A 72,089-nucleotide genomic window follows, 5' to 3' on the forward strand; every position below is an offset into this window, starting at 1 on the left:
TAGCCATGCTTGTAGACCTTCTTGCCCTTCTCAACCAGCTCATCATCGTTGTAGCTATCATCTGAAAAGGTGTCCTCGCTACCATCCTCCGGGCCACTAGCCAGCAGAGTATCGTGGGAAGAAGACCCCGTGACTGGAGTCTTCTGGGACGAAGACTCTGGGACCGGACTCACGTGGGGCGAAGGATCGGCGACCCGAGTCTGGTGGGGCGAAGGATCAGCGAACGCAGGCTCATGGACCGGAGTCTGAGACGGGTTCACGTCGGACGGAGCAGTCTTGTGGTCGGGTGAATCAGCTGAGGGTGGCGGCAAGGAAGGCGTAGCAGCCTTCCTACCTCTCCCACTGCCACGTCCACCTCTACCAGCCTTCTTTGTCCTCCCTCGACCTCTCCCAGCCGAACAAAAAGCGCCCGCCGCAGTTGTCTGCATACTGTCTAGTAGCGCTCTCCGGAGGGGCTGGGGTGGAATAATGGAAGCACCCCTCCCAATAGCGCTCACAGGAGGCTCGGGGCGCTCTGGACCCTTGCCCACCATCCTGTCAACACCTGCAATGACAAAAAGTAAACGAAATTAGTACAACATAAAAAAATTGGATACCTGACATGAACATAATAATATGTATATAATTTAAGTGTATCATCATCATGAACATAATAAAAATACACCCGATCAACACAAATATATATGATGTTTTGTATCATCATCATGTCTGGGGTCGATTGGGGTGTTAGGGTGTCGGGGTCGGGGTCGGGGTGTGCTGTTAGGGTGTCGGGGTGTGGTGTCAGGGTGTCGGGGTCGGGGTCGGGGTGGGGGGGTCGGGGTGCCGATTGTCGGGGTCTCAGGGTGTCGGGGTGTCGGGGCCGGGGTCGGGGTGTCCGTGGTCGGGGTCGGGGTGTCGGTGTTCGGGGTGTCAGGTGTCGGGGTGTCGATGGTCGGGGTCGGGGTCGGGGTGTGGTGTCCGGGTGTCGGGGTTGGGGTGTCGTGCCAGGGTGTCGTGTCGAGGTCGGGGTGTCAGGGTGTCGGGGTCGGGGTGTGGGTCGGGGTGTGGTGCCAGGGTGTCAGGGGTCGGAGGTAAGGGTGGGTGTGGTGTCAGGGTGTTGGTCGTCGGGGTGTCAGGTGTCGGTGGTCGGGGTCGGGGTCGGGGTGTGGTGTCAGGGTGTCGGGGTGTCGTGTCAGGGTCGTGGTGTGGTGTCAGGGTGTCGGGGTGTCGTGTCAGGGTCGGGGTGTCAGCGTGTCGGGGTCGGGGTCGGGGGTGTGGTGTCAGGGTGTCGGGGTGTCGGGGTCGGGGTGTCGTGCCGGGGTGTCGTGTCGGGGTCGGGGTGTCGTGCCGGGGTGTCGTGTCAGGGTCGGGTGTCTGGGTGTCGGGGTCGGGGTCGGGTGTGGGTCAGGGTGTGGTATCAGGGTGTCGGGTGTCGACTGTCGGGGTAGGGGGGCCCGGGTGTCGACTGTCGGGGTCTCAGGGTGTCGGGGTGTCGGGGTCGGGGTCGGGGTGTCGGTGGTCGGGGTCGGGTCGGGGTGTCGGTGGTCGGGGTGTCAGGTGTCGGGGTGTCGGTGGTCGGGGTCGGGGTCGGGGTGTCGGTGGTCTTCTTCTCCTCCTCTCCTCTAGCTTTCTTCTTCTCCTCCTCTCCTCTAGCTTTCTTCTCCTCCTCCTCCTCCTCCTCTCCTCTTTCTTCTTCTTCTTCTTCTTCTTCTTCTCCTCCTCCTCCTCCTCCTCCTCCTCCTCCTCATCCTCCTCCTCCTCCTCCTCTTCTTCTTCTTCTTCTTCTTCTTCTTCTTCTTCTTTTCTTCTTTCTTCTTCTCCCTCCTTTTCCTTCTACTCTTCTTCTTCTTCTAAACTAAAACTAAAACTAATCTAAAATAAACTAAACTAAAATAAACTAAAACTAAAACTAATCTAAAATAAACTGAACTAAAATAAAGTAAAACTAAAACTAATCTAAAATAAACTAAACTAAAATAAAATAAACTAAAACTAAAACTTAAACTAAACTAAAACTATAACTAAAACAGAAACTAAACTAAAAGAAACAAAAATAAATTAACTAATTAAACAAAAAAAAGGGGGAGGAGCTCACCTGCAGGAGGAGGCGGTGACCCGGTGGAGGGGGAGGCCGGACGGCCGCGGCAGGACGGGGCGGGGACGACCGCGGCGGGACGGGGCGGGGATGGCCACGGTGCGGCTGGCCAACGTGGAAGGGGCGGCGAGGCCGCGGTGGAGGTCGGGGCGCCGCAGGGGATGGGTGCAGGGCGGGTGGCTACGGCGGACGGGGTCGGCAGCGGCGGCGCGGCTATGGGTGGGGGATGGCGACGGAGGGGAGGGGCGGGAGGGAGGCGACTTGGAAGGGGCGGCGGGGGCGCGGTGGAGGTCGGGGCGCCGCAGGGGAGGGGTACGGTGCGGCCAGCTACAGCGGATGGGGTCGGCGGCGACGTGGGTGTGAGTGGGGATGGGGAATGAGAGACAGTGAGAGAAGAGAGAGAGGACGGGGGCGGGACGGCCGGTAACGTACCCACCTCTTTGCCGTCCGCTGGCGGACGGCAAAGAGGTGGGGCCGGTGGGTCATAGTGGGTTAGACAATAACTGGACCCACCCACCTTTTTGTCGTCTGCTGGCTGATGGCAAAGATTATTTGTCGTCAGCCAGCAGACTACAAAGAATTGGCTGATGGCAAATACCTTGTATGCCATCAGGCACTGCTTGCCATCCGTTTTATTGTGGCTGACGGCAAAGACCTTCTTTGTCGTCAGCCAGCAGACGGCAAAGAAGTGGCAGACGACAAATAAGCTAATTCCAGTATTGGAAGTTTCCTTCCTCCAGTCATAACGGTGCACACGACTACCTTTGTTGTCCCTACTCGGTCCACTCACATACTTGTTAGTTGTAAGCCAACGTTGTCGTCGACCCTTGCAATCCAGATCGTCGGAGGAGCCATCAAATGAAGAATTCATTTTTTCAACACCTTCACTACACTCTGAGCCATGTTGCATCTCACCTCTTCTCAATTCATCTCCTTAACATGAGAATTATTATCCAAGGTTTAAATATTATTATAATCTTAAACGGTCTTTTTGTCGACATATGTTTGCATGCAAAGTTGCGGATAATTTCTTTTGACAATATGAAATTCAGAAATTTATGCTTAATGTATTTATTCCTTTCCTTTTAGTTGATTGTGCATGCAAAATAGGAACCAAACTAAATTTTCTGCTGCACTTCCTGCCATTCTGTGCTTGGATAAGGTATGAATTTTTGGTATTCCCACATTTCGTTCCACTTTGCATTAATTTGTATACACAAGGACGATCGAATGGAACTGCATTTTCATTCCAATTGCAGTAGTAGTTTCCATGTAGCTCTTTCATAGTACTATTGACAGACACTGTTAGATATTTCATGCCTTGTTTAGTGTAATGGACTCTGATAATTGGAGATAGGGAACATCTACATGTCAGCCACATTGGGTGACATGCACATGATGCTCACCTATATGGAAAGCCTACTTAAGGTATTATTTTGTTTGGTTACCAGATTCAATCAAATTTGTTGGTTGAACATATGTGGATACGTAATACAATCACATCCACTTATTACCTTGATATATATTTTCTCCCACCGGTAGTGAATGGTTCTTCCTTTTACACAAAGCCAATTGAACTCGAGACTTTACCGTGCTAGCTGAGAATTATTTTGACTAATTCTGTCAACATCCCCTAATGAATTCTTTTTTGCGTGTACAATCTACAATGTCTCTTTATTGACTACAAAACCAATTCATTGAACTAAGCTAGATTTGAGAGGGAAAAATATATGGTGCACCAATTAATATTTGTAGTGATAAAAATTAAATATCAAGTTTATTGACAGACACTGTTAGATATTTCATGCCTTGTTTAGTGTAATGGACTCTGATAATTGGAGATAGGGAACATCTACATGTCAGCCACATTGGGTGACATGCACATGATGCTCACCTATATGGAAAGCCTACTTAAGGTATTATTTTGTTTGGTTACCAGATTCAATCAAATTTGTTGGTTGAACATATGTGGATACGTAATACAATCACATCCACTTATTACCTTGATATATATTTTCTCCCACCGGTAGTGAATGGTTCTTCCTTTTACACAAAGCCAATTGAACTCGAGACTTTACCGTGCTAGCTGAGAATTATTTTGACTAATTCTGTCAACATCCCCTAATGAATTCTTTTTTGCGTGTACAATCTACAATGTCTCTTTATTGACTACAAAACCAATTCATTGAACTAAGCTAGATTTGAGAGGGAAAAATATATGGTGCACCAATTAATATTTGTAGTGATAAAAATTAAATATCAAGCGCTAGAAGGAGGGCTCGAACCTCCGACCTTGTGGTTAACAGCCACACGCTCTAACCAACTGAGCTACTCCAGCTATATGTGTGCATAAATTGGAAACCAAAAATACAACTGCTCGTGTACCAGTTTGGGTCTCAACAGGATATGGTTTGGCACACCTACTAGGCCGTAGGGCACAGGCCCATGAAACCAAATCTTTGTCCGCCGGCCGCCTTGGGCCGTCCTCTCTTCGGCTCGCTGGTTCTTCTGTTCCGCGCCGCGCTCGCGAGACGCACCCCACACCGTGCGCCGGCGTCGCCTCACCAGCTCTCCAGCCGGCCAACCGCCGCACGGAGCTCTCGCGGGACAGGCAGACCACGCTCGGCCGCGATGGCTGCTGCCGCCGCGCCGGCCTCCTCTTCTTCCTCCCCTGGCTGGGACTTCACCTGGTGACCCCCTCTCCCCCTCCTCCTCTCGCTGATGTCTGCTGTTTGTAGTCAGATTTATTTGTCACCGCAGCTTATCCGTCGACGCGGTCTGTTGCTGTGCTTCCTAGATTTCTTGTTCAGCAGCATGTGCACCTTTCTCTCCGCTGAGCGCTGGCTGCTGTGTTATTGCAATCTCGCGGGTGTTTCTTTCCACCTGCCTGCTTCGTGTTCGACGTATTGCCTGGAAGAAGCTAGCGCTAGTTTTAGGCGAAAAGAAAGACATGGCAAACTCACCCTGATCTTGTGTTCCCAGGTGTACTCATCAACCATAGTGCTGTTCTACATAAAACTTATTGCGGTGTGTATGGTTTCTTAGCAAGGCGTGACGGTGTATTGATCGATTCGAGACCTTATTTGCACTGTATTGAGTAGCATATAGATCCAGCAAATAATTTCATTAAATGTTACCCTTCCTGCACTTCATGCCAATGTTTCCTGGAGAAATTCTAGAGTGCACTAACAGCCTTTTTGTTTGGCCACAGCAACTTTGAAGTTGACTATGGATCTGAAGAACACGCTTCCATTGTCTACAAGACATTAGCTGTTGACAAGGAGGTAAAAAAGTTGAATTCTACTCCTTCTGTACACTAATTGAACTACAAAAACGTCTTCTATTAGTGTGCAAAGGTTGTATACTTTTAAAACATGTCTCCTACTTCCATGAACTCATGTTTTCTCTCTGTTCATGGCATGTTTGTCAGAAATTTTATTTGGTGTGTTCTGTGTTGCAGTTGCAGCCAGATAAGGTCCGGAGGGAGATGACTGTTTCTGGTGGCAAGCTCCTCGTGTGAGTAAATCCATACCATCTTTTCGAAGGATCCCCTTTCCGTCACTGCGTGAAGCGTAATGGTTTAATCCGTAATATTTGTGAATTTCAGGCGCTTTGAAGCAGTAGAGGCTCGATTTCTGCGAGCATCATTCAGTGCATTTGTCGATCTTATGGTGCTTATCACGAAGCTTGTTGAAGAATACGGCGTAAGCAAGGATGAGCATTCCTGATAAGCGATATGATCTAGTTAGTCAAACATGTGGTCATTTAGACCACCTGTATTTGCCTGGACTCTTCTCCTGTGAAGGTACCATGTATTGTGAATTCTGAATGAAATATTTATACTCTGTAGTATGGATTACTTCCCATTGAAATTTCATTGTAATGAGAAAGAATCTCCAAAGCCCCGGGGGTGAAAATTCTCATGAAATCGGGAGGAGCAGAGAAACACCAGATATCATAGTTGCGTTAGGAGTTCTATTCGGTGTATTGGCTCTTGTGTTTATTTCTAGAGTGGATTAGCTAGAGAATTAAGTCGATGACATTTAAACGAGAAGCTCCACGTGTCGAGGGAGTGAGCCCGAGCCACATGATTTTAGCTGAAGCTGTGCCAATTTTAGGTTTCTGGGTTTAGTGTCAACTGCTTTCTTTCCTGGCTCTGTTTAGAGGTGGTCTGCCTTTCTTCTAGTCAGGGGAGTGACTGTTAGCCCTGAATTTGATCACCAAGAGCCCAGAACTTGAAAAACATTACCACCAAGAACTGAAAGTCCATTTCTTCAATTGTTGAAAGTAATCCACTAACTGTTCGGTCGGATTGCATGGAGGGAGGCCACTCCAGAGGTTTAGCTGCCGCAGTATATATGAGGATTGGGTACATCAAAGTACAACATTAGCTAGTGCAACATCACAAGCCATTATTGGAGGTTTACAGCAAAGGGTGAGGCTTGCGTGGGAACGCAGATACCATGGCAAAAGAATTGCTGGACAGGAGTTTAATACACCAAACATCACTGAAATATAAGGAAACAGTTGCGCCGCACTCGCACAAATAAGTTGAGGGATGGAATTATATTATTAGTGAGATTTATACAGGTCACACAGGAGAACTACATGAAACCCCGTGGGTCGAACAAATCACATGATATAGCAGGGTGTCAAGGAAGAACTTGACACGTCCAAGTTTTTTTGGGGGGTAATCTACAAAAATCCTATTATTCTACACTTGTCGAGCAGGACAACGCCCAAAAGAATAAGAAGAAACTAAGTGAACAATATAGCACAATTTTACATCCAAGACCACGGCTACGATCCAATCAAGATAGTTCAGTGGGTTACCAGACGTCAGAAAAAACCTTAAGGGGCTGAATCTTCTCTGATACCAGATTTCTTTGGGTGATGCTCCTCTTCTCCTTCTCTGATGTGAGGCATGCTAAAAGACATATCAGCGAACCCCAGTTCACTGCTTCCAAACGACTCGCAATCCACGTTGCGTTTGTAAGCTTCATGGAGCTGCAACACATACTCCAGGTGCCACAAAACCTCACCCATTGATGGCCTGGTTCTCCCATCATCAGCAAGACACTTCTCTGCGATATCACCAAACTTCTTCAAGGATTCTGGCGAGTAGTCACCATCCAGCCGTGGATCCGCTATTGCTTCCAGCGAACGCTGACGCTGCCATCGCATAGCCCATTCTGCCAAGTTGATTTGATCCTTCGGCACTGAAGGGTCTATAACCGGCCTGGCACAAGCAACTTCAAAGAGCACCACACCAAAAGAATACACGTCGGATTTTTGTGTCAATTGCTGCCTCCGGAAGTACTCTGGATCAAGATACCCGAAGCTACCCCTGATTGCTGTACTAACATGGGTCTGGTCCAGTGTTGGTCCAGTTTTCGACAACCCAAAATCTGCTATTTTTGCAACAAAGTTCTTGTCCAACAGGATGTTAGTAGTCTTAACATCCCTATGAATTATACCTCGGTCTGCTCCTGTGTGGAGGTAGTGAAGGCCCCTGGCCGCACCAATGCAGGCATCAATCCGTTGCTTCCATGTCAAAGGTGGTAGGCCACTTCCATAGAGATGGCTTCGCAATGTCCCCTTGGCCATGTATTCATAGACCAGAATCATCTCCTTCTGCTCTTCACAATAGCCAATCATCGCAACAAGGTGCCGGTGCCTAAGCTTGGAGAGCATCTCGATCTCTGTTTCAAATTCTTTCAGGCCCTGGCCACATAATGGATTTGCACGCTTGATTGCAACTGTAATGCCATCATCGACCTCACCCTTGTAAACCTTGCCAAAACCTCCAGAACCAATGACCAATGACTCGTCAAAGTTCTTTGTGGCAGCCCTAATATCTACAATGCTGAATCGTCTGCCCATCCTATGACCAATGGAAGATGAATTGCGTGCCAATGGTGCTTTTTTGGATGCGCGGGCATCTGTAGTGCTTTTCATAGCCTCATGAAGGACCAGAGGGTGCCAACCAGCAGGGACCTCCTCGTCGACAGCTTTCCGTTTCCTCCTTACATAGCACCATGAGAATAGAGCAACACTTGCCAGTGCCACAAAAGCGGCTGAGCCAATACCAACTTCTTCCCATAAACCTAACCTGCTCCGACCCTTGGAACGGCCCCTTTTGTTGCCCATATCAATATGACCAAGCACATAGTCAAGGTTGCCACTCCTGCTGATCTTGAATATCTCCAAACCATTGAGAAGTGCATCCGTGCCTGAAGCACTGGTCATGGAGTCCGGGCCTAGCTGAAGCCAGAGTGAGTCTACCTGTTGCGGCAAGCTGTCAAAGTAGTCCTCATGATATGCCTTGTTAATTCCTCCAGCCTTGTCATACACATCGTAGTTCTCAGCAGCTGTCTTGTTGTTGATGTAGATCTTGAAGATCCTCTGGCTGGGCTTGTCATAGACAAGCTCGCAAAAATGAAGACGGACCATGTAATCGAAATTGGGATGGACAACGAACCGCCATGTCACATTGAACCGTTTGTCCATGACCATGTTGTTGCCCATGATTCTTGCAGTCTCATAGACACCGATGGGAGCAATTGAGGAGTCGCCGCTTGAGACATACTTTATGGCTGACGTATTGGACACGGTCAAAGCAGCATTCGCAGAAAACATGAAGGCTTCATCAGTGTACCATGGTCTATAAAGATACTGATCATGTGAAGATGCAAGTGCAGGCCCTCCAATGTTGAGCCTATACATGGTCTCAATAGCTCGGCCGCTTAATTCAGGAGGAATGTGCACATCCACACCACCAACTTTGTTCACTGTGCTGTTGAAGGAATTATCTGGAGTGAGCATCACCTCGATCGCATTAACAAATGCAAATGAACCGGGCCTTGGATCAAACTCGATCTGCAGGCGAGAACTATTGACTGCAAGAAAGTACTCCTTGACAACCGCAGTGGCGGCTGAATTGCTCACTGAATTTCTCCAAACAATCTCCTCCGAAACGTTAAACTTCGACACCAGCTTGAACTCATTGGCGACGACATCAAACACTGAACCATTTGCACTGAAATTCCCGAATGCGGACGGGAAGAAATGCAGCCTGACACAGTAGTTCCCCGGCAGCACGCTGATGTCATACCAAGATGTCGTGGTAAAGAAGCGCGCCGAGCGGTACACCGGTGCCATGATTTCACTCCCATTGGTGCTCCCGGCCAAGAGAGCAGCAATCCCCGGGCTGCTCAGAGTGAAATTCAGGTCAGGGGCCATGTCGCCGATCCATCTCCGGCCATCGGCATCGGCGGTGGCGTTGGAGCCGCAGCTCAGAAACAGCTCCCTCCCATGAGCCTTCAAGAACTGCAGGTTGGCGAACACGATGCTCACAGAAGCCAGCACGAGTATCCTCATCCGGAGCATCGCTCACAGGTCCGGCAGGGGCGGATCTAGACGGTCCGCCGGCCGGGTGTGCGCCGGCACACCCGAAATCTCGTGGAACTCAGCTGGGCTTAACTGGTCACCGGAAGGCAAGGAGCCCACCAATGGCCAAGACTGCGGGCGGGGCCGAGACGCCGACGAGTGAGGTAGAATGGGAACGGCGATGGCGGCGACGCTCGTGAGGGGCGGAGGAGCTGGGGCCGGCGACGCCGAGCTACGGCAGGGCCGCAGCTACAGGGCACGGTGGATGGAGGTGGTGGGCTGCTAGTGGAGGGATTTCAGGGCCGCATTGGATTGAGGGGAGCTTGAGCTTGCGTGGGTAGGTCGGGAGGACTCGGGAGAGGGAGGGGGAAGGGGAGGGAGGGAGGGGAAGAGGAAGAAGACCGGAAGAGGGAAGAAAGGGACAGTGGACTGTAGAGGGAGGAGGGGTTGGATCTCAGATTCTCCACACTGTAGACTGAGAAAAGAAAAGAAACCATCATTGCAAAGTTTTTTCTCCTTTTAGAGCAATCATTTTTCTACAGGGCATGTATAAATTTGTTTTTTCAAGAAACTTGCACCGTTGCATTTCTGAATATAATGGTTAGACGAAAGTATTATTCCAGCATCTCAGTCAAGTCGGTGCACCCTCCGGTGCTAGGATGACACTGGTGAGAAATAATGGAGATTTTAGTCTTATTTTTGTGGCTCTTTCAGTGGCGACGGTTTCTTTTCTAAGATGTTACGGTTGCCTTGATGACTTTTCGTCTACGATCAACAATGATAGACCGGCTCCGGCGATGGTGCGGCAATGCGACGGCGCCTCACGGGCCCTTTTTGTAGGATATTGACGGTCGACAATAGGGGACTGAAATGTAACTTTTTAATTACTGAGAGGCGCTTGTACTATTGGTTTGATTAATAGATTTGACATTTTCTCTAAATGACAAAAAAGTTTTAGTGAATTTAACAATAGTCCTCTAGAGTAGCTAACTACTAGGTTACTCAATATTCAGCTCGGGAGGCGCTGCGACCGCAAACCGAGCCTCGTAAACAGACAAACAAACTTGTGTCTCAAGTCTTTAGCCAAGCCAATAAGACACCAGAAGTTAACTTGCCGAGCTAGAAATGACTTATCAGAACCTGTTTACACTAGCTACATCCAAAGCAAAGCTACTAGTTTGGTCCTTGGAAGTCAACAATTATCCCCCAAGAAATGCAAAACGCCCCCACAAAAACAAAAGCCGAGCCAAACGGTTGCTTTTCTCCCTGAAAAGTGGGGGCCGGAGTGAGTGGCGAGGAACTGAGAATCCAGTCACATTCCACCCATCGCCATTGGGCGCCTGTGGGTGCCGTGACCGACTGCGAGGGTGGTGATGGTGGTGGGTCACATGATGCATGGAGCAACACATGGCCATGTTCCCAGCCTCCGCGGCCGCTGCTCATCAGATAACACCAATGATAACGCCCTTGCCCTAATTAGGTTTCCATCATCCTTGGCATGATTGCCTGAATGATTCCCCCCCCCCCCCCCTTGTCTCCGTCGTGCGCCTAGCAAAATCAGTACGCAGATGTTTCTTCCGGGCACACACGACACACCATGCGTGTCAGCACCAACCGTTCAGTTAGGGCATGTACAATGCATAGCCTCAAGGTGATGCCTCGCATGCCATGTAGGATCGGATATGACGTAAAGTAGATTCGGATAGGGAAGCGGGTGCTTGAAGAGAAAAAATGTGGTCCGGTGACAAAAGCTGAAAAGGTTGAAGTGAAAAGTAGAGATGCATGTGTACTAGAGTCTTTATTTTCTATTTCCTAATGAGGCCCACTAGTGATAACTTGCATTGGAGAGAAAAAATAAATATAGACGCCTTAAATTACTTTTTGTTATGAGGCATATGTATCCATATGCCACCATTGTACATGCCCTTATGCACCAACATTTATCGGTGCGTTGGACTGTCATCGGCTGATTCCGATGGCTCGAAAAAAGTCGGGCTTCATTTCGGTTTGATTGATGGAAAAGGTAGACAAATATTAGTTGATGTCACAACGAAAAAAAAGTGTTTGCGTGAATGTGGAGACGCCGACGCATAGCGTAGAGATAGTCGCAAGACTTGGCAACCCCTGTATTTATTATAGGAATCGTCAGAGCAAAAAGTCTACACCATTTTCATCTTAAAAATGAAAAGACATAACGACTGGCAAACTCTTCAGATCACATCGAGCAAATGATGCAGCAATACACTGAATACTAAGAGAAGAAAAATAATTTTGGTCAAAGGTAGGAAGGAGGGAGGAAGCTGCCTGCCTGCCTGCCTGGGCAAGAACGAACAAACAATGAAACAAAGCCTTGTCGCAGTTTCTCAGTTCCTGCTGATGATAAGCCTGCGGCATGTGGCTCCTGCATCGCGTGTCAGGGCTACCAATAGTTTAACTAGCCGCATGAATAAACAAGCAGAGCCCAATGTAGGGGCTGCAGAATTTCTTTGGTCCATGTTATGTTCCTGCTGAAACGATTCGATGGCAATCATTCAAACACGGCGTACGTCTGCAGGCGTAGAAAATGTGCAACTTGACGTTGTGTTTGGGACACTGGATGGGTGCCTTTCGCGAGCACTACTAGTCAGTAGTCACTTGCAAGTTGCAGCGACTCGCGCTGCTAACTGCTAAGCAAAACACGCAGTTTTCTCATGAAAAGTAGTACTAGTAGGAGGCAGAAAGCAAAACAAAAGGAGCAATCATTTTGCTCCCATAATACTACTCTGCTCTGATAATTCGATGCCGTCCTAGCTAAAATTGTATTTCCTTCGTTTCAAAATAGATGACTCAACTTTGTACTAACTTGAAGGGAGTAGAAAACAATAAAATTGCTGAAACGGCAAGGGAAACAACATGTTTTGTAGGGTTTCGATCTTTTTGATGGTTTTTTAAAAAAAGGCGTTCATCAACATGAGACCATGAAGCCAAAGGTCAAATTGTGGATCTCCATCAAAATCGGCAAAAGTACTTATGTGCCCAAGTGCCACGATCTAGCCTAGGCAAGGTAGGAGAAGGGGAGGTTGGAGAGGGGACAAGGGGGATTTGGGAGAACACGGATACCCTGAATTGTTGGAAGGGAAATGGTTCAGTTACAAGGCATTCGTCACTCAGTAGTCTCTCGCTGACATATATTGGCCATCATGCTAGGTTTTAGTTACAAGACCCAATGCCTATTTGCAGTCCACACACATTACACAGTGACCAACCATAAGAGGACGGTACCTGACAATCCTCCTCCCTTAGAACATGGCTTGCCCTCAAGCCGGTTTTCACACTTGCCTGAAGACAGGACAATCAGTCTAGAGAATGCCCAGTCTTAGTGCAGTTGCAACACGAATGTGTCGCCTCGAAGTCTTATGCATGAGCTGTTGAGAACTTGGGCTACCAATCGAGCCTTGAGGCATTAGTAGCATGGTAGCATTTTCCTCGACAGCCGGTGACACATGACGTTTGAGCTGAGGTACATGCAACACATGATGAACTTGGCTTGATGGCGGCAAGTCAAGGCAGTAGGAAACCTCCCCCTCACCTTCCCCATTATCTTGTAAGGGTTGGAGAAGAGAAAGGTCAGTTTCTGGTTACTTTGCATTGCCACGCATTGTTGAATGTATGGTTATAGCTTGAGATAGACAAGACCCCCACTACAAATTCACGATCTGTGTGACGTTTGTCAACCTAGACTTCATGTGTTGTTGCGCGCTGAAAAGATGATGACCCATCACTTCAGTAGTGCAAGCTCGCTCTCAGAGCCATGTTTCCCGATCAACTAGGATGCATGTATGATTCCTAGTATTCCTAGATGGCGCAGAGTCTATCCATAAAGTGCCTCAAATGGTGTCGTCCCTAATGACGAGTGATGTGTTGCGTTGCGAGCAAAATCTACTCATGCCATTTCTTTGGATTCACATGGACTGCGCACCTTAAGTAAGTTTCCACACATCGGTTCATATGTTTCGTTTGACTGTTCGTTTTCGGGTGGTAAACCGAGCTCATGTGCAAGGCCATGTCCAAGAGACAGAAGAGTTCACGTCATAGGTTGTTGGTGAAGATGGAGTCTCGGTCTGAGATGAGTACCATGAGTAACCCATGAAGGCGGTATACATGTGTCATGTAGGTTTGAGCAACTTGGAGTGTCGTGAAGGGATGCGCCAAAGGAAAGGAAAGACCATACTTCGTGAACTTGTCAATGACCATGAGAATCACATCGCATCCTTGTGAGTGGGCAATCCTTCAATGAAGTTCGGGCTCACAACTTCCCACAGCCTGTTAGGCATAGGTAATGGCTGCAGTAATCCAAGGGACTTCACATGCTCGGGCTTGCTTGTTGGCACATTGGGAAAGCTTGAACAAGTAAATGCACTACCTCCTTGAGCTTTAGCCATGCAAACAGAGGCTTGATGCGCTGTTAGGTTGTTCTGATTCTGAGTGCCCACCCACTCCTGAAGCGCGAAGAGCAAGTAGAATATGTTGTCGGGCTAAGGTATTGGGGCCTACCCATATGTGACTTATGTAATGTAGGAGACCATCCCGGAGCTCATAGCCTACAACATCATGTTCAGGTAGCACAACAAGTTCTTGCAATAGTCGTTGCGTGAAAGAATCATCCTGATATCCTACTTTCAGATTTTCCATCCAGACTGGAGTAGCACTAGATACGATAAGAATGGAGGCATTAGCTTCAGGTTTCCGGGATAATTCATCCGCAGCTCCATTGGTTTCCCCTTGCTTGTAGTGAATTTTGAACCACGACCCCATTAACTTATCGAAAGCCTGTGTTGGATCCCTATGTAAAGTCGTCGGTCAACCAAGTTGAGCAGGCTTTTATGATCTGTCTGAATAAGGAATTTCTAGTGTTGCAAGTATGCCCTCCATTTTCCAACTACCATGATGATGTCAATACAATCCTTTTCGTATGTGGAGTACCCCAGGCTCCTGAGAAAGGCCATTGGATGGTCTTGCATCAACACAAATCCCACCCCACATTGGTGGAATCTATTTTAAGCTTCCTTTTTCAAAATCAGACATGGAGAGCAATTGGGTCGACACCATGGATGTCTTAAGAACTTCAAAAGCAGTTTGTTGCTTACGGGCCCATGCAAACGGTGCTCTTGTGTGAAGTAATTTGATTAGTGGTTTGGCAATCTCTCCATAGTGGTGAACACTTTTGCGATAGTAACCCGTGAGACCCAAAAATCCCTTGAGGTCATGGAGTGTCTTGGTTTAGGGAAAATCAACGACAACCTACACCTTGGAGGGATCAGAGACTCTGTGCTCCCACTATGTGCCCCAAGTACTCCAAACTTTGCTATTCCAAGGAAGCATTTGTTCATCTTGTTGAGGGGTGATGCCGTTGAAGAATGTTCAACATCGAGCTAATATCCTTGATATGAAGAGTGGGTTGAACACAAGGGTGTCATCCACAAATACTAGCATTGTTTTGCGTAGAAGTGGATAAAAAATCTGGTTCATTGGTCTTTGGAATGTGGCCGGTGTGTTTGTTAAACCGAAGGGCATCACCAGGAATTCAAACAAGCCATGGTGTGTTGGAAATGTCGTATTGTGCTCATGTCTGGGGCAATACGAATTTGATGGTAACATGTCTGCAAGTCCAACTTGGTGAACCATTGAGCTCTTGGTAGCCTGTCAAGCAAGTTGTCAACAACTGGCATTGGATGTTTGTGTTTGAAGATGAGGTTATCGATTTGGAGATAGTCCACACACAACAACATCCTACATCTTTTTTCACGCCAATAGAACTGGTGAAACAAATGGATTACGGCTTCGTTGAATGATGCCACTATCTAGTATTTCAATCACTTGCCTCTCAATTTCTGACTTCTGTTATGATGAGTAGTGGCACGGTCATGCCTTGACAGCGTTGGCTCCTTTAATCAGTGGAATTTGGTGATCAGCAAAGCACCGTGGTGGCAATTTCTTTGGTGTTGCAAAGAGAGATTGATACTCCTCCATCAAAATTGTAATGACTAGCGGCAGTTGAGAAGGACTGTGTTTCTCATCCCGAGGCTACCGCGTCTGAAATACTGGTCCATGAGATGTATGATACATCTCCAACGTATTTATAATTTTTTATTGTTCCATGCTATTATATTATCAATCTTGGATGTTTTATATGCATTTATATGCTATTTTATATGATTTTTGGGACTAACCTATTAACCTAGAGCCCAGTGCCAGTTTCTATTTTTTTCCTTGTTTTTGAGTTTTACAGAAAAGGAATACCAAACGGAGTCCAATTGGCGTGCCAATTTTTGATGATTTTTTATGGATCAAAAGAAGCCCCTGAAATAAAAGAGTTGGGCCGGAAGAGTCCTGAGCCATCCACGAGGGTGGAGGGCGCACCCTACCCCCCTGGGCACCCCCCCTATCTCATGGACGACTCGGAGACCCCCCTGACGTGAGACCGACACCAAAAATTCCTATAAATACAGAAACCTCCAGAAAATAACCTAGATCGGGAGTTCCGCCACCGCAAGCCTCTGTAGCCACCAAAAACCTCTCGGGAGCCCTTCTGGCACCCTATCGGAGGGGGTAATCATCACCGGTGGCCATCTTCATCATCCCGGCGCTCTCCATGACGAGGAGGGAGTAGTTCACCTTCGGGGCTGAGGGTATGCACCAGTAGCTATGTGTTTGATCTCTCTCTCTCTCTCTCTCTCTCTCTCTCTCTCTCTCGTATTCTTGATTTGGCACGATCTTGATGTATCGCGAGCTTTACTATTATAGTTGGATCTTATGATGTTTCTCCCCATCTATTCTCTTGTATATTGGATTGAGTCTTTAAGGATTTGAGAACACTTGATGTATGTCTTGCATGTGCTTATCTGTGGTGACAATGGGATATCACGTGATCTACTAGATGTATGTTTTGGTGATCAACTTGCGGGTTCAGTGACCTTGTGAACTTATGCATAGGGGTTGGCACATGTTTTCGTCTTGACTCTCTGGTAGAAACTTTGGGGCACTCTTTGAAGTTCTTTGTGTTGGTTGAATAGATGAATCTGAGATTGTGTGATGCATATTGTATAATCATATCTGCAGATACTTGAGGTGACATTGGAGTATCTAGGTGCCATTAGGGTTTTGGTTGATTTGTGTCTTAAGGTGTTATTTTAGTACGAACTCTAGGGCTGTTTGTGACACTTATAGGAATAGCCCAATGGATTGATCGGAAAGAATAACTTTAAGGTGGTTTCGTACCCTACAATAATCTCTTCGTTTGTTCTCCGCCATTAGTGACTTTGGAGTGACTCTTTGTTGCATGTTGAGGGATTGTTATATGATCCAATTATGTTATTATTGTTGAGAGAACTTGCACTAGTGAAAGTATGAACCCTAGGCCTTGTTTCCTACCATAGCAATACTGTTTATGCTCACTTTTATCGCTTGCTACCTTGCTATTTTTATATTTTCAGATTACAAAAACATATATCTACCATCCATATTGCACTTGTATCACCATCTCTTTGCCAAACTAGTGCACCTATACAATTTACCATTGTATTGGGTGTGTTGGGGACACAAGAGACTCTTTGTTATTTGGTTGCAGGGTTGTTTGAGAGAGACCATCTTCATCCTACGCCTCCCACGGATTGATAAACATTAGGTCATCCACTTGAGGGAAATTTGCTACTGTCCTACAAACCTCTATACTTGGAGGCCCAACAACGTCTACAAGAAGAAGATTGCGTAGTAGACATCAATGTAGCATGCACTTGCACAATATGAGAAATTTGTGCGGTTTGGCTGTACTCACTTGCCAACAGTTTGTGGCACCATAGCACTGATACGTCTCCAACGTATCTATAATTTTTTATTGTTCCATGCTATTATATTACCTGTTTTGAATGTTTATGGGCTTTACTCTACACTTTTATATCATTTTTGGGACTAACCTACTAACCGGAGGCCCAGCCCGAATTGCTATTTTTTTTGCCTATTTCAGTGTTTCGAAGGAAAGGAATATCAAACGGAGTCCAAATGGAATGAAACCTTCGGGAGCGATTTTTTTGGAACAAACGCAATCCAAGAGACTTGGAGTGGACGTCAAGAAGCGAACAAGGCGGTCACGAGGGTGCCTGGCGCGCCCCCACCCTCGTGGGCCCCTCGAGCGTCCACCGACCTACTTCTTGCTCCTATATATATCCACGGATCCTGAAAACATCTAAGAGCACCACGAAAAACTATTTCCACTGCCGCAACCTTCTGTATCCGCGAGATCCCATCTTGGAGCCTTCGTCGGTGCTCCGCCGGAGGGGGAATCGACCACAAAGGGCCTCTACATCATCTCCAAGGCCTCTCCGATGAGTTGTGAGTAGTTTACCATAGACCTTCGGGTCCATAGTTATTAGCTAGATGGCTTCTTCTCTCTCTTTGATTCTCAATACAAAGTTCTCCTTCCTCTTCTTGGAGATCTATTCGATGTAACTCTTTTTGCGGTGTGTTTGTCAAGATCCGATGTATTGTGGGTTTATGATCAAGTTTATCTATGAGAAATATTTGAATCTCCTCTGAATTCTTTTATGTATGATTGCTTATCTTTGCAAGTCTCTTCGAATTATCAGTTTGGTTTGGCCTACTAGATTGATCTTTCTTGCAATGGGAGAAGTGCTTAGCTTTGGGTTCAATCTTGCGGTGTCCTTTCCCAGTGACATCAGGGGCAACAAGGCACGTATTGTATTGTTGCCATCGAGGATAAAAAGATGGGGTTTATATCATATTGCATGAGTTTATCCCTCTACATCATGTCATCTTGCTTAATGCATTACTCTGTTCTTATGAACTTAATACTCTAGATGCAGGCAGGAGTCGGTCGATGTGTGGAGTAATAGTAGTAGATGCAGAATCGTTTCGGTCTACTTGTTGCGGACATGATGCCTATATACATGATCATGCCTAGATAATCTCATAACTATGCACTTTTCTATCAATTGCTCGACAGTAATTTGTTCACCCACCGTAATAATTATGCTATCTTGAGAGAAGCCACTAGTGAAACCTATGGCCCCCGGGTCTATCTTTTATCATATAGTTTTCCATCTACTTTTATTTGCATCTTTTATTTTCCAATCTATATCATAAAAATACCAAAAATATTTATCTTATCATATTATCTCTATCAGATCTCACTTTCACAAATTACCGTGAAGGGATTGACAACCCCTTTATAGCGTTGGTTGCGAGGTTCTTGTTTGTTTGTGTAGGTGCGTGGACTTTTAAGGAGCCTCCTACTGGATTGATACATTGGTTCTCAAAAAATGAGGGAAATACTTACGCTACTTTGCTGCATCACCCTTTCCTCTTCAAGGGAAAAACTAACGCATGCTCAAGAGGTAGCAAGAAGGATTTCTGGCGCCGTTGCGGGGAGGTCTTCGCTCAAGTCAAGACATACCAAGTACCCATCACAAACTCATCTCCCTCGCATTATATTATTTGCCATTTGCCTCTCGTTTTCCTCTCCCCCACTTCACCTTTGCCGTTTTATTCGCCCTTCTTCTGTTCGTCTTTTTGTTTGCTTTGATGTCTTAGTTGGCTCGTTTGCTCGTTTGGTTGGAATAGTTGTTTATTTATTGCTAAACAGAGAACCTAAGATCTATGGATCCTCATCCGCTTGCTAATCTTTTTAAGGGATTCAATTATGATGAACCAATTGCTAGTGAGTTTTGTGCACTAGATTATCTTTATGAAGCTTTGCTCGAAATTTGTGAATCTGAAAATTATGATGAAGAAATTTATGAAGAGATTCACGATAACTCCTTGAATAAAAAGCATGATTGCAATGATTTTACTATAAATTCTCTTGATGTCAATTGTGCTAATAATATGCAAAATCCTAAGCTTGGGGATGCTAGTTTTGCTATGTCTACTACTTGTTGCAATGATCATGATTGGAGTGATTCTTCTTATGATCTTGAAAATTTATTTAACCCCCATGATGAATATGAGATTTATAATAGTGTTTGCAATATTATTGAAAGTGGGTTTGGAAGAGTGTCATATTTAGATCCCACATATTTGGATTTTGACCAATCTTATGAATTTTTGGATAAAAGTGGGTTTGGAGAGGTCATGACTTTAGTTAATATTAATCCCACTATTTTGGAAGAGTGTCAACTTTGCATGCATGTGGATCATGTTGAAAATATTTTATGTGATAGCTATTTTGTTGAATTTGCTTATGATCCCACATGTAATTATTATGAGAGAGGAAAATATGGTTGTAGAAATTTTTATCCTACTAAATTACCTCTCGTGATGTTGAGATTGCTATCGTCTCTTTATTCTTCCTTGCTTATGCTAGTTTTTGCTTGCCTTGCAATTTTTTTTGCTTATAATATGCCTATGCATAGGGATTATGTTAGACTTAGATGTTTTTGTCACATGTTTTATGATGCTCTCTTTATGCTTCAATTCTTGTTTTTTATTTTTTATGTGAGCATCATTGAAATCTCAATGCCTAGCTAAAAAGGCTTCAAAGAAAAGCGCTTGTTGGGAGACAACCTGATATTTTTCCTTGCTGTTATTCAATAAATATCTCATATAGCCTCTGGTTATATGTGTTTTTATGTTTTAATTAGTGTTTGTGCCAAGTAGAACCTATAGGATAACCTTGGGTGAAAGTTAATTTGATTCTGCTGAAAAATAGAAACTTTGCGCTCATGAGAAAAAAAATCAATAAATCACAGAAACGTGCTTTTGCGTTGATTCTTTTTGAAGTAGATCAATAGACAAATTACCTAGGACTTCCTATTTTGGTAGGATTTTTAAGGTTCCATAAGTATTCGAAAGTTTCAGATTGCTACAGACTGTTCTGTTTTTGACAGATTCTGTTTTTCATGTGTTGTTTGCTTATTTTAATGAATCTATGGCTAGTATCGGGGGGTATGAACCATAGATAAGTTGGAATACAGTAGGTTTAACACCAATGTAAATAAATAATGAGTTCATTACAGTACCTTATGTGGTGGTTTTTCTTTCTTGCACTAACGGAGCTCATGAGATTTCCTGTTGAGTTTTGTGTTGTGAAGTTTTCAAGTTTTGGGTAAAGATTTGATGGACTATGGAATAAGGAGTGGAAAAAGCCTAAGCTTGGGGATTCCCATGGCACCCCAAGATATTCAAGTACAACCAAAAGCCTAAGCTTGGGGATGCCCCGAAAGGCATCCCCTCTTTCGTCCTCATCTATCGGTAACTTTACTTGGAGCTATATTTTTATTTACCACATGATATGTGTTTTGCTTGGAGCATCTTGTATGATATGAGTATTTGATTTTTAGTTTACCACAATCATCCTTGTTGTACACACCTTTTGGGAGAGACCCACATGATTTAGAATTTATTAGAATACTCTATGTGCTTCACTTATATCTTTTGAACTAGATAGTTTTGCTCTATGTGCTTCACTTATATTTTCTAGAGCACGGCGGTGGCTTTATTTTAAAGAAATTGTTGATATCTCATGCTTCACTTATATTATTTTGAGAGTCTTTTAGAACAGCATGGTATTTGCTATGGTTATAAATTTGGTCCTAGAATGATGAGCATCCAAGTTGGGTATAATAAAAGGGCCATTTGCATTTCTGTCCCTAACTCAAACCACCTAATCAGATATACCCCTAATTCGAAAGCCTGCTCAAAAATGCCCCTTCGCCGTTATGTGCACTTATAGAAATGCCCTTCCGCTCTGTTACCGTCCGGTCAAAGGGGTTTGACCATTTTCTAGACGTTAGTTGGACAATTTGCCCCTGAATCCATGTGACACTTACATGCGGGACCCCCTCTAAAAAAATAAAAGGAAAACTAGGCCAACTCAGCCCTCCCGTGGGTCAGCCACTTACCGGTGGGACCTACCTAGGAAAAAAATCTCTCTCATCCATCTCCTCCCGACGGGACCCACTATGAGGGTAAACACCCCCGGTCCACGCGTTCCCGGCCATGAGTGCCTGCGCTTGCCGGTGGCTCGCCGTAGGGGAGGAGGATGACCGTGGGAGGACGGGGCCTACTGCGCGAGGCACGCAAGCTGCGCGAGATGCGCCAAGCTCACTAGGAGCGGCAGGGTGTAGATGGGGGCATGCACGACTGAGCCAACCAAGGTTGGTCATGGCGGCCGGATTCTGTCAGGGTGCTCCGGGCACGGAATCGGGCGGGGGAAGAGCGGAGTAGGGCACCTACTTTCCTTGACGATGGAACATGGGTTGGGTAGGTCAAGAATGGCTTAGAGCGGCCGAATTTAGGACAGGAAGAGCAATGGCCATGGCGGATTTCGACGTCCCGAGCGTCGTCTACGGGCAGCCCCAGGCCAGATCCACTGCGCAGGACGAAGGAGAGGCGCCCGCCAAAGCTCATGGACATGCTTGTGCTGCTCGATTTGGACTCCGACCGCGGTGGCTAGCGACGGCGTCGCCGATAGAAGATCTCATGCGCTCTCAGGATTTAGTTCCGATGATAGCTCCGGCGATAGCTACGGGCGGCGGCTCCACCCCCTCAGCCGTACCACCCCAAGGCTGCCACTGTGGTCCTCAGGCGCAGGCACGCTGGCCCTCGCCGGCGCAGGCCACCGCCCGAGCCGCCAAGAGGGAGAGAGAGATTCCGAGAGAGGGAGAGAGTTTTTTATATTGGTGGGGTCCATGTGTAAGTCAGAGAGGGGATGAGAGAAAGAGAGTTATTTTTCCTGGGGTAGGCCCCACCTGTAAGTGTCATGTGCATTGAGGGGCAAAAATGTCCATTAAACGTCAGGAAAATGGTCAAAGCCCTTTGACCAGACGGAAACGGCACGGAAGGGAATTTCTGTAATGGCACATAACGGCAGAGGGGCAAATTTGAGCATGCTTCGAAACTAGGGGCAAATCCGATTAGTGGGTTCGAGTTAGGGACACAAATGTAAAAGATCCATAATAAAAACTATCATAGAAAGTGCATTAAAAACTATGATCAATTTGATGCTTGATAATTGTTTTGAGATATAAAGGTGGTAATGTTAGAGTCATGCTAGTCGGGTAATTATGAAATTGAGAAATACTTGTGTTGAAGTTGGCAAGTCCCGTAGCATGCACGTATGGTAAAAGTTATGTAACAAATTTGTAGCATGGGGTGCTCTTTGATTGCTTTCCTTATGAGTGGCAGTCGGGGACAAGCGATGGTCTTTTCCTACCAATCTATCCCTCTAGGGGCATGCGTAGTAGTACTTTGCTTTGAGGGCTAATAAATTTTTGCAATAAGTATATAAGTTCTTTGTGACTAATGTGAGTCCATGGATATACGCACACTTACCCTTCCACTTTGCTAGCCTTTATTATACCGTGCAACTTTCACCAGTATCATGAACCCATTATTTACCTTCCTCAAAACAGCCACCATACCTACCTATTATGGCATTCCCATAGCCATTCCGAGATATATTGCCATGCAACTTTCCACCGTTCCGTTTATTATGACACGCTCCATCATTGTCATATTGCTCTTTGCATGATCATGTAGTTGACATCGTATTTGTGGCAAAGCCACCTTCATAATTTTTCATACATGTCACTCTTGATTCATTGCATATCCCGGTATACCGCCGGAGGCATTCACATAGAGTCGTATTTTGTTCTAAGTATTGAGTTGTAAATCAATAAAAGTGTGATGATCTTCATTATTAGAGCATTTTTCCAAGTGAGGAAAGGATGATGAAGACTATGATTCCCCCACAAGTCGGGACGAGACTTCGGACTTTATAAAAAAATAAAAGAGGCCAAAGAAGCCCATACAAAAAAGAGGCCAAAGAAGCCCACCAAAATAAAAAAAATGAGAGAAAAAGAGAGAAGGGACAATGTTACTATCGTTTTACCACACTTGTGCTTCAAAGTAGCACCATGATCTTCATGATAGAGAGTCTCCTATGTTGTCACTTTCATATACTAGTGGGAATTTTTCATTATAGAACTTGGCTTGTATATTTCAATGATGGGCTTCGTCAAAACGCTCTAGGTCTACGTGAGCAAGCAAATTGGATGCACACCCACTTAGTTTCTTTTGTTGAGCTTTCATATATTTATAGCTCTAGTGAATCTTTTGCATGGCAATCCCTACTCACTCACATTGATATCTATTAATGGGAATCTCCATAGCCCGTTGATACGCCTAGTTGATGTGAGACTATCTTCTCCCTCTTTGTCTTCATAACCACCACCATATACCACACATAGTGCTATGTCCATGGCTTGCGCTCATGTATTGCGTAAGAGTTGAAAAGGCTGAAGCGCGTTAAAAAGTATGAACCAATTGCTCGGCTCGTCATCGGGGTTATGCATAAGGGGAGTATTTTGTGTTACGAAAATGAAGCATAGCCTAAATATATGATTTTGTAGGGATAAGCTTTCTTTGGCTATGCTATTTTGATAAGACATGATTATTTGTTAGTGTGCTTCAAGTATTACTATTTTTATGTTTTATAAGTTTTTATCTTGAATCATTTGGATCTGAACAATCATGCCACAATAAAGAGAATTACATTGAGAATTATGCTAGATAGCATTTCACATCAAAAATTCTGTTTTTATCATTTACCTACTCGAGGACGAGCAGAAATTAAGCTTTTTATAATTTTTTATTGTTTCATGCTATTATATTACCTGTTTTGGGACTAACCTACTAACTGGAGGCCCAGCCCGAATTGCTGTTTTTTGCCTATTTCAGTGTTTCAAAGGAAAGGAATATCAAACGGAGTCCAAACGGAATGAAACCTTCGGGAGCGATCTTTTTGGAACAAACGCAATCTAGGAGACTTGGAGTGGACGTCAAGAAGCGAACGAGGCGGTCACGATGGTGCCCGGCGCGCCCTGTAAGGGTGGGCGCGCCCCCCACCCTTGTGGGCCCCTTGAGCGTCCACCGACCTACTTCTTCCTCCTATATATATCCACGGACCCCGAAAACATCCAGGAGCACCACGAAAAACTATTTCCACCACTGCAACCTTCTGTATCCACGAGATCCCATCTTGGAGCCTTCATCGGCGCTCCGCCGGAGGGGGAATCGACCATGGAGGGCCTCTACATCATCTCCAAGGCCTCTCCGATGAGTTGTGAGTAGTTGACCATAGACCTTCGGGTCCATAGTTATTAGTTAGATGGCTTCTTCTCTCTCTTTGATTCTCAATACAAAGTTCTCCTTCCTCTTCTTGGAGATCTATTCGATGTAACTCTTTTTGCGGTGTGTTTATCGAGATCCGATGAATTGTGGGTTTATGATCAAGTTTATCTATGAGAAATATTTGAATCTCCTCTGAATTCTTTTATGTATGATGGGTTATCTTTACAAGTCTCTTCGAATTATCAGTTTGGTTTGGACTACTAGATTGATCTTTCTTGCAATGGGAGAAGTGCTTAGCTTTGGGTTCAATCTTGCGGTGTCCTTTCCCAGTGACAGCAGGGGCAGCAAGGCACGTATTGTATTGTTGCCATCGAGGATAAAAAGATGGGGTTTATACGAAAATCCGTTTCGATGCCCAGGCTCAGATGCACCTGAAATCTATGCCGCCAAGTTTTCTCGAGATGTGTGATGCATGTTGTATTCCTCGCTGTATCTGCTTCGTATCTTTAATTCATGATGAACTCGACCCGCATCATTCAATGAAGCTTGGTGATGTTCGCGTTCTTACGGCCCATCTGAAAGGCCGATGGCCCAACTCACTTTCTGAGCCGTTCTGTGTCTTCATGTGTTCCTCGATCCCAAACAACCAACGTCATCTGCTGCCGATTCTTTTCTAAAAAAAACTACTGTTGATTCTCCCCTAAAAAGTTCTACTGTCGATCCACTTTCTTCTTTGATCTCACTCAACAGTCAACACCACATCTCCGCCACCACGTTCGCGTACTGGACAGAACCATGAGCTACTCCAGTCCACCATCGGCCATTGCATCGGTGATGTTTTCCTCCTCTGTCCCGCTTTCAGTCCGCTCCCATCGCCCGGCGCCTGGCCAACATTCAGCGAAGGGCGACACCCCATTGGATTTGACGGGCACGGTGGAAACTGCCTCCTTCTAGGACACAAGCAGCAGCCCGACCGAATATAGATGCTCCTAGCTATCAGCGAACCATCCGGAACTCCAGTCCACCATCCGCCATTGCAGCTCCGTCAATTTCGCCTGCTGAAGCCACCCAACGATCTACATGAAAACTCACTGAAAGCAACGGCTGCACAGCAATCAACACTCTCAATACACTACCTTCGGATATTGGGAACGTGCCTACCAAACTAATCACAATTTTGGTGCTAGCAACCCAGATTCAAAATAGGTGTCACCGGCTTCAGACTGGGCAATGGCCTAGATGATCCGCACTGATCCTAAGCCGCGGTTCAGAACGCACTACCACACGCCACTATCTGTCCCAGTCACCATATGCACTGTTGCCCTACAGAATGACCCCACCATACGTCCTTGTTCACGTGTGTATTCTCCGGCACCATGCTTTTTTGATGCACCAAACCTGACACCTGCCAGCCAATTACTCGGATCCCCATACATCATTAAAGGGACATGATATCAGGTCCATATGAGACCGGGCACCAAAACGCCCCTCCCGGGGTTTATATCATATTGCATGAGTTTATCCATCTACATCATGTCATCTTCCTTAATGTGTTACTCTGTTCTTATGAACTTAATACTGTAGATGCAGGCAGGAGTCGGTCGATGTATGCAGTAATAGTAGTAGATGCAGAATCGTTTCGGTCTACTTGTTGCGGACGTGATGCCTATATACATGATCATGCCTAGATAATCTCATAACTATGCACTTTTCTATCAATTGCTCGACAGTAATTTGTTCACCCACTGTAATAATTATGCTATCTTGAGAGAAGCCACTAGTGAAACCTATGGCCCACGGGTCTATCTTTTATCATATAAGTTTTCCATCTACTTTTATTTGCATCTTTTATTTTCCAATCTATATCATAAAAATACCAAAAATATTTATCTTATCATATTATCTCTACCAAATCTCACTTTCGCAAGTTACCGTGAAGGGATTGACAACCCCTTTATCGCGTTGGTTGCGAGGTTCTTATTTGTTTGTGTATGTGCGTGGGACTTTTGAGGAGCCTCCTACTGGATTGATACCTTGGTTCTCAAAAACTGAGAGAAATAGTTACGCTACTTTGTTGCATCACCCTTTCCTCTTCAAGGGAAAAACCAACGCACGGTCAACAGGTAGCAAGCACCCCCCCGGAAGTGTGATGTATGTGCCATTGTGAGTGAACCGCATAATCTTGCACCGTCAATCCACCCACTTGGGGCGATATGGCTCCAACCAATCTACGGCCAGAATAATGTCATAACACCCAAAATCTAAGCCGTGCATGTCATCTACGAATTTGTGGCCATGCACAGACCATTCCAGCTGGGGCACATAGGTGTCACAAGAAATTGAGCGCCATTTTCCACTATGAGATCTACAGGAGGGCACAACTGGATCTTGCAGTGGAGCCACATAGCCATATCTGTGCTGATGAATGTGCCCACGTTGTGCAAGTCCATGCGAATCTGAACATGGTGCTTGCCCACGTAAACATGCAATTGGAGTGCATGTTTGCGCTTGGGTGTACTCAAATATGAACCAATTAGCATCACCTCTGAAGCTTGTTCTTCATTGTCGTTGTTCTCATGCTCATTTTCGTCCCTCGGCTAAGAGATAATGAGCACCTCAAGCAACCCTTTGATGATATGAAGTGGGACTTGTCGGTCTTACTCTAGGGTTTGTCGTAGGTGAAACATAGCCCTTTAGAACAATAGAAGGCTTTGTGTGCCTCCACCTTGTCGTCAATATTGGCCAGTTCACTACGTTTGCCTTGATCCACCTTGGAGTGGAACTGTGACTTACCATATCACTAAGTGCCCCCGGCTGGACCAAGCTTGCTGGAAGAACAATGCTTGCCCAATTCCATGTCATCTTCATGCAGCAATGCCAACAAACTCCAGTATCCTGTCTTGAGGTCGATGGAGCCAAATAGCAGATCAAATTTCCTCTTTCAACCCATTTAAGAACTCATCAACGCAAAATGCTTCCTCTAAATTGAATGTGCAATAGCAATTGGTGACGGAGGTGTTCAAATTTGTCGAAATACTCGGTTATTGTACCGGTTTGCCTTAATGCACGAATCTATCTACGACATCTATCATAATTAATTTTACCATGTCCATGTTGCACACGCTCACAGAACTCACTCCAATCAATTCTACCTATTTTGGTCTCCAAATTCTGAAGCCATAATGCAGCAATGTGCTGGAAGTTAAGAGATGCATAGCGCGTACGCAAATCAGGGTGAACATGGTACATCTCAAAATAGGTTTCACGTTGTTGCCATAGTTTGGGGTTTTGACCATCGAATTTAGGGAATCCAGCCTTAGGCGACGGGGTATGCCACTCCCGTGGCCGTTGCTCGTCCAATTCATGCTACTGGTGGAAAGCAGGATGGTGTTGGGGCAAATTTCCCATACCTGTTATCGGGGATGGCTTGTGGACCCCAAGGATCCCAGGTGCGTCTGCTGGGTGCTCGAGGATCAAAGGGGCTATTTGGCCCGAACATGTTGTCGCTCGTCGATGCTTGGAACGACGGGCTGTGGTTCCGGGTTGCTGCTCCATTGGTTAAGGGTGCGCTATATAGGTGAGGCTATCGGCGATTGCAATGGCCTTCACCCCCAAGGTTCAGGTCCCTTGTCCCGAGTCCTGACCTGTGGCACCATCCCGATCTGTAACGTGGGTGGTGGCCTTGTCGCTCTCACCTCCCCCAATGGCTTGGTTAGCTACATTTTGATCCTTCACATTGAACTCTATATACTGTGCGCTTACGCATTTAGAGGTCCCAATGGATAATAACATAGAATTTTGAAAATTGAAGATTCTGCTAAAAGTTAAGATTTTCATGTGGTATCTTCGGAGAGGTGTTGTGCTAAACAAAGACATCTCGCCAGTTGCAATTGGCAAGGAAGCAAGAAGTGTAGTTTTTGTACACACAATGAGACAATTAAACACCTATTTTTCTAGTGTAAGTCTGGACGTTCTACATGATTAGTCATCCAAATAACGTCCAATTTAGATACGCCCACAAATATTGTCAAATTTATTCCTTTGTCCCTGTTTGAATGGAATTCCAAAAGATTTAGATTGCCTAGAAGCGTATGTCTTACTATGGTTGCTTTGGCTATGAAGAAATATTTTGTTTTAAATAGCAAAAACTCTTCTCCGTTGCAATGGTTGCTTTGGCTGTGAAGAAATATTTTGTTTTAAATAGCAAAAACTCTTCTCCGTTGCAGGTTATTTTCCGCGGTACACATTGGTTTCATACATGGTCTATGCTACATTGAACGGAGTACCAACCGTTGTTCAATCTGGCTCAGTGACCAACCAGGAGATACCTCACATGCTGACACCAAGTTATAACTATATACTGGAATCTCTGAGCTTGACATTAAAGGCGTTTCAATCTGCCTTCGCAACAATTTGCACGTACTGAAAATTACAAACCTATACCTGAAAACAAAGTGGTCATCCAGCTAGAGCCTAGGGATCAAACATGTTTGCTGCAACACGGAGATAAATACACAAGTCGATTATTCCTGCATGGTGTGTCATGCAATTTTTCTTTCACCAGAAATGCAAACAGAACGATACAAAAACGAATGCAACCAGAGCTGGAAACAGAAGGACGTATGGAAAACTTTCTTCCATTGGACCCAATGTACACCAGGTCAATAAGAATTGCATACATATTAAATGCGACCACAGTGCACTAGATATAAGTTGAATATATGAAAATGCCAAATGTTGACCTACATGTAGCAAACCAAGCTTATGGGTGGAATCGGAAAAGAAAAATGTTATATTACGAAGGGTACAAATACCCAATCTAAGACTTGACCTTGTCACCGATGGGACGCTTGATTTGCCAGGTGACACTCTTATCACCCTTCAATGGGTTCCTTTTCATGGCTACTGAGCAATGGTCAACCCTTCTACCATTTGCATTCATCTCCACTTGTGCCTTCCTCCGCCTCATGCGGTTCTCCTGCCTCAGACTCCTTAAAGCCTGTGCCTTCTTCTCAATCTCCAGTGCTTCTGAGAAGTTCCAGACCCTGACAGCGCCATCCTCGCCTCCACATATGATTCTATCTGCACCGATGCCGATGGAGAAAAGATAGCATCCAAAGCCATGAAGCATTCGCTGTGGAGGCTCTACGGTGCTTGGATCGAAGGGCTTAACCCTGAATCGGCGCTTTGATGAGTTTAGGGGGGTCAGGATCTTCCTCAAATCAATTAGTGCGATCCTGCCATCACTAGAGGCAGAAACAAGCCATGGGTACTCAAAAGCAAGAGAATGAACAGGGCCAGAATGCGGCAACCAAGTGGCAGCTGGTTTAATATTCTCATTATCAGATATCTCAGAAACATCGAACAAGCGAATTGCCCCATCCTCTCCTCCAGTAAACAGCAAACCTGCCAGGTGTGTTCGAGCTACAGAATATGCATTACCAACATGGGCATTGGAAATTATAGTTGTTAATTCACCACTTCCGATATCCCACACATATGCGTCTCTACCAGCTGTACTGGCAACAGTATTTCCATGAGGAGCCAGGGCCAAAACCCAGTCAGCATGCATGAACTTTTGCACGCACTTCATCTCGGCTCTGTCCCAAACACGAACAGTCATATCCCAAGAACCACTGTAAATCCTTGTTGAATCCAAGGAAAGACAAGTCACAGGCCCTTCATGCCCCCATAGGCGAAATTCAGAATTCTGGTTAGTACCATTCCCAGAAATGTGGAAAAGGTGCGAGGCCCCCTCAATAGCCCTCCAACACTGAATGAAGGCTTTGGATCCTCCAGTTACCAAAAGCCTACTGTCAGCTGCAATTGCCCGGATAGTGCAACCAAATGGGCGGGACTCATCAATCAGTAGACCTTCCTCCATATTCCACATCCGAACCACAGAATCATGGCCACCAGTGAATATCAGATTTGCTGACGCCAGAAGGTACACAGTGCGTACATCCTCATTGTGACCGCGGAGAACATCCACACTAAATCTTCCCAGGAATGATCTACTTTGAAACTCCCGATCCACAAACAATGCTTTCCACGACCTCCCATCTGGGGTTCCACCTGGAACTAGGGGTCCGATGGGAGCATTCGGAAGTCCCCACCTCTCACAGTAGAATTTCTTCCATCCCTGATGATCTGTGGCTAGGGTCTGCAGAACTGTGGAGACACAAGATACAACCCCAAGCCCCTTTGGATCAAGGCGCGCAAGGACTTCACAGACCAATGCAGACGGCAGATCAGTGAAGCACATAGTGCTACACTCTGAGGCAGTTCCATCATTTCCTGTCTCACCATCTTCCTTGGGGTCAGTAACCCTTGGAAGTGATCCATGACTTGACTCCGGGTTGTTCAACTTGTTGAGGCTATTCCACTTTTTAGCCTTTCCACAATGAGTTAAGGTGTTTGCCTGGATGAGTGTGCCCTCGTTGCAAATGCTAAAACAATGCTTGGCTGAAGACTCTCCTGCCTTATTGCAATCAAAGTCCATAAAATTCTGAAATCCTATCTTGTGATGAACTTCCCTAGCCTTCCCCCAAACCCAGGCAAATACAAATACAAATCCCTGCAATGCAATAATCAAACACTTCAGCTCAAAATTCATTAAGAAAAACTGATAAGTTCAGACAAGCATCATCAGGAAAAATAAACCCTTGGTCATCTAGTCACCGAGAGGAATACAAAATCTAGTTGTTCACCGCACCGCGTGCTAAAAGGGAATGTACATAACAACTACTCCCTCCGTAAAGAAATATAAGAGCGTTTAGATCACTAAACGCTACGGAGGGAGTACAATCCACTTATTTATGAATATATTCAAAATCAGGAACCTAAATCTGCGAAGCAAACCGAGTAAACTCAGCTACAAACTTGTAATCAGATTCTCTGTTGAAGGTAAAAACATGGAATAAGATTGAAAGGACTAATCCCAGGGGTGACTAAACTCTAGTTCGAACCAAAATTGAAATCCTCAACCTGCACAAAAAGAGGCGTCTTTTTCCTGTACAAAACATCCGTGATAAAGCTGTGAATTCGCTTCAATTGAAGCAAAGCAACACCCCGCACTACACAGAGCGAGAAGCTCCGATAACCCGCATCTGAGATTGGAGCGACCAGACCCACCAACAATTGCTCCAATTAAGCATACGAAAACGGGAAACCAAGCATCGAATCGAAACATGAGGAACATATCCGACGATTCTAGGCCAATACATCCTAATTCGAAACCCTAATTCGAAACCAAATCCACAGCCGCGCAGAAGAGGGAGGCGTAGACAAATCACAAGTGGTTCCTCTCGAACGGGATGCGTGCGAGAGCACGGAAAATTGATGGTAAAATTAGCTGACGGAATTATAAGAGCGAGAATCACCTCGAGCTGTGCCTCCGATCTCGATTTCTGCAGACTTTCTCCTCTTCTCTCTCTCTTTTTTTCCCCTTTGGGAAGGAAAACTGCGGCCGCAGGGAGCCAAAGAGACGGACGCTTCGTCTGCACCGCCCGTGCTCGAACGGGAACTGACGGTCGGGATCCTGTCCTTGCTCCCGATCCGGACCGTCGGTGCACGAGATGGCAAAAGGGCTCGTGCTGTGGCTTTTCTCTGGGCCAAACTCTTCCGTACCGCCCGAGCAATTCGACCCAGAAACTCTTCCATACAACAAACCAGCCAGCGACATTCGACTGGCCCATTTAGCAGTTGTGAATCTGATTTTAGGAACTTTTGCAGTTTTATTACTACTGTCCGGTTTTTCTGGGTTTGGCAACCTTCTTAGATGGTTTTGGGTTCGGTTTTTGTTTTTTATTCTTTTTTGTATTTTTTTTAAAATGCAGAGAGTTTTTAAATTTTAGTTATAATTTAAAAGGTATTGGAATTAAAAAAAATGGAATTTTCAAAATTTGTTCCTATTTAAAAAAGTTGGGGAATTTCTAAAAATATTCTCAATTTTTTCAAAATAAATACGTTTCCCAAAATATGTTTGAGAATTTTTTTTAAATGTTCATGTTTAAAAAAGTCAGAATTCAAAAGTCCTTTGTGTCCCATCACCAAGTTGCCAGAGAAGAAGTTTTGTTGTAATGCCCCGGTCCACACCACAATCGAGGATCGGGAAAAACACCACACATCGGGCAATTGTTGAGACGCTAGATCTGCCATCACATACAACGTCCAACATGCTAACACACTCGCCGATATCGGGTACACCCCGACCATCACAAGAACACGAGGGATAGTAACTGGAGATGATCAGTTGCAAGGCAGGACGCATGGGGTGCCCCGCCACACAAAGTGAAACAACCAAGTCATGCGTCCCACCACAGAGAAGCCACCACTACCAAGTCCATCGGCCGCTCCACCGCATGTACACAGGAAGGAAATATGCCCTAGAGGCAATAATAAAGTTGTTATTTTATATTTCCTTATTTCATGATAAATGTTTATTATGCATGCTAGAATTGTATTAACCAGAAACTTGATACATGTGTGGATACATAGACAAAAACACTGTTTCCCTACTAAGCCTCTACTAGACTAGCTCGTTAATCAAAGATGGTTAAGTTTCCTAACCATATACATGTGTTGTCATTTGATGAACGGGATCACATCATTAGGAGAATAATGTGATGGACAAGACCTATCCGTTAGCATAGCATATTGATCGTTCAGTTTTATTACTATTGCTTTCTTCATGTCAAATACATATTTCTTCAACTATGAGATTATATAACATCACAACGTAACTGGGTGATTATAAAGATGCTTTACAAGCATCTCCAAAGGTGTTTGTGGGGTTGGTATAGATCGAGATTAGGATTTGTCACTCTGAGTATCGGATAGGTATCTCTGGGCCCTCTCGGTAATACACATCATAAGAAGCCTTGCAAGCAAAGTGACAATGAGTTAGTTGCAAGATGATGTATTACGGCACGAGTAAAGAGACTTACCGGTAACGAGATTGAACTACGTATAAAGATACCTACGATCGAATCTCGGACAAGTAACATACCGGTGGACAAAGAGAATAACTTATTTTGCCATAATGGTTCGACCGATAAAGATCTTTGTAGAATATGTGGGAGCCAATATGAGCATCCAGGTTCCACTATTAGTTATTGATCAAAGAGTTGTCTCGGTCATGTCTACATAGTTCTCGAACCCGTAGGGTCCGCACGCTTAACGTTTGTTGACGATATATTATCATATGGTTTATGTGATTTGGTGACCGAATGTTGTTCGGAGTCCCGAATGTGATCACGGACATGACGAGGAGTCTCGAAATGGTCAAGAGGTAAAGATTGATATATAGGACGATGGTATTCAGACACCAGAAGTGTTCCGGAGTGTATCGGGTATTTATCGGAGTACCAGAGGGGTTACCGGAACCCCCGGGGGGAGATATGGGCCATATGGGCCATGAGAGGGGAGCACACCAGCCCACAAGGGGTGACGCGCCCCCCTATGGCAGGAGGCCGAATTGGGAGAAGGAAAAAGGGGGTTCGGCCCCCCTTTCCTTTCTCTCTTCCCTTCCCTTTTCTTCTCCGATGAAAAAAGGCAGGGGGCGCCACTTGGGGAAACCCCAAGTAGGATTCAGATCCTACTTGGAGCGCCCCCTGGCTGCTCCCTCCTCCCCCTGCACCTATATATATATGTGGGAGGGGGTGCCTAGCACACCCCAGACATTATCTTAGCCGTGTGCGGCGCCCCCCTCCAAAGTTTACGCCTCCGGTCATAACTTCATAGTGCTTAGGCGAAGCCCTGCGGAGATCACTTCACCGTCACCATCACCACACCGTCGTGCTGACGGAACTCATCTACTATCTCGACATCTTGCTGGATCAAGAAGGCGAGGGACGTCAACGAGCTGTACGTGTGTAGAACTCGGATGTGTCGTACGTTCGGTACTCGATCGGTGGATCGCGAAAAAGTTTGACTACATCAACCGCATTGTGAAACGTTTCCGCTTACGGTCTACGAGGGTACGTAGACACACTCTCCCCCTCGTTGATATGCATCTCCTAGATAGATCTTGCGTGAGCATAGGATTTTTTTTGAAATTGCATGCTACGTTCCCCAAAAGTGGCATCATGAGCCAGGTCTATGCGTAGATGATATGCACGAGTAGAACACAGAGTTGTGGGCGGTGATCGTCATACTCCTTACCACCAATGTCTTATTTTGATTCGGCGGTATTGTTGGATGAAGCGGCCCGGACCAACCTTACATGACCACGTTCATGAGACCGGTTCCACCAACAGACATGCAACTCGTTTTGCATAAAGGTGGCTGACGGGTGTTTGTTTCTCCTACTTTAGTTGAATCGAATTTGACTGCGACCGGTCCTTTTTGAAGGTTAAAACAACAAACTTGATAAATCACCGTTGTGGTTTTGATGCTTAGGTAAGAACGATTCTTGCTAGAAGCCCGTAGCGGCCACGTAAAACTTGCACAACAAAGTAGAGGACGTCTAACTTGTTTTTGCAGGGAATGTTGTGATGTGATATGGTCAAGACATGATGTGGTATACGTTATTGTATGAGATGATCATGTTTTGTATTCTATTGGCAACCGGCAGGAGCCTTATGTTTGTCTCTTTATTGAATGAAATGCAAACGCCATGTAATTGCTTTACTTTATCGCTATGAGTTAGCAAGTCATAGAAGAAATAGTTGGCGAGACGACCATGACGCAACGATGGACATCAAGGTGTCGAGCCGGTGACGATGGAGATCATAACGATGCTTTGGAGATGGAGATCAAAAGCATAAGATGATGATGGCCATATCATGTCACATATTTTTGATTGCATGTGATGTTTATCCTTTATGCATCTTATTTTTCTTAGAACGGTGGTAGCATTATAAGATGATCCCTTCACTATATTTCAAGGTAAAAGTGTTCTGCATGTGTATGCACCGTTGCTACAGTTTGACGTGTTGAGACACCATGTGATGATCGGGTGTGATAGACTCTACGTTCACATACAACGGGTGTAAGAAGATTTACACACGCGGAATACTTGGGTTAAACTTGACTAGCCTAGCATGTATAGACATGGCATCGGAACACTAGAGACCGAAAGATCGAACGTGAATCATATAGTACATATGATCAACATAGATATGTTCACCATTGATGACTACCTCATCTCACGTGATGACCAGACATGAGTTAGTTGATTTGGATCATGTTACACTTAGATGACTTGAGGGATGTCAGTTTAAGTGGGAGTTCTTAAGTAATTTGATTAATTGAACTTTAATTTATCATGAACTTAGTCATGATAGTATTTGCAAATTATGTTGTAGATCAATAGCTCGCGTTGTAGCTCCCCTATGTTTTTTGAGATGTTCCTACAGAAAACTAAGTTGAAAAATGATAGTAGCAATGATGCGGACTGGGTCCTTGATCTGAGGATTATCCTCATTGCTACACAGAAGAATTATGTCCTCAATGCACCGCTAGGTGACAGACCTATTGGAGGAGCAGATGTAGACATTATGAACGTTTGGCAAGCTCGATATGATGACTACTTGATAGTTTAGTGCACCATGCTTTACGGCTTAGAACAGGAACTTCAAAAACATTTTTGAACGCCACGGAGCATATGAGATGTTCTAGGAGCTGAAATTGGTATTCAGACTCATGCCCATGTCGAGAGGTATGAGACCTCTGACAAGTACTTTGCCTACAAGATGGAGGAGAATAGCTCAACTAGTGAGCATGTGCTCAGAATGTCTGTGTACTACAATCGCTTGAATCAAGTGGGAGTTAATATTCCAGATAAGATAGTGATTGACAGAGTTCTCTAGTCATTAACACTAAGCTACTAGAACTCCGTGATGAACTATAATATGCAAGGGATGACAAAAACGATTCCTGAGCTTTTCGCGATGCTGAAATCGGCAAAGGTAGAAATCAAGAAAGGGCATGAAGTGTTGATGGTTAACAAGACCACTAGTTTCAAGAAAAAGGCTAAAGGGAAGAAAGGGAACTTCACGAAGAATGGCAAGCAAGTTGTCACTCCCGTGAAGAAGCCCAAAGCTGGACCTAAGCCTGAAACTGAGTGCTTCTACTGCAAAGGAAATGGTCACTGGAAGCGGAACTAGCCCAAATATTTGGTGGATAAGAAGGATGGCAAAGTGAATAAAGGTATACATGATATACATGTTATTGATGTGTACCTTACTAGTGCTTGTAGTAGCCCCTGGGTATTTGATACCTGTTCGATTGCTAAGATTAGTAACTCGAAGCAGGAATTGCAGAATAAATGGAGACTAGTTGAAGGTGAAGTGATGATGTGTGTTGGAAGTGGTTCCTAGATTGATATGATCATCATAGGACAATCCCTATACTTTCGGGATTAGTGTTGAACCTAAATAAATGTTATTTGGTCTTTGCGTTGAGCATGAACAAGACAGGATAGTGTTTATTGCAATAGCGTTATTCATTCAAGACAAAGAATAATTATTATTATGTTTACATGAATAAAACCTTTTATGGTCATACATCCAATGTTAATGTTTTATTGAATCTCAGAGGTAGTGGTACACATATTCATAATATTGATGCCAAAAGATGCAAAGTTGATAATGATAGTGCAACATACTTGTGGCACTTCCGTTTAGGTCATATTGGTGTAAAGCGCATGAAGAAACTCCATATTGATGGGCTTTTGGAATCACTTGATTATTAATCATTTCATACTTGCGAACCATGCATCATGGGCAAGATGACTAAAACTCTGTTATTCGGAACAATGGAGTAAGCTAATAACTTGTTGGAAATAATACATACCGATGTATGCGGTCCGATGAGTGTTGAAGCACGCGGCAGGTATCGTTATTTTCTCACCTTCACAGATGATTTAAGTAGATATGGGTATATCTACTTGATGAAACACAAGTCTGAAACATTTGAAAAGTTCAAAGAATTTCGGAGTGAAGTGGAGAATCATCATAACAAGAAAATAAAGTTTCTACGATCTGATCGTGGAGGCGAATATTTGAGTTACGACTTTGGCCTTCATTTAAAACAATGTGGAATTGTTTTGCAACTCACTCCACCTAGAACACCTTAGCGTAATGGTGTGTCCAAATGTCATAACCGCACTTTATTAGATATGGTGCGATATATGATGTCTCTTACCGATTTACCACTACCATTTTGGGGTTATGCATTAGAGACAACCGCATTCACGTTAAATAGGGCACCATCTAAATCCGTTGAGATGACATCATATGAACTTTGGTTTAGCAAGAAACCTAAGCTGTCATTTCTTAAAATTTGGGGTTACGACATGTCAAAAGCTTCAACCTTATAAGATCAAACCCAAATGGAAGAAGTGCGTCTTCATAGGATACCCTAAGGAAACAATTGGGTACACCTTCCATCATAGATCCAAAGGAAATATCTTTGTTGCTGAGAATGGGTCCTTTCTAGAGAAGGAGTTTTCTCTCGAAAGAAGTGAGTGGGAGGAAAGTAGAAGTTGATGAGGTAAATGTACCTTCTCTCGAATCGGAAAGTAGTACATTAGAGAAAATTGTTCCCGTGATGCCTACACCAACTAGAGAGGAAGCTAAAGATGATGATCATGAAACTTCATATCAAGTTACTACTGAATTTCGTTGGTCAACCAGAGCATGATCTGCACCAGAGTGGTACGGTAATCCCGTCCTAGAAGTCATGTTACTAGACCAAGGTGAACCTACGAACTATGAAGAAGCTATGATGAGCCCAGATTCTGACAGATGGCTTGAGGCCATGAAATCTGAGATAGGATCCATATATGAGAACAAAGTGTCACTACTAGGGAAAAGCTTATAGGCAGACGCTTACTAGTAGCGCAGGTTTATAACCCTCGCTACTGCTACTTACTAGTAGCGCGGGTTTTTACCCCTCGCTACTACTAAGTTGATAGTAGTAGCGCGGGTTTTTAACCCTCGCTACTACTAAGAGGTCTCTATCGTTCCCTCCTGGGACATGCCATAGTAGTAGCGAGGGGTATAAACCCGCGCTACTACTAAGTTGATATTAGTAGCACGAGTTTATACCCCTCGCTACTACTAAGTACAAGGTAGGTGAAGTCCCCATATCCTCGACCGAATCCCTCCTCTCTCCCTCACTCTACCCCCTCTCTCCATAGGCTCTCCGGTGGTGAGGTGCTCCTACCCAAGCACATCTCCTCCTCCATGGCATCAAATGAGTCCGCTTCCTCGCGTCACTGGCGTCGAGGAGCTCGCCCATCTTCCCCCTCGCCTCCATGCACTACAAAAAAAAGACACATCCATGACATTTTGGGCCGAACAAAAAAAATTATGTCATACTTATGACACTTCTATGACGATAATTGTGAAAAAACCCGGTATCATCATAGATGTGGTGGGCTCCTACTTCTATGACAAAAAATCATGATAGAAAATGGGATTTTCGTCCTGGGCGGGCCAGAGACGCAGCTGCATGACATTCTTTGGGCCGTCCATGATGGAAAAAACCGTGGTAGAAGCGAGGGCGAGGAAAATTTCGGGGAGTTCCCGGTTACGGTCGGTGTCGGGGGCCGAGCGATGCGCGTTTCTCTAGTACACGTACGCGCATGTGTGCAATGTTGTTTCTAACTGAACCCAAGCAAGGCATTGGGCTCTAACTGAACCCGATCGATTGAACTGCAGGCTACGCGTTACTGAACCCGAGCGATCGATCGATGGCTGTTAACTGAACCCGATCGAGCGATTCCTTCGCTACTGCTGCAAACTGAAGCCGATCGATGCTGCCTCTGGATGAACAGTGAGTGTTGCGGGGGGGGGGGGGGGGGGGTGGATGAACAGTGAGCGGTGGGGGTAGATGAACAGGACCCGTGGCGTTGCCTCTGGATGAACAGGACCCCGATCAATCGAGCCGGTTGGGGCTGGATGAACATGACCCCATGGAGGGCTGGATGAACAGGATGACCCCGTGGAGGGGTGGATGAACAGTAGCCCGTGGAGGGGTGGTTGAACAGGAGCCCGTGGAGAGGGGTGGTTGAATAGTAGCCAGTGGAGTAGCGCGCGGTGGAGGCTGGATGAACAGGAGCCCGTGGATGAACAGTTGCAGGTGGAGGCTGGAGGAGGTCGACGGTGGATGAACAGTAGCCCGTGGAGGCTGGAGGAGGTCGACGGTGGAGCTGAACAGTATCCTGTGGAGTCTCGTTTTGTGGTACGCCACACCCCTCCCGATGAACAGGACCCCCATTTCGACCGTAGCGCTCCAACACAAGTCCGTTTCGTCCGTTTTGCGGTACACTACACCCCTCCCGATCAACAGGACCCCCATTGTCGGTGTCAAAACCGGCGGATCTCGGGTAGTGGGTCCCGATCTGTGCGTCTTAGGCTGATGGTAACAGGAAGCAAGGGACACAATGTTTACCCAGGTTCGGGCCCTCTCGATGGAGGTAAAACCCTACTTCCTGCTTGATTAATATTGAAGATAGGAGTAGTACAAGAGTAGATCTACCACGAGATCGTAGAGGCCAAACCCTAAGAGATAGCCTATGCTGGTATGATTGTAATTGTGATCGGCCTTCTAAGGACCATCCTCTCCGGTTTATATAGACAGTGGAGAGGGCTAGGGTTTACATGGAGTCGGTTACAAGGAAGGAAACATAATATCCGGATCGCCAAGCTTGCCTTCCATGCAAAGGAGAGTCCCATCCGGACACGGGCCGAAGTCTTGAGTCTTGTATCTTCACGCTTCAATAGTCCGGACGATGTATATAGTCCGGCAGTCCGGATACCCCCTAATCCAAATACTCCAAATACTCCAAATACTCCAAGGTAATTATCGAACACGTAGACCGTGTCCGGATCTGCAAAACGATCTTCATATAGCACCGTAGAGAGAACGATATTTCACAAACATACTCTGCCGACAACTTTTTAGACGTAACATGTCATTACGGTCAGGTCATTATTCGAACCGTTTTCCTTTGACCAGCCACAATGGATATTGCGAGGCTGTTTCCTTGACACGTCTTGTCAAAACATAGATCGTGTCCCCTTATCACGGGATTCTCATCAATACGGGTATGGGTAATCCCGCCAAGCCATCAATCGTGGCGCTCGGGAGGTGAGCGATTCCCAATGGGCAAGTGGGGAGGCGCACCGCTTCCGTCGCCTCTATAAAGGGATAAGAGTTCCCCATTTTTACCCACGCCTTCTTCCTCCTTTGCACACTCTTGCCCCCTTGAGCCCCAGTGCCCTAGTCCAAGTATTCTCCGCACAGCTAAACATGTCCGGAGCAGGAGGTAAGTGGGTGGCTTCCACCGTGAAGGAGAAGGATATCGCGAATTTTCGGGCGGACGGATACTTGGCCGCACACATAGCGCACCGGCTACCAGACGACGGGCAGGTCATTCCAACTCCTAGGACCCCATGAGAGGGTCGTGTTTCTCGCCCACTTCGTCCATGGACTGGGGTTTCCACTTCACCCCTTCATCCGCGGGCTCATGTTCTACTACTGGCTAGATTTCCACGATCTAGCCCCGAACTTCGTCCTCAACATCTCGGCATTCATCGTCGTATGCGAGGCTGATAACCCACAAGTATAGGGGATCGCAGCAGTTTTCGAGGGTAGAGTATTCAACCCAAATTTGTTGATTCGACACAAGGGGAGCCAAAGAATATTCTCAAGTATTAGCAGCTGAGTTGTCAATTCAACCACACCTGGAAACTTAGTATCTGCAGCAAGGTGTTTAGTAGCAAAGTAATATGATAGTGGTGGTAATGGTAACAAAAGTAAAGACAACAAAGGTAATGATTTTGGTATTTTGTAGTGATTGTAACAGTAACAACGGAAAAGTAAATGAGCGAGAACCAGTATATGGGAAACTCGTAGGCACCGGATCAATGATGGATAATTATGCCGGATGTGGTTCATCATGTAACAGTCATAACATAGGGTGACACAGAACTAGCTCCAGTTCATCAATGTAATGTAGGCATGTATTCTGAATATAGTCATACGTGCTTATGGAAAAGAACTTGCATGACATCTTTTATCCTACCCTCCCGTGGCAGCGGGGTCCTATTGGAAACTAAGGGATATTAAGGCCTCCTTTTAATAGAGAACCGGAACAAAGCATTAGCACATAGTGAATACATGAACTCCTCAAACTATGGTCATCACCGGGAGTGGTTCCGATTATTGTCACTTCGGGGTTGCCGGATCATAACACATAGTAGGTGACTATAGACTTGCAAGATAGGATGAAGAACTCACATATATTCATGAAAACATAATAGGTTCAGATCTGAAATCATGGCACTCGGGCCCTAGTGACAAGCATTAAGCGTAGCAAAGTCATAGCAACATCAATCTTAGAACATAGTGGATACTAGGGATCAAACCCTAACAAAACTAACTTGATTACATGATAAATCTCATCCAACCCATCACCATCCAACAAGCCTACGATGGAATTACTCACGCACGGCGGTGAGCATCATGAAATTGGTGATGGAGGATGGTTGATGATGACGACGGCAACGAATCCCCCTCTCTGGAGCCCCGAACGGACTCCAGATCAGCCCTCCCGAGAGAGATTAGGGCTTGGCGGCAGCTCCATATCGTAAAACGCGATGATTTCTTCTCTCTGATTTTTTCTCCCTGAAAGCCAATATATGGAGTTGGAGTTGGCGTCGGAGGGCCACCAGGGGGCCCACGAGGTAGGGGGGCGCACCCAGGGGGGCGCCCCCACCCTCGTGGACAGGGTGTGGCCCCCCTGGTCTTCATCTTTGGCGAGGATTTTTTATTATTTATTCTAAGATATTCCGTAGAGTTTCAGGACGTTCCGAGAACTTTTGTTTTCTGCACATAAAACAACACCATGGCAATTCTGCTGAAAACAGCGTCAGTCCAGGTTAGTTCCATTCAAATCATACAAGTTAGAGTCCAAAACAAGGGCAAAAGTGTTTGGAAAAGTAGATACGACGGAGATGTATCAACTCCCCCAAGCTTAAACCCTTGCTTGTCCTCAAGCAATTCAGTTGACAAACTGAAAGAGAAAAAGAAAAACTTTTACAAACTCTGTTTGCTTTTGTTGTTGTAAACATGAAAAGCCAACATTCAAGTTTCAGCAAATACTATGAACTAACCATACTAACAATAACATAAAGGTCTCACAATTACTCATATCAATAGCATAATCAGCTCGCGAGCTATAATAACAAAACTCGGATCACAACACTTTCTCAAAATAATCATAACATGATATAACAAAATGGTATCTCGCTAGCCCTTTCTGAGACCGCAAAACATAAATGCAGAGCACCTTCAAAGATCAAGGACTGACTAAACATTGTAATTCATGGTAAAAGAGATCCAGTCAAGTTATACCCGAAATAAACCAATAATAATGAATGCAAACAACAGTGCGCTCTCCAGCGGGTGCTTTTTAATAAGAAGGGTGATGACTCAACATAAAAGTAAATAGATAGGCCCTTCACAGAGGGAAGCAGGGATTTGTAGAGGTGCCATAGCTCAGTTTTAAAATAGAGATTGAATAACATTTTGAGCGGCATACTTTTGCTGTCAATGCAACAACTATGAGATGACGATATCTTCCATGCTAAACAAATTATAGGCGGTTCCCAAACAGAATGGTAAAGTTTATACTCCCCTTCCTCCACAAGCATCAATCCATGGCTTGCTCGAAACAACGAGTGCCTCCAACATTCAACGGGTCCCAAGGGGAGTTTTGTTTGCAATTATTTTGATTTAGTTTGCATAAAGCATGGGACTGGGCATCCCGGTGACCAGCCATTTTTCTCGTGAATGAGGAGCGGAGTCCACTCCTCTTGAGAATAACCGCCTAACATGGAAGATAAGGGCAGCCCTACTTGAAACATGAGCTGCTCAAGCATACAAAACATAATTTCATTTGAAGGTTTGGAGTTTGGCACATACAAATTTACTTGGAATGGCAGGTAAATACCGCATATAGGAAGGTATAGTGGACTCATATGGAACAACTTTGGGGTTTAAGGAGGTTGGATGCACAAGCAGTATTCCTGCTTAGTACAGGTGAAGGCTAGCAAAAGACTGGGAAGCGACCAACTGGGAGAGCGACAACAGTCGTAAACATGCATCAAAATTAATTTACACCGAATACAAGCATGAGTAGGATATAATCCACCATGAACATAAATATCATGAAGGCTATGTTGATTTGATTCAACTACATGCGTGAACATGTGCCAAGTCTAGTCACTCAATTCATTTAAAGGAGGATACCATCCCATCATACCACATCATAATCATTCTAATAGCATGTTGGCACGCAAGGTAAACCATTATAACTCATAGCTAATCAAGCATGGCACAAGCAACTATAATATCTAAATGTCATTGCAAATATGCTTACTTCATAGTAGCTAACCCAGGAATGATGAATCATCATATTTATAAAAACAAGAGAGGTCGAGTTCATACCAGCTTTTCTCATCCCAATAAGTCCATCATATATCATCCTTATTGCCTTTCACTTGCACGACCGAACGATGTGAATAATAATAAGAGTGCACGTGCATTGGACTAAGCTGGAATCTGCAAGCATTCAATAACCAGGAGAAGACAAGTAATATGGGCTCTAAATTAAATAATCAATCATGCATATAAGCGCCACTTCAACAATTTAATCATGGGCTTCTCCTACTGACCTCCAAAGAAAAGAAAAGGAAAACTATTTACACGGGAAAGCTCCCAACAAGCAAAAGAAGAACGGAAAATATTTTTGGGTTTTATTTTTAATTACTACAGCAAAGAAATAAACTACTACTAATTTTTTTGTTTTTTCTTAAGGTTTATTAAACACACAAGAAGAAAGCAGGAAAAAGAAAATAAACTAGCATGGATATTACAGTGAAAGAGTATGAACACCGACATCTAGCAATGAGTGTGTGTGAACATGAATGTAATGTCCGTGGGAAATACGTACTCCCCCAAGCTTAGGTTTTTAGCCTAAGTTGGTCTATTGCCAGGGATGGCCTGGCGGATACCCGTAAGTGAAGCTGGGGTCATACTATGACGCAGCGGCTATCGCCTCCTGAGCTGCAGTGTAGCGTCTAGCTGCCTCAGCTCTCCTCTTGTATTCATCTGCCTCCTCTCTGGTAATAACATATCTTCCTTTCGTCTAAAAATCAAAGAAGGCAGGAGCAGGAAGAGCAATATGGACTACATGACATTTGTTAAAGATTAGTCGATACTGGAGAGGTGGCTCTGTCCTCTCAACAAACCGGTGAGAAACCATAGAATCAAAATCTAAATAAGAAGGGGGTAACTCCATTTCACCCTCACGAATGTCTATCTCAAGAAAATTAGCTAGGCGGGTTGCATAAATTCCTCCAAAGAAATCCCCGTTATGTCTATTCTGATGCAACCTATGAGCTACGATGGCTCCCAAATGATAAGATTGGTCTCCTAGCACAGCACTTCTGAGAATGCTGAGATCAGGAGCACACAAGTGACATACTTCATCCTTAGCATTAATGCATCTACCTATAAAGAGAGCAAAATAATGTATAGCAGGAAAATGAATGCTCCCTAAAGTGGCTTGTGTTATGTCTCTAGATTCCCCCACAGTTATTTTAGCAAGAAAGTCTCTATAATCAGATTTAAGGGGATCCCTGACATTACCCCATGATGGAAGCTTGCAAGCAGAAGTGAAATCCTCTAAGTCCATGGTATAAGATTTGTCATAAAGGTCAAACATGACTGAAGGAGAATTACGCGAAGATGTAAACTCAAACCTCCTTACAAATGAACTTGTGAGATCGTGATACTGGGGCATTTGTCAGCTTCAAAGTCCTCAAGACCGGTGTTGCGCAAATATGCGCTAAATTCTTCTTTGATTCCAACTTGATTCATAAAATTTTCTGAAGGCCATTCACAGGGCCTAACCGGAGCATCTCTTGGTGGTTCCTCGTCAGCATCACGTATTGCAAGCCTGGGACCTTGTTTCCTTGAAGATCCACCTTGGAACATCCTCCTAAACATATTGTTTACTGAAGGAACAATCTCCCCAAGCAGTTTTGCGAGAGGTGCTTTGAGCAAGGAGATCGAAAATCACAGCAACGAGGGCTGGAACTCGTGCTTGAGTTGGTTTTTCGTGTTTGTGTGAGACAGAGGAAGAAGATGGGTGCAGGAATAAGTGGAGGAGGGCCACCATGGGCCCACGAGGCAGGAGGGCGCGCCCAGGGGGGTAGGGCGCGCCCTCCACCCTCGTGGCCAGGTGGCAGCTCCCCCCGCGGTGATGTTTGCACAGTAAACTCTTAAATATTCCCGAAAAAATCATATTAAATTGGCATGGAATTCTGAGGACTTTTATTTTCGGGAATTTTTTTATATTGCACGGATAAGTCGGGAGACAGACAGAAAAGTACTATTTTACTTTATTTCTAGTAAATAACAGAAAATATAAAGAGGGTACAGAAGGTTGTGCTTCTAGTTTCATCCATCTCGTGATCATCAAAATGAATCCAGTAACAAGGTTGATCAAGTCTTGTTAACGAGCTCATTCCGATTAACACAGAACCGGAGAAATTTCGAATAGCACTAAGTTACCTCAACGGGGATATGAAAATCCCCAACAATAAGTATATCATACTTTTTCTTGACAGTAGGGAGAGGAAATTCAAAACCTCCAAATATAATCGATGGAATTTTTCCAATAGAGTTGATGCTGTGGACCTGAGGTTGTTTCCTCGGAAAGTGTACCGTGTGCTCATTGCCATTAACATGAAAAGTGACATTGCCTATAACAGCCCCTGCAGTATTAAGGAATGGTCTTCCAAGAATAATAGACATACTATCATCCTCAGGAATATCAAGGATAACAAAGTCCGTTAGAATAGTAACATTTGCAACCACAACAGGAACATCCTCACAAATACCGACAGGTATAGCAGTTGATTTATCAGCCATTTGCAAAGATATTTCAGTAGGTGTCAACTTATTCAAGTCAAGTCTACAATATAAAGAGAGAGGCATAACACTAACACCAGCTCCAAGATCACACAAAGCAGTTTTAACATAATTTCTCCTAATGGAGCATGGTATAGTAGGTACTCCGGGATCTCCAAGTTTCTTTGGTATTCCACCCTTAAAAGTATAATTAGCAAGCATTGTGGAAATTTCAGCTTCAGGTATCTTTCTTTTATTAGTAATAATATCCTTCATATACTTAGAATAAGGTTTTGTTTTGAGCACATCAGTTAATCGCATACGCAAAAAGATAGGTCTAATCATTTTGGCAAAGCGCTCAAAATCCTCATCATCCTTTTTCTTGGATGGTTTCGGGGGAAAAGGCATGGGTTTTTGAACCCATGGTTCCCTTTCTTTACCATGTTTCCTAGCAACAAAGTCTCTTTTATCATAACGTTGATTCCTTGATTGTGGGTTATCAAGATCAACAACAGGTTCAACTTCTACATCATTATCATTACTAGGTTAAACATCAACATGAACATTATCATTAACATTATCAGTAGGTTCATGTTCATCGCCTGATTATGTTTCAGCATTAGAAATAGAAGTATCATTTGGATTCTCAGGTGGCTCGGTGATAGGTTCACTAGAAGTTTGCAAAGTCCTATCATTTTTCCTTTTCTTCCTTTTAGAAGAACTAGGCACATCAATATCATTTCTCTGAGAATCTTGCTCGATTCTCTTAGGGTGGCCTTCAAGATACAAAGGTTCCTGAGTCATTCTACCGGTTCTAGTAGCCACTCTAACAACATAATCATTTTTCTTACTATTCATTTCATCAAGCGCTTATTTTTGAGCCTTAAGTACTTGTTCTACTTGAGTGGTAACCATAGAAGCATGTTTGCTAACAAGTTTAAGTTCACCTCTAATATCACCCATATAATCACCCAAGCGTTTAATCATATAGGCATCTTGTTTTAATTGTCTACCAAAATAAGCATTAAAGTCATCTTGCTTAAACATAAAGTTATCCAACTCATCCAAACACTGACGAGCAATTTTAGTAGGAGGGACTTCAGCTTTATCATATCTATAGAGAGAATTTACCTTTACTACCTGTGTCGGGATATCGGGAGGTTCTTCAGTAAATAAGTAATTGAGATCATATACTTCTTCAACAGGCGGTAAATTAAGACCGTGTATTTCTTCAATAGGAGGTAAATTCTTAACATCTTCAGTTTTAATACCTTTCTCTTTCCTAGATTTCTTTGCCTCTTGCATATCTTCAGGACTGAGAAATAGAACACCTCTCTTCTTCGGAGTTGGTTTAGGAATAGGCTCAATAATTGGCTCAGAAATTGGCTCAGGAGCTGGCTCGGGAGGTGCCCAATTATTTTCATTTGTCAACATATTGTTCAATAGAATTTCCGCTTCATCCGGTGTTCTTTCCCTGAAAAGAGAACCAGCACAACTATCCAGGTAATCTCTGGAAGCATCGGTTAGTCCATTATAAAAGATATCAAGTATTTCAGGTTTCTTAAGAGGATGATCAGGCAAAGCATTAAGTAACTTGAGAAGCCTCCCCCAAGCTTGTGGGAGACTCTCTTCTTCAATTTGCACAAAGTTATATATTTCCCTCAAGGCTGCTTGTTTCTTATGAGCAGGGAAATATTTAGCAGAGAAGTAATAAATCATATCCTGGGGACTTTGCACACGACCAGGATCAAGAGAATTAAACCATATCTTAGCATCACCCTTTAATGAGAATGGAAATATTTTGAGTAAATAAAGATAGCGCGATCTCTCATTATTAGTAAATAGGGCAGCTATATCATTCAACTTAGTAAGATGTGCCACAACAGTTTCAGATTCATAACCATAGAAAGGATCGGATTCAACCAAAGTAATTATATCTGGATCAACAGAAAAATCATAATAATCCTTATCGGGAACACAAATAGGTGAAGTAGAAAAAGCTGGGTCGGGTCTCATTCTATCTCTAAGAGATTCTTTACTCCATTTAACTAGCAACCTCTTAAGTTCATATCTATCCTGGCAAGCAAAAATAGCGGCAGAAGATTCTGCATCAAAAAGATAACCTTCAGGAATAGGAGGCATATTTTCATCATCACTCTCATCATTGTATTCAGGTGTAATAATTTCTCTTTCTCTAGACCTAGCAATTTGGTCATCAAGAAATTCACCAAGGGGCATGGTAGTATCAAGCATAGAAGTGATTTCATCACAAGTATCATGCATAGCAGAAGTGGTATCATCAATAACATGCAACATATCGGAATTCATAGCAGTAGCAGGTTTAGGTGTCGCAAGCTTACTTATAACAGAAGGAGAATCTAGTGCAGAGCTAGATGGCAGTTCCTTACCTCCCCTCGTAGTTGAGGGTCAAATCTTGGTCTTAGCGTCTTTTCAAGTTCTTCATAGTGTCCAGCAGATATAAATCCCAAGTTACTCAAAGAATAGAGCGATGCTCCCCGGCAATGGTGCCAGAAAAAGGTCTTGATAACCCACAAGTATAGGGGATGGCAACAGTTTTCGAGGGTAGAGTATTCAACCCAAATTTGTTGATTCGACACAAGGGGAGCCAAATAATATTCTCAAGTATTAGCAGATGAGTTGTCAATTCAACCACACCTGGAAACTTAGTATCTGCAGCAAGGTGTTTAGTAGCAAAGTAATATGATAGTGGTGGTAATGGTAACAAAAGTAAAGACAGCAAAAGTAATGTTTTTGGTATTTTGTAGTGATTGTAACAGTAACAACGGAAAAGTAAATGAGCGAGAACGAGTATATGGGAAACTCTTAGGCACCGGATCAATGATGGATAATTATGCCGGATGTGGTTCATCATGTAACAGTCATAACATAGGGTGACACCGAACTAGCTCCAGTTCATCAATGTAATGTAGGCATGTATTCCGAATATAGTCATACGTGCTTATGGAAAAGAACTTGCATGACATCTTTTATCCTACCCTCCCGTGGCAGCGGGGTCCTATTGGAAACTAAGTGATATTAAGGCCTCCTTTTAATAGAGAACCGGAACAAAGCATTAGCACATAGTGAATACATGAACTCCTCAAACTCTGGTCATCACCGGGAGTGGTTCCGATTATTGTCACTTCGGGGTTGCCGGATCATAACACATAGTAGGTGACTATAGACTTGCAAGATAGGATCAAGAACTCACATATATTCATGAAAACATAATAGGTTCAGATCTGAAATCATGACAGTCGGGCCCTAGTGACAAGCATTAAGCATAGCAAAGTCATAGCAACATCAATCTTAGAACATAGTGGATGCTAGGGATCAAACCCTAACAAAACTAACTCGATTACATGATAAATCTCATCCAACCCATCACCGTCCAGCAAGCCTACGATGGAATTACTCACGCACGGCGGTGAGCATCATGAAATTGGTGATGGAGGATGGTTGATGATGACGACGGTGATGAATCCCCCTCTCCGGAGCCCCGAACGGACTCCAGATCAGCCCTCCCGAGAGAGATTAGGGCTTGGCGGCGGCTCCGTATCGTAAAACGCGATGATTTCTTCTCTCTGATTTTTTTCTCCCCGAAAGCCAATATATGGAGTTGGAGTTGGCGTCGGAGGGCCACCAGGGGGCCCACGAGGTAGGGGGGCGCGCCTAGGGGGGGGGCGCCCCCACCCTCATGGACAGGGTGTGGGTCCCCTAGTCTTCATCTTTGGCGAGGGTTTTTTATTATTTATTCTAAGATATTCCGTAGAGTTTCAGGACGTTCCGAGAACTTTTGTTTTTTGCACATAAAACAACACCATGGCAATTCTGCTGAAAATAGCGTCAGTCCGGGTTAGTTCCATTCAAATCATACAAGTTAGAGTCCAAAACAACGGCACAAGTGTTTGGAAAAGTAGATACGACGGAGACGTATCACAGGCCTTCCTCCGCATCAAGCCTCATTTCGGCTTGTGGCTGCAAATCTTCTGCGTGAAGCCGAATATCGTGAGCGGCCAGCAAGCGGAGTGTGGAGGAGCCATGGTGGGCAAGATGCCTAACATCACCTGGCTTGACGGCTCCTTTGCGGAAACCATGAAGGGGTGGCAGTCGGGGTGGTTCTACATCACCGAGCCGCGCGACGCCAACTGGGCGGCGGCCCCCAAGTTCCGATCCGGAACCCCCATGCGGCTCACCTCCTGGGAACAGAAGGGCCTGTCTTGGGGCGAATCTACAGAGCTGACTGGACTCCAAAACTGCATCAAGGGCATGAAGGACAAGAATATCAAGCTTGTCAACATGATCGAGGTCATGCTCGTTTGTCGGATTCTGTCGTGCCAAAGGCGGGCATTCAATCTGTGGGAGTTCGTCCCAGCCGAACACCAGACACTTCAGAGGCTCTATGGCATGAAGCACAAAAACGCATGGAAGGCATTGTTCAAGGCCTCCGAAGTACCTCCTCCCATATCCGAGGACCGTGGGCTCCACGCCGCGCGGCCTCCTAGTCAGGTGAGTTCTCAGGCTGCCACCAGATTCGGTTCTTCCCAATTTATTCATGGGGGAGCCTTAAGTAATTGTGCATATTTGTTCAGGATTATGTGGAGACAGCGGAGAAGATTGACTGTCCGGCTCCGCTGCCAGAAAGCCCAGTTAATGGTCTCCTGACGGAGATGCTGGTCCTGGCGCCCTACAAGGGGCCAGAGAAGAAGGCCGATAAGAAGGCCCCCGGGATCCGAAAGGGTCTCCGACGTAAGGTTGCGCCAGAAGCCTCATTCGAAGAAGACGAGCCACACTCCTCCCTCGAAGGGGAAGAAGAAGAAGAAGAAGAAGAAGAAGAGGCCGCCCCATCCGGAAAGGACGAGGGGACTGAGAGGGCGGACCAGGGGGCTAGGAGAGGCCCCCAGCGCAAGGCCGTCATACCCTCATCGTCTGATGACGACGAGACAGATTCCTTCCATGGAGGCGGGGGGAAACAAGAAGAAACTCCACCTCCCCGTATTGGGGGGAGAAAAAGAGGAAGGCCGCCCCAGAGGGGGAGGCTGGGACGTCCAAGAAGGGAAAGGCATCCCTTCCGGACTACTCCGCCACCGCCATCGATAGCGAGGAGGGGTGGCTGCCCAGGAAGAAGCCCCTAGTGCGATCGTAAGTATCCGCACTCTATCGTAATTTTGCTTCATAGTTTTGTTATAACACTGAACTTGTATGTAGTCTGGCCAAGGTCCATCCTGAGGCGTCGTCTTCGGATGGGTCCTTGAGCGATTCTACGATGAACTCGCTCCCGACGGCCACTACTCCTCAGCCTACAGATGACATGGAGGTGTTATCCCAAAGGCTCCCAGAGCGGGGGAAGGTGGCTTTGGAGGCGCCCCAAGGTGGCATTCCAGACGTCGGACACGCGGGGTTCAAGATCCCCGCGGACCGTGTTTATGAGAGCCACCGTAGGCCGGGCTCTCAATCGAACACTGTTCAGGAGCCTTCAATGGTTCCGGACTCAGGCGGGCAGCCCCTCGTTAGGGGGGAGAGCCGTCTGTGTCGAGGACTTCTGTTGCGCCCGAGGCGCCGGATTGTCTACTGGAAGCGCTTCGCGGCGCTTCCATAGATGAAGAGCACCATACTCTTATGAGTGCGGTGGTTTAGAAGGTTTCGTCCGCCAAGAGCGGACTAACCGAAGCCTGCACCAGCCTCTTGACAGGCTTTGAGGTAAGTAATAAAAATGTGTGAAATTACCACCCGATAGGTAGTAGCCCCTGATACTCTGTTTGGTGTTCGGAAGGAAAAACCAAACGGAGGGTCAATTATAATCCGTAGGAGTCTAACAATAAGTTTGAATGTGAATAAGCAGGCTGTGCTGCTTGCCGCTGCGGTCCATACGGCCGAGATCGCCGGACTAAAACAGGACCTGGAGCAGGCGCAGGGAGAGCTCGACCTCACGAGGAGGCAGCTCGAAAAGAACAAAGGTGAGTGATTCCCCGCTCTCATATAATGAAGGATAGATAAAATTGGTTATTCTAACAACGAAGCGTCATGATTTTGTAACAGGGGCCACCACCGAAGTGGCATCTCTGAAAAAAGCGATGTACAAGGCCGAACACAAGGCGGCCTTGGAACGCAAGGAGTGCGAGAAGCAAGATGCCCGTGTGGGCGAGGTACAACAAGAGCTCCAGGAGCTCGGCAAAAATTTCGAGTCCGTGGAGCATGAGCTTAAGGCAAAAGAGGCCGAGCTTGCGAAGGCCCTTGCAAGTATAAAAGACGCCAAGGCCGAAGTCGAGAAGGCACATCAGGAAATCCAGGAGGCCAAAAAGATAACGGCGGGTAAGAAATTCTTTGTGCAAAGCAAACATGTGGAGGAGGCGTTTCTTTTACTTACCTGAGTCCGGAGCTCTCCAGGGGCATTCACAGATCTGCCACGCAACGTATCAGATGCCACGGAGTTCTACCGTGCTCAGGAGGGGAGCTCAACGGAGAAGTTGTTCTGGTCCCAGTATGCTGGGGCCGAACATCCAACGCCTCTGAGTGACCAACTGAAGCAGTTGGTTGAACTCCACAGGGCGGCCGAAGTGGCTATGATGGATTTCATAGTCCGGATGTGGCCTGGTGAGCCCTTACCCATCAGCTACTTCAGCCTGATCAAGCGGATGGCTTCCTGTCCGTGACTAGAAGTCATCAAGCGATCCGTTTGCATTGAGGGTGCCCGCCGGGCCTTTGCCCGTGCGAAGGTGCATTGGGGCAAGCTGGATGCGGAGAAGCTAGTGAAGGACGGGCCACCGGAGGGCAAGGCGCATCACTATCCGGAGAAGTATTATGATGGCATTATCAAGGGCACTCGCCTCGTGGCCGATGAATGTACCAAGGACATAATTTTAGAATGAATTCACTTCTGTCATGTTTGTAATTTAAGGACGAAGTTACTTGCGCTATGTAGTGCTTTTGTTATTTCAAATATTACCTTCTGTGCGGCTATTTATAAAATTCTGAAAGTAGGCCAGTCATCGGCTTTCGCCCCCATGTAACTAGTACTGGGGTGTTCGTGGAAAACCCGGACACTCTTTATACAAATGTTTGGTCCCTTAAGGAGATGTTCGGCGCAGCGAACAAGGCAATAGACTCTGCAGCTTTATAACCTTCAGTTAGCCATAGAAGTCTACAATTTTAAATTTCGGCGAAGCCCCTAGAATCTGGAAGGTCAAATTGGGGCGCTATATATGCCTAGATCGGACGAAGCCGAATTATCGCCTAAAGTGGAAAAATCTTTAAGGATTTTAAGACCTCTCGAACAGCGACCAGCTCTCGCCACATCATGCTGGTCAGTTTTCGGCTTTCTCTACTAAGGTGCTCGTCCGGAAGAACCGGGACACAATCGCAGTAGTTCTCCCTGTGCTACCTTAGCCAATATAACGGAATGTAAGGCACCAAAACAAGGGAGCCGGGCTATCCCAACCGTAGACCCAAGACATGATTAGGAGCTAATGCATATAATGCTATAAGTTCGGGGTGCCGCACTGTTGAAAGTGTTCGAACTTGTCTTGCCGTATTATGGGGCACCATAAGAAGCCCCTGGCAAACTGAACATACCAAGGTGTACGGATGCAATATCACATAGACATTTGTAAGAAAAAAATGCTCAAATAAGAATAATAAGCTGACGCTATATATGATCTCCCATTGATGAATAATACGTTTAAGCATATGTTTACAATGAATGCATTAAGCGGAGATAAATAGGATTATTGGACATACCCTATCCAGGGGCAGGCTACGTACAGATAGATAAAGCAGGTATAACGATCGTAAATAGATTCCACCTGGGTATTTCCTTCTGTGCGCAAAGCCTGTTGCCTCCTTGGTTTTCTCTCCTATGTAAGTCCGACAATCCGGCTCTTCTGGAGAGGCTGCACTAAAGCAATGTCCTGAAAGGTGAAAGGAAAGGTTACGAAGGTATGTGGCGGTGATACCGCACTGTTGACTGAGCCACTGCTGTGCCTCCGCATGTGCCCATGGTATTTTAAGTGCGTAATTGTGTACGTGTGGCACGAATGCTTCTTTGATGGGATTTGAGCAGAGGCCGGACTGCTAGTCGTGCTCTTGGCGTGCCTGGTGGTCCTGTTGCGGGGTGCTCCAAACTCGCTTGACGGTGCTTGAGGTTGTCGTTGCCGGATTGGTGGTTTGCCAGAGGAGGCCGCATTGTACTTCTGCCGCGAGGGATGCAGTATGCTCTTCTGTACGGAGAGAGCGGTCCATGTTTCCGTTGACTGTTATGACCTCGCGCGGGCCCAGCATCTTGAGCTTGAGGTATGCATAGTGTGGTACCGCATTGAATCTAGCGAATGCGGTTCTCCCGAGCAGTGCGTGGTAACCACTACGGAAAGGGACGATATCGAAGATTAACTCCTCGCTTCAGAAGTTGTCCGGAGATCCTAAGACCACTTCCAATGTTATAGAGCCCGTACAATGGGCCTCTACTCAAGGAATTACACCTTTAAAGGTGGTTTTGGTGGGCTTGATCCTTGAAGGATCGATGCCCATTTTGCACACTATGTCCTGGTAAAGCAGGTTCAGGCTGCTGCCGCCGTCCATAAGGACTTGCGTGAGGTGGAATCCATCGATGATTGGGTCTAAGACCAATGCGACCGAGCCGCTGTGACGGATGCTAGTAGGATGATCCCTACGATCAAAGGTGATCGGACAAGCTGACCATGGGTTGAATTTGGGGACGACTGGCTCCATCGCGTAGACGTCCCGTAGTGCTTGCTTCCGTTCCCGCTTGGGGATGTGAGTGGCGTAGATCATGTCGACCATTTTCACCTGGGGGGGGGATTTCTTCTGTCCCCCCGTGTTCGGACGTCGGGGCTCCTCGTCATCGTTGCTGTGCAGCCCCTTGTCCTTGTTTTTGGCGTTTATTTTGCCAGCCTGTTTAAATACCCAGCAGTCTCTATTGGTGTGGTTGGCTGGCTTGTCCGGGGTGCCATGAATTTGGCATGAGCGCTCCAGTATACGGTCTAGACTGGACGGTCCCTGATTGTTTCTTTTGAATGGCTTCTTCCGCTGACCGGATTTGGATCCGCTGAATCCGGCATTGACTGCCATGTCTGCGGTGTTGTCGCCGTTGTTCCGTCGCTTGTGTCTGTTGCGCCGTAGCTTGCCATTATTGTCACGGACATCTGACGTGCCAAAATGTGGCGTAGTGCTGCTGCGAGCCAACCAGCTGTCCTCGCCTGCGCAAAAGCGGGTCATTAGTGTCGTGAGAGCTGCCATGGACTTGGGTTTCTCCTGGCCGAGGTGTCGGGCGAGCCACTCGTCGCGGATATTGTGCTTGAAGGCCGCTAGGGCTTCGGCGTCCGGACAGTCAACTATTTGGTTCTTTTTAGTTAGGAACCGGGTCCAGAATTTCCTAGCTGATTCTCCGGGCTGTTGAGTGATGTGGCTCAAGTCATCGGTGTCCGGAGGTCGCACATATGTGCCTTGGAAATTGTCAAGGAATGCGTCTTCCAAGTTTTCCCAACTGCCAATGGAATTTGCCGGCAGGCTGTTAAGCCAGTGCCGGGCGGGTCCTTTGAGCTTAAGGGGAAGATACTTGATGGCATGTAGATCATCTCTGCGTGCCATGTGGATGTGGAGAAGGAAGTCTTCAATCCATACCGTGGGGTCTGTTGTGCCATCGTATGATTCGATGTTTACAGGTTTGAACCCTTCTGGGAATTCATGATCCATCACTTCATCAGTGAAGCAGAGGGGGTGTGCGGCGCCTCTATGCCGAGCTATGTCACGACATAGTCCGGCCAAATCTGGCTTGTTGTGTTCGGCCCAGCCGGATTTACTGTTAGTGTATCTGGTATGACGGTCATCGTCATGTGCTGCAGCGCGCCCCCGTGATCCGTAGATCGATCTTGGTTGTCCTGCGGTGCTATCCAATCTATCACGCAGGTCCTGAGTATTGCCCCGGGCCGTAGTAAACTGGCGCGGGGGTGTAGGCTGGTATTCGGGCTGATATGCCGTTTTATCCCGACCTTGAGGCGGACGGTCAATCGTGTGGCGCTCGAGTCCATATTCCTCGGCTGCCAGGACTTCCGTCCATCTGTCTGTGAGTAGATCTTGATTAGCTTGAAGCTGCTGCTGCTTCTTCTTCAGGCTCCTCGCAGTGGCAATAAGCCGACGCTTGAAGCGCTCCTGCTCCGCGGGGTCCTCAGGCACGCCGAACTCGTCGTCGCTGAGGCTAATCTCGTCTTCGGAGAGGGGCATGTAGTTTTCCTCCTCCGGATACCCGTCCATTCATCTGGGTTGTCCTGCCCATCCTCCTGCTCGGCCTGCTCAAAGGCGGGTTAATCGGGGTTGTATTCATCTTCGGCACCGTCTGGATTGTTTTCGTCTCCGGTGCCGGTATTGCCTTGGCGGGGCTTGGAGCGGCGCTGGCGACGCCCATGTTTTGCTTTCTTCTTGGAGGGGTTATCCTCCATTGCCTCATCGCCATTTGTTTCTTTTGGAGTGTCCACCATATATATATATATCGTATGAAGAGGTGGCTGTCCACCGCCCTGTGGGCGGTGGCTCCTGTGTGTCTCCTGCATCATCGTCCATACCGTCGATGTCTTTGGAGTCGAAGTCAAGCACGCCGGTTAAATCATCGACCGTGGCAATGAAGTGGGTGGTAGGTGGGCAGCGAATTCCTTCGTCGCCTGCTTCCCACTCAAGCCGGACATAGTTCGGCCCAGAGCCTCCTGACAAAGAGAGAGACTTTAATGAGTTCAGCATGTCGCCAAAGGGCGAGTGCTGAAAGATGTCCGCAGCAGTAAACTCCATTACCGGAGCCCAACCTGGCTTGGCTGGCTCGAGGTTATGCGGACCGGAACCAACAACTGGATATGAGTCCGAGCGCCCAGGGTTACAGACCTCCATAGAGGCGAGACCTGTGTTCGGCTCCACAACCGATGAGTATGCAGCTTGCGGGGCGGGGTCCATCCCTCCGTCCTTGGGCAACGCAACCTGTTCCGAATTTAGATCCGGGGCTACTGCAGGGATGATGTCCCGAGCATTGTCCGACAGCAGGTCTAGGCCATGCTCGTCGTGACTGTCCGGCGCTCCAGGCACAGGCCCGAATCCATCGAAGATCAAGTCTCCGCAAATGTCCACTGTGTAGTTCAAGTTTCCGAACCTGATCTGGTGACCAAGGGCGTAGCTGTCAATCTGCTCTAGATGACCAAGCGAATTGGCCCGCGGCGCGAAGCCGCCAAACACAAAGATCTGTCCAGGGAGAAAAGTCTCGCCCTGGACCATGTTGTTGGCGATTGAAGAAGCCATCAAGCCTCGAAGCGACGACACAGAGGAACTCTCAATGAAAGCACCAATGTCGGTGTCAAAACCGGCGGATCTCGGGTAGGGGGTCCCGATTTGTGCGTCTTAGGCTGATGGTAACAGGAAGCAAGGGACACAATGTTTACCCAGGTTCGGGCCCTCTCGATGGAGGTAAAACCCTACTTCGAACTTGATTAATATTGAAGATAGGAGTAGTACAAGAGCAGATCTACAACGAGATCGTAGAGGCTAAACCCTAAGAGCTAGCCTATGATGCTATGATTGTAATTGTGATCGGCCTTCTAAGGACTATCCTCTCCGGTTTATATAGACACTGGAGAGGGCTATGGTTTACATGGAGTCGGTTACAAGGAAGGAAACATAATATCCGGATCGCCAAGCTTGCCTTCCACGCAAAGGAGAGTCCCATCCGGACACGGGCCGAAGTCTTATCTTGTATCTTCACGCTTCAATGGTCCGAACAATGTATATAGTCTGCCAGTCCGGATGCCCCCTAATCCAGGACTCCCTCACCCGTTTCGACCGTAGGAGGTCTGTTTCCTCTGTTTTGCGGTACGCCAGACCCCTCCCAATGAACATGATCCCGTTTCAAATGTGGCCGGTCAAACAGAAGGTTGTTTCCTCCGTTCTGCGGTACGCCAAGCCTCGTTTCCATCGCCTGTTCCGTCCAAGCCCTCCCGATGAACACGACGACGCATTCCGTTCCAACCCAGCCGATTGGCTCCCCATGAACACGACGACGATGTTGTTTCTCCTTCCGACTCAGCCATGTACACGAGCCCTGGTCGTACGTATGCGCAAGTAGGCGTTCAAGGCCCCGCCCGTATGTATGTACGTGGTCGTCTTTTCTTTCTTGCACACTGGCCGCTGTACGTACATGTACATGCTATGTGCGCGCCTCTACTACGACACGTGCGCGCCTCTACTAAGACACGTGCGCGCCTCTACATCGACCAGCATGTATATACACGTTCGCGACCAAAATGACAACGCTATGTACGGTTTGACCAGGTGGGTCCTGACTGTCAGGCACTTCCTTGCGTGCGAAGATGTAGCTGGTGGGTCCCAGCAGTCAGGGGGGCGAATCGTTTTTTTTCAGACACACTTCCTTGCGTGCGAAGATGTAGCTGGTGGGTCCCAGCAGTCAGGGGGGAAACATTTTTTTCACGAAATAAGGTGGCCCATCCGGTGGGTCCCTGCTGTCAGGTGGAGGAATAAGTATTTTGCGCGTAATAAGGAGGCACTTCCTTGCGGCCGCCGTGGACCCAGCTATCAGCCTCTCCACGTATATCACGACAACACTATTTTTTTACATTGCCCCCCATAGGTTCTTGTCCAGCTCCGCCACTGCGTCCATGGGCGTGGTGTGTCCCCACTGTGAGCCTCTCACGTACAGTCATCTTTCAATGACTCTCGGTTGTTGACCACGTTGACCACACCGTGCCGAGTGCACCAAGGCCGACGGACGACGGCGAGGCCCCAGACTAGAACGACCCGGAGATGGGGAAGATGGGGCAGTGGAGTCACAGATGGAGAGGAGTGGGAAACTTGACTGGTTCGGGTGCGCGGCAGCACAGCCGTGGTGCCGCCCACGGGAGACAGAAGCAAGAACAGAGGTTGAAGAAGGAGCACGGCTGTTGGATTAACATCCAAAGGTCCAGCTGCTAGAATCATTTGTTGATTAAGTTGACAAAGCCCTGCATACACATCCGCTTAGTAGGCCCACAAGTCAGCCACCAAATCTGACGGGTCCCAGCTGTCAACGGGATGAATAATTCTTTTAGCAAAACAAGGAGGCACTTCCTTCCGTGCGAAGATACAACCGGTGGGTCCCAGCTGTCAGGTGGAGGAAACATTTTTTCAGCTTAATAAGGAGGAACTTTCCTTGCGTGTGACCATGCACCTCGTGGGTCCCATCCGTCAGGCTCTCCACGTATAGTCCTCTTCCGATGACTCTCCTTTTTTGACCATGCCGCACCGAGCCAAGCAAGGCAGTGGATCCCGGCGATGCCCCGGATGGGAATGACTAGGAGATGGGAAGACGCGGCAGTGGAGTCGCAGATTGAGAGGAGGAGAAGGGTTATAACTGGTTCTGGTGCGGTATGGGTCTGCAGTCGATGGAGAATAACAGGAGGTGCGGAGGGGTGGAGGGATAGCCTGGCCGGCAGTGGGGTAGCGCTTCGCAGCGATGCATGCTAAGCGGAGCCGCTAGCTGCCGAAGGCTGGACCAGGTGGTCCCGGCAACGCTGGAGGAAGAAGACGAGAGATTGAAGGTGCATGTCGGTCGTTGGATATAAATCCAATGGCTGTGGATGTCACAATCATTTGTTAACAAAGTTGACAACGCCCTGCATAGGCTTCGACCTATTGGCCCACATGTCAGCCTGCAAAAATGTGGCATATATTTAACCCATATTTTCTAGAATGTACAGTCCATTTGCTGGGCTGGGTGAACAAATAATTTCACGTCAATCAGGCCCATTTATATTTTCTAAGAAATCCCAGCCCATTTGCACTTCCTTGAAATACACGAATTAGCTAGGCTCGTTATATATATAATGTTATGTTAGAAGGAGCAATTAATATCAAAGAATAAACCGGAGAGGCACATTATATATATATATATATATAATTAGCAAATTAGCGAGTTATTGCTCAAAATAAAAATGAGCGCGTTATTATTAAATTGGTCCTTAAAATCTTCGCAAGCTTTTGTACGCAATCACCAGGATTTTCCTTGCATGTGAGTCAAAAACAACTAGGATTTTCCTTGCCAACTTCTGTTAAACATTTACTTTTATAAGTTAATAACATGTGGGATGTTTTTATAATGTATATATAAGTATCTATAAAATATACGATAATAATAATAATATAAGTATATATAATGTGGTTAGAAGGGAAAACATAAATTGGACACATCATTATTATTCTTATATATAGATAAATAGAACAGAGACCTGCGTTTTATTAAAAAAATACATTGGGCTGTGGATCTTTAAGAAGAAGCCCATTGCCGGTATGGACCTCAAAAAATAAGTTGAAACCACTGTCTCCGTATGTCGTGGGCTACGCATGTTAAAATACAAAACCTAGGCCTAGCTAATACTTGTTCGCCCTCTAGAAAAAAATGATACCAGATCCCCGAGCGAACTGGATTAAAGAGGGGTCCGGTGGCATGACTGAAGAAGCACATCATGAGCGATTTTTTTTCTTCAATGGATGGCTCTTGATAGCGTTTTTTACTTGCCTCTGCACCATACAACTTGTATTTTTAGCCTCCCAGTCCGTCATGGTGGACCAGTAGCCCATTTGCTGGGTGGGCCAACCTACAGAAACCAGCACTCGATTTTTCATCAAGCCCCAAAAACAACGAAGTACTATGTTTGTTTTGAGGCCGAAAACATTACGGCAGGGGTTGAGCGGGGGAGAGGGGAAGACAGAGTAATAAAAAGATTAAAAAGAGCTGATGCGCCGTTGCTACCCTAACAAAGCTGGTGCAATTCTTCTCGGGGAGAAGGTGTGCTGTTGACACCCACACGTCACATACCCCACAGTAGGCATACTAACAAGTTCACACACCAATACAACAGAAAAGGTAAGCATTCGTATCAAACTCAGGTTCACAGGACACGTTCATATTCATAGCCAACATTCACTATCAATAACTCAAAAGATTCATATATACACAAGCTCAGCATATCTATGCATCCAAATGATTGATAGATCACACGACAATATTCATGCATAATTCACAAAAAGATTCAGATATACACATGTTCAGTATGTTTATGCATCCAAATGATTGAGATCACAACCAATATGATCCATGGACGAACTTTTATTACCTAGGGTACAGACTGGTAAATGGTGTTCAGTCGGAGGTACTTCTTGCTAAAATTAATTCTTATATGAGTAAACTTTCGAGTACATAAGAGGCAGCACAGACAATCTGAACTTTGCTTGTAGGTTTATCCTCAAATAGTGGCCTCGTGCCGAGCGAGGTTTGAGAAACTTGGCCACTACTTTCATCCAACTAGTTTACTAGCTCATCTTGGTCCTGTAGCTCGCCAAAATTCTACATTGCAGACGAGAAAGGAGGCAGTTGAGAAAATGAACCACCCAAATTTTTTGTGCAGTTCAACTAAAATGGAGCATCTCTGGCGTGCAGACTGATTAAGTGCCAGATGAATATACGCGTCAACCAACTTCTCTGGAATCTTTAGACTCCATGCCATACAGTTCACTACCATATCTGCCGATAACCAAAAGGCACAAGTTGGGACCAAAGACTGGACTGTGTTCTTCTAGGCTATGCGCCAAGCAATATTTTTAGCTTTCACTCTCCTAATACTTGGGAGTTTGACAACTGGTTGACGCCAGTTGATACTTGAATGAATATAGGCACTTCTTATCAACATCGATGATTGTCTGAGTGAACTTTGGAGTACATAGCAGCAACATAAGTATCTGTCCATCTGATCATTTTGTGCAGTTCTACTGAAATCACCCAATGCAATGATTTGCCTGCGAGTTCAGGCTCCAAGTTACTCCTTTATAAAATCGGCAAACAGTAGCACAATACCAAATTACCCATACATGACAAGCACAATAATCGAGATAAAGACCAGTACCAACATGTGTGAGGTAGCATATCAATTACTATTTCCTTTGACTGGAAGCCGAGATAGGCAAAGCGACTGACAGCGAAGGAAGAAAGCAAGCCGAGATTAGCGACTGACAGGAAAGGATGGAAGTTGTCGAGGCAATGAAGCACCCAAAGTTTTTGTGCAGTTCCACCAAAATTGAGCATCCATGTTGGCACATATATTGAGAGAGTGAGATTACTGTAATAGTGGGACTAGTTGATGAAACATACACTAACAAATAGAAGCACCCTCATTATTTTAATGGGTAAAGTTAGCAACATAGTACTCTTGCTTAAAGAGAGGTATTAGTTTATTTAATCAGTGCCAATTAGCTCAACACTCAAAGCATTGCCATTTATCATAGGTTGCAAAACTTTAACGTGCAAATATAAAGGAGTTTCTTATGACAGTAGCACGATACAAATAGAGATGCAGCAAACTAATATGGATGAAGGCCTTAGGCCCGTACCAACCTGAGAAAAAAGCTTATTCATGTAGTCCCATAAGAGATGATAAAGCACTCACTAGAATCACTCAATAGTATATATTTTTGTGCACTTCAAATGTATGGTTGAAATCACTCTTGTTTACCAGTGTTGAGATTATATTGAAATATTATCAAGAACTTCCAGCAGAGTTAAAGCACTGGCTGGGATACAGTTCATTGTATTGTCTTGTGTAGTTCGACACAACATGATCCCTATTTGCATAAGTAGGAACAAGGTGAAACCTTCATTAGCTTAGTGAGAAAGGATAGGAAGACATTAGCATATTACTCTAACAGTACCATCAAATTCATGATGGACAATACGCAAAACATTGCCTCATTGAACCAATGGAAATAAATTGACATGCAAAACAATAGCACTATTATGTCATGACACTAATAATATTCCCTCCCTGCTCCACCACATGATTCACCTCCATAGACAAACATACACACATACATGATTCAGCATAGGGTCCTACTAAAGATTTGTTTAACTCCGACAGGAAAATTAGGCAGCAATAAATTAGTGGTACTTAAGTACTCCTAATTAATTAAGTGAGACATCAGAAGTGGAAGGGCTCCCTGGAGGATCGTCTCACATGTAAGGTAGTCATTGCCGGAGCCCTTGAATGGCCTCGATTGAGGCCTCTGGCTTCAGCAAGATCGCCTTGGCACTATTTATTCTTCTTCTTCTTCCTCTTCATGCTCTGTTTCTCTTTCTCCTCACCAGTTGGTGAAACCAAGTACATGATTGGCCTTCTATTTCAGAATTGGTTTTGTCAGCGAGGGAGTACAAGTGTACTAGTAAAAAATAGCATTATTTTCTCATGGCAGTCAGAAAATAGAGATGAACACATGCATTAAATATCATTCTTACCTAATGGAAGGTTATGGCTCCAATATGGATGATGAGGATTGGAACACATATCTCCCTTTGTGCAGTTCAGCCGAAATGAACCAAGCGTTCCATTCTAACATTCCAGTTAAACAACACAAAAGTCACTTCTTTTAAGATGAGTTTTGTGCAGTGCACCAAAAGGTCACAACAGCAACCAGATGAATTGGATATCCCTGTTTGCACAAAAAGGTATAGAGGAAACAGTCAGAGTCTCAAACAATTACAGGCAAAAACATTTGGCTAAACTTGTCATGGATTCTAACAGTGGCATGGCTTCATTTTTACCAAGGACATTAGATTAAGAACAACTAAATATTTGGTATAAGGGCATGGGACAGTGGGTGCACCAGCAGTCCAACACCATGTACCTAAACAGGGGCATAAAGTGGTGATTCATAGTTTGTTGCCCCGAGAAACAAACATCCAAGAAACATATATGGGTTGGTCCCATTTTTGTTCACTCTAGCCACCTACTCCTATGTGTGGATAGCAAATCTAGTCCTGGTCATACCACTGTGTACAGCCTTACCCCTATATTTCCCTTTTTGACCAAGAGACCGATTGGATGACCAGTCTGTACTACTTATACCCCCTTTCCTTCCTGTTTGTACCAAGTCCGATGTACATACTAAATTCCCCCACCCCCACTTTATTTCTTGTTTGAACCAAGTACTCCCTCCGTCCGGAATTACTTGTCATCAAAATGGATGTGTCTAGAACTAAAATACATCTAGATACATCCATTTCAATGACAAGTATTTCCGGACGGAGGGAGTACAAGATTCGACTCCATGAAGTAGCTTTACCTCTAACAATAGAAGAAAAAAATAGGTGACGTTGGACCATCCGATCGAGAGGGGCTGAGAGGTAGAAAATGATACACATGCAGCGACGTAGCGAGCTGGGGAAGTAGAGCTAAGGCGGTTACGAACAAAGATATACCTGAAGGTTGTCGGGATGTGGATAGGTGGGCGGCGGGAGGCTAGATCTGCCCACAGGAAACGACGAAGGGATCGGAGGACCTCCCGTGCCGGCGCTCGACCAGAGATAACGGTGCGGCCGACAGTGGGTCTCCTCCCTTGCTGTCGACGACGGCCTAAACGCTGCCCCTCCTCCCCTTTACCGGCGGAGGGGGATATGTCCGGATCTGTAACCAGCGGTGAGGATAGAAAGACAGTGTTTTTTGAAGGGAGAAAGACAGTGTTACCACCCCTATCTTGTTTAGATCTAGAGAGGATGAGATTGTGTGAATAGAGCAACCCTAGCAAGCAAGCGCGGAGGCTGCGCCCTATATATACGTAGTGGGGTAGTTTTCCTTTTTCACGCCATCAAAACAATTGTTTAAAATTGTGTACTACATGCCAGGTCGCGGTTTTTTAGTTGTTGATTGTGTTTTGAGATAGCTACCCGCTTGTTCCAAGTGGTGTTACGGTGTGCCAGGTCACACTTTGTATCGTTCAAGTCTGGTACTACAAGTCCCTCCATTAATTGAACAACCACCCCCTCGTAAAAATTCTGAACAAGCCCACAGCTAAAATTAGTGGAAACGTGGGTTGCCCACAACATGCATTATTATTTATATTTTCTACTCCCTCTGTTCCTAAATATAAGTCTTTTTTACTAGCCACACCTAAGACAAGAATTTTATTATTAGCAGTGAACCCCACATGTCATAGACACAAAAATTGTGGCAAGATTCCCTTAAGCAAGCCAAAGTGTGTCTAACAATTTGAGCAACTCAAGTTAGGCAAGTGTGGGAAAAATAATGTGGCAACATAAGACAAACATAGTCACAATCCAAACAACCCCGTAATTTTTTGTGACGTGCATGAAAATTTGGTTAGTTAAATTTATAGTCAAAATTTGGCAAGGTGCATCAAATCAACACATGCAAGTATCAAAAGGAAAGTCACGGCATGCATGCATGCATTGTACTCCCTACGTTTCCAAATATAAGTCTTTTTAGAGATTGCAACAAGTGACTACATACGGAGCAGAATTGTCTACATACATCTGTATGTTGTAGTCCATTTGAAATGTGTAAAAAGATTATATCGAGTGCAGTGCTTTGATGTGTCGCGTCAACTCATACAAGACCGAGAAGTTTGATTACTACAACACCCTCTCCCTCGCGGACTGAGCTCCGGTGCCTTAACTGCACCTGCCTTTGGCTGCATGACAGGAGGGCCAACCACCTGTTGGGCCCACCTGTCATAGATGCAAAGGCAGGAGTAGTAAGTAGAAGCTTTCTCTACACGCTATCCCTCCCGCATGAGGTGGATGGACATGTAGCACTGGATTCGATACTGTAGAAGTAGTAGTAACATCATTGTTCGTCTTCTCGAAGAGGCGAAGAGCCAAGCGCAACCCGAACGTGGCAGTTGTGAACGCTCGCGTAGTGCGGTGCCTTGCAGCACGCATATAGCCAGGCTCTTGCATGAGAGCCTATTTGCTATTTGAGCCCACTATTGTAGTAGTACTAGTACTTGCTACTCCCTCCGTCTAGGTGAGTAAGTCATTGAATTTGTAGCTAAGCTTCCCTCATTGAATTGTTTAACAATTAAACTCCATCATCCATTGGTTGATACTCATTCTGCATAGGTCCACACGCTTAGCACCGTTTCCTCCTGGGGTCACCAATGTTTATTTGCTAATTAATAGCATTGCATGCAATGAACTAGCCACTGCATGTCGTGTTTGGTAGTCTCAAGTCATTAAAAGCATGCACACCTCTCATCTCTTATTGGTTGATATGTCAAGAAACAAGAAACAAGGTAGAAGTTAATGCACCGCACCTAAGTGTTTTGGGACTATTTGGTTTTCGTAAGATGACTTACACACCTAGACGGAGGGAGTAGTATAGCCCTATAAACCGGAAAGGAGCACTTGCCTTTCTAGAGATTTCAACAAGTGACTAGACTACACCGTCTGCAGTACCCCATCCCTTCCGGTTTATAGGGCTCAAATCTCAAATCTCATGAACCAAGACATTTTGCGATTGGAGGAGGAATGTATCTCGTACTTTAAAAAACTACCCTAATTAAACTCGTGCATTAATTACGTAGTTCTCTCGTTTTCCTCTCCGCCTTGGTCGATGTCGGTGTCAAAACCGGCGGATCTCGGGTAGGGGGTCCCGAACTGTGCGTCTAAGGCTAATGGTAACAGGAGACTAGGGACACGATGTTTACCCAGGTTCTGGCCCTCCCGACGGAGGTAATACCCTACTTCATGCTTGATTGATCTTGATGATATGAGTATTACAAGAGTTGATCTACCACGAGATCGTAGAGGCTAAACCCTAAGAGCTAGCCTATGATTATGATTTTTGTTGTCCTACGGACTAAACGCTTCGGTTTATATAGACACCAGAGGGGGCTAGGGTTACACAAAGTCGGTTACAGAGAAGGAGATCTAACATCCGAATCGCCAAGCTTGCCTTCCATGCAAAGGAGAGTCCCATCCGGACACGGGACGGAGTCTTCAATCTTGTATCTTCATAGTCCAACAGTCTAGCCAAAGTATATAGTCCGGCTATCCGGATACCCCCTAATCTAGGACTCCCTCAGTAGCCCCTGAACCAGGCTTCAATGACGATGAGACCGGCGCGCAGATTGTCTTCGGCATTGCAAGGCGGGTTCCATCTTCGAATACTCCAAAGTAATTTTCGAACACTTAAATCGTTTCCGGCTCTGCAAGACAAATTTCACGTACCACCGTAGCGAGAACAATATTCCACAAATCTAATCTGCTGACAACTTTAGATAACGTGACATCACACCATGGTCGGGTTTTTATTCGAACCGTTTTCTCACTACCAGCCACTGCACATATTGCGAGGTGGTTTCCTCGGAACGTCTTGTCGAAGCAGAGATCGTGTCCCCTTATCACGGGATTCTCTTTAATACGGGTACAGATAACCCAACCGTGCCATTCAACATGGCGCTTGGAAAATAAGCGATTTTAACAGGCAAGTGGGGAGGCGCACAATTTTCGCCGCCTCTATAAAGAGACAAGGATCCCCCATTTTTACCAACGCCTTCTTCCTCCTTTGCTCATCCATTCTCGCACTCTCGAGCCCCAGCGCCCAAGTTCTCACCTTCTCCGTAGGACCATTCGCAGCATGTCCGGAGTGGGAGGCAAGTGGATGGCCTCCTCCGTCATGGAGGAGGACATTACCAAGCTTCGGGCTGCCGGATACCTGGCCGCAAACGTCGCGCACAGGCTTCCAGCAGAGGGACAGATCACCCCCACCCCAAAGTCTCGGGAGAGAGTGTAAGGGCATATTTATCCCCAATATGTTTTGGTGATTGATGACAATGCTTGTGCGGACTAATCGTGTGCATTTAGTTCTCTAAGAGATTCATCCATTGGCACGAGACGATTTCCTCCCCTCGGTGTTGTAATTCAAGACGGTGTAGCTCCTTCATTTCGTTGTTGGTGGACTACTTTCGTAGGAGTCACCGTACTATCAAGAGGGGATCCGCTTTGGTAAGACTTGGGTGGAATCACACGTACACATCCCTATCACACCCGTCGTCTTTCCTTCCGCATCTCTGGAGCTGCCGTTTTCCCCTTGCTACACTTTGCTCTGCCCTAGCGGTAGTACCGCGACCACAGCGGTAGTACCGCCGAAGCTCCCCAGCGGTAGTACCACTCCAAGCGGTAGTACCGCGCTCCGAGCGGCAGTACCGCTTGGGTTTTTCGGCCGTAGTACCACTGTGCATATGGGCTACTTCCGCCTCGATTCTCGAACGAATTTTTCGTGTCGGGTTTTGCGACACTAAGGGAGGTAGTAGGAGCGGTAGTACCGCCCTAAGCGGTAGTACCGCCCTTCCCTAGCGGTAGTACCGCCCTGGGCTCAGGGCCCCGGGCATCGCGGCAGTACCGCTGGGTCGAGCGGTAGTACCGCCCTAAGCGGTAGTACCGCTCTTCCCTAGCGGTAGTACCGCCCTAGGGTCAGGGCCCCGGGCAGCGCAGCAGTACCGCTAGGTCGAGCGGTAGTACCGTCCGAAGCGGTAGTACCGCCCTTCCCCAGCGGTAGTACCGCTCTGTGCGGGGCTGGTGAGTGGGATAACGGTTAGATTGCTCCTCCCACTATAAAAGGGGGTCTTCTTCCCCAAAGTTGACCTACCTCTTTCCCCCAAAGCTCCATTGTTGCTCCAAGCTCCATTTTCGCCCGATCTCTCTCCCTAGCCAATCAAACTTGTTGATTTGCTCGGGATTGGTTGAGAAGGCCCAGATCTACACTTCCACCAAGAGAAATTTGATTCCCCCCCACTTATCCCTAGCGGATCTTGTTACTCTTGGGTGTTGAGCACCCTAGACGGTGGAGGTCACCTCGAAGCCATACTCCATTGTGGTGAAGCTTCGTGGTGTTGTTGGGAGCCTCCAAGTGTTGTGGAGATAGCCCCAATCTTGTTTGTAAAGGTCCGGTTGCCGCCTTCAAGGGCTCCAATAGTGGAATCACGACATCTCGCATTGTGTGAGGGCGTGAGGAGATTACGGTGGCCCTAGTGGCTTCTTGGGGAGCATTGTGCCTCCACACCGCTCTAACGGAGACGTACTTCCCCTTAAAAGGAAGGAACTTCGGTAACACATCCTCGTCTCCACCGGCTCCACTCTTGGTTATCTTGTCCCTTTAATTTTGCAAGCTTGCTTGAGTTATATCCTTTGCTTTCTTGTGTGCTTATTGTCTTGGCATCATATAGGTTGTCCACGTAGTTGCACATCTAGACAACCTATTTCATTGCAAGTTTTAATTTGTTAAAAGAAAGTCTAAAATTTCTTAGTTGCCTATTCACCCCCCCTCTAGTCAAGCATATCGATCCTTTCAGAGAGTAGTATTCCTCTCTCATTTCGTCCGCGGACTGGGATTTCCACTTCACCCTTTCGTCCACGGGCTCATTTTTTACTATGGGCTAGATTTTCATGATCTAGCTCCAAATTTCGTTCTCAACATCTAGGTGTTTATCGTCGTGTGCGAGGCCTTCCTCTGTATCAAGCCCCACTTCGGCCTGTGGCTACAAATCTTCTGCGTGAAGCCGAAGATCGTGAGCGGCCAGCAAGCGGAGTGCGGAGGCGCCATGGTGGGCAGGATGCCCAATGTTACCTGGCTTGACGGCTCCTTCTTGGAGACCGTGAAAGGGTGGCAATCGGGGTGGTTCTACATCACCGAGCCGCGTGACGCCAACTGGGCGGCGGCCCCCAAATTTCGATCCGGAATCCCCGTGCGGCTCACCTCCTGGGAAAAGAAGGGCCTGGCCTAAGGCGAACCCGCGGAGCTGACCGGACTGCAGAACTACATCAAAAATATGATAGAGAAGAAGATCAAGCTTGTCAACGTGGTCCAGGTCATGCTCGTCCGCCAGATCCTCCTGTGTCAAAGACGGGCATTCAATATGTGGGAGTTCAATCTGGCCGAACACCAGACGCTGCGAGAGCTCTTCGACATGATGCATAAGGACGTCTGGAAGGTGCTGTTCAAGGCTAGTGAAGTTCCTCCTCCCACTTCCGAGGACCACGGACTTAGCGCCACGCAACTCGCCAATCCGGTAAGTTCCCTAAACATCACAAGATGTACCTTTCCCAGCATATTCGCGGGAGGATTTTAAGTCACCATGCTTTTATCCAAACAGGAGTACGTGGCAACGGCGGAGCGGATCGATTGTCCAGCTCTGCTGCCAGAAAATCCAGCAACCGCACTCCTGACGGAGATACTAGTTCCGGCGCCTTATAAGGTGCCAGAGAAGAAGGCCGAAAAGAAGGCCACGGGGACCAGGAAGGGTCTCTGGTGCAAGGTTGCGCCAGCCGCCTCATCCGAAGACGACGAGGCGCGCTCCACCAACGAAGGGGAGGAGAAGAAGAGGAAGGCCGCCCCATCCGAGGAGGCCGAAAGGTCCAAGAAAGCAGCCACGGGGACCAGGAAAGGTCTCCGGTGCAGGGCCATAATAAACTCGTCGTCCGAGGACGGCGAGGCAGATTCCTCCCACGGAGACGGGGGGAAACATGAAGAAATTCTCCCTCCCTGCATTGGGGAGGAGAAGAAAAGAAAAGCCGCCCCATCGGGGGAGGCTAGGACGCCGAAGAAGGGAAATGCATCCCTTTCATATCACTCCACCACGGCCGCCTATAGCGAGGAGGAGTGGCTGCCCAGGGGCAAGCCCCTCGCGAGATCGTAAGTATCCGCACTCTATAGTATTCTTCATGTGTCTTAACTTCATGGTTTGTGATGATGCCGAACATGCATATGCAGTCTGACTGGGTCCCATCTCGAGGTATCCTCTTCGGATGGGTCTCTGAGTGAATCAGAGATGAATTCACTCCCGATGGCCACCTCCCCTCGGCCTGTGGATGACACGGAGGTGTTGTCCCAAAGGATACCGGAACAGGGGGCGGTGGTTCTGGAGACGCCCAAGGCGAAATTCCAGACACCGGGCACATGGGGGGTAAGATCCCCATGGACTATGCTGACGGGAGCCGCAGCAAGTTGGGCTCCCAGCCGGACACTAGACCGGAACCTCCAAGGGTTCCGGACTCAGGTAGGCAGCCCCTCACTAAGGAGGGCGGGCCGGCCGTGCCGATGACCTCCATCCTGCCGGAGGCACCGGATAATTTGTTGGAAGTGCTTCGCGGCGGTTTCATTGATGAAGAGCACCACACACTTATAAGTACAGTGATTGAAAAGGTTTGGTCTGCCAAAAGTGGATTGACCGAAGCCTGCACCAGCCTCCTAACAGCCTTTGAGGTAAGTAATCAAAAGTGTGAGAAATTATCACCCAATAGACAGTAGCCCGTGATACTCTGTTTGGTGTTCTGAAAGAAAAGCCAAATGGAGGGTCAACTCTAAACCGCAGGAGTCTAACAGTACGTGTCTATGTGAATAAGCAGGCGTTGCTGCTGGCCGCTGTTGCTTGCACAGCGGAGGTCACCGGACTCAAACGGGACCTGAAGCAGGCCGAAGAAGAGCTCAGCCTCACGAAGAGGCAGCTCGAAGAGAAGAAAGGTAAGTGATACCCCGTCCGTGTGTCATATAGAGGAGAAAAAATTGGTGACGCTAACAAAAAGCATCATGATTTTTTAATAGGGCCACGACCGAAGTGGCGGCCCTGAAGAAAGCGCTATCCGAGGCCGAAGACAAGGCGGCCATGGAGCGCACTGAGCGTGAAAAGCAAGATGCTCGGTTGGGCGAGGTACAGCAAGAGC

General features: G+C 46.1%; 3 protein-coding genes and 1 non-coding gene across 4 annotated transcripts; 1 reads left to right on the plus strand and 3 right to left on the minus strand.

Annotated features, from left to right (window-relative positions):
• Positions 1 to 4,338: 4,338 nt before the first annotated feature.
• Positions 4,339 to 4,412, minus strand: TRNAN-GUU (transfer RNA asparagine (anticodon GUU)). The gene has a single exon. It is a non-coding gene; the product is annotated as a tRNA-Asn (tRNA).
• Positions 4,413 to 4,493: 81 nt separating this feature from the next.
• LOC123042107 (uncharacterized) lies at positions 4,494 to 6,002 on the plus strand. Its single transcript, XM_044464628.1, has 4 exons — positions 4,494 to 4,764; positions 5,286 to 5,358; positions 5,535 to 5,590; positions 5,682 to 6,002. Exons 1-4 carry the CDS (start codon positions 4,520 to 4,522, stop codon positions 5,800 to 5,802), a joined length of 495 nt encoding a protein of 164 aa, XP_044320563.1. The 5' UTR covers positions 4,494 to 4,519; the 3' UTR covers positions 5,803 to 6,002.
• Positions 6,003 to 6,621: 619 nt separating this feature from the next.
• On the minus strand, positions 6,622 to 9,834 carry LOC123046738 (probable receptor-like protein kinase At1g30570). The gene has a single exon (XM_044470162.1). It carries the CDS (start codon positions 9,461 to 9,463, stop codon positions 6,926 to 6,928), a length of 2,538 nt encoding a protein of 845 aa, XP_044326097.1. The 5' UTR covers positions 9,464 to 9,834; the 3' UTR covers positions 6,622 to 6,925.
• A 19,360-nt stretch (positions 9,835 to 29,194) lies between these two features.
• On the minus strand, positions 29,195 to 32,143 carry LOC123046739 (F-box/WD-40 repeat-containing protein At5g21040). The gene is made up of 2 exons (XM_044470163.1): positions 31,972 to 32,143; positions 29,195 to 31,166 (listed from the first exon to the last, which is right to left on the minus strand). The coding sequence occupies exon 2, from the start codon at positions 31,089 to 31,091 to the stop codon at positions 29,409 to 29,411; it is 1,683 nt and encodes a 560-aa protein (XP_044326098.1). The 5' UTR covers positions 31,092 to 31,166; positions 31,972 to 32,143; the 3' UTR covers positions 29,195 to 29,408.
• Between the last annotated feature and the right edge of the window lie 39,946 nt (positions 32,144 to 72,089).

The sequence above is a fragment of the Triticum aestivum genome, chromosome 2B (genome assembly GCF_018294505.1).
Source record: "Triticum aestivum cultivar Chinese Spring chromosome 2B, IWGSC CS RefSeq v2.1, whole genome shotgun sequence".
In the NCBI taxonomy this organism is placed as follows: domain Eukaryota; kingdom Viridiplantae; phylum Streptophyta; class Magnoliopsida; order Poales; family Poaceae; genus Triticum; species Triticum aestivum.

Bases quoted from the DNA above. Each gene is read 5' to 3' on its own strand.
- LOC123042107 (XM_044464628.1), top strand. From the start codon at position 4,520: ATGAAACCAAATCTTTGTCCGCCGGCCGCCTTGGGCCGTCCTCTCTTC. The intron at 4,765-5,285 runs GTGACCCCCTCT...GTTTGGCCACAG, and splicing joins CCTGGCTGGGACTTCACCTG to CAACTTTGAAGTTGACTATG. The intron at 5,591-5,681 runs GTGAGTAAATCC...TGTGAATTTCAG, and splicing joins TCTGGTGGCAAGCTCCTCGT to GCGCTTTGAAGCAGTAGAGG.
- LOC123046738 (XM_044470162.1), bottom strand. From the start codon at position 9,463: ATGCTCCGGATGAGGATACTCGTGCTGGCTTCTGTGAGCATCGTGTTC.
- LOC123046739 (XM_044470163.1), bottom strand. From the start codon at position 31,091: ATGGACTTTGATTGCAATAAGGCAGGAGAGTCTTCAGCCAAGCATTGT.